Source organism: Oncorhynchus kisutch, linkage group LG6 (genome assembly GCF_002021735.2).
Source record: "Oncorhynchus kisutch isolate 150728-3 linkage group LG6, Okis_V2, whole genome shotgun sequence".
In the NCBI taxonomy this organism is placed as follows: domain Eukaryota; kingdom Metazoa; phylum Chordata; class Actinopteri; order Salmoniformes; family Salmonidae; genus Oncorhynchus; species Oncorhynchus kisutch.
The window spans coordinates 23,527,172-23,599,260 of NC_034179.2; the positions used below are offsets into that span (position 1 = coordinate 23,527,172).

At 42.6% G+C, this 72,089-nt stretch overlaps 2 protein-coding genes and 2 pseudogenes across 5 annotated transcripts; 1 reads left to right on the forward strand and 3 right to left on the reverse strand.

Moving 5' to 3' along the window:
• Window positions 1–803: 803 nt before the first annotated feature.
• Window positions 804–3,612, forward strand: LOC109891751 (fibroblast growth factor 18-like; annotated as a pseudogene).
• A 2,973-nt stretch (window positions 3,613–6,585) lies between these two features.
• Window positions 6,586–40,492, reverse strand: LOC109892548 (F-box/WD repeat-containing protein 11). 3 transcript variants are annotated; one of them, XM_020485160.2, is made up of 13 exons: window positions 40,341–40,492; window positions 28,266–28,325; window positions 27,541–27,763; window positions 23,517–23,703; window positions 23,170–23,260; window positions 22,930–23,067; window positions 22,630–22,748; window positions 22,245–22,494; window positions 13,074–13,192; window positions 12,802–12,912; window positions 8,664–8,742; window positions 8,408–8,572; window positions 6,586–7,529 (listed from the first exon to the last, which is right to left on the reverse strand). In XM_020485160.2, exons 1-12 carry the CDS (start codon window positions 40,377–40,379, stop codon window positions 8,411–8,413), a joined length of 1,578 nt encoding a protein of 525 aa, XP_020340749.1. In that variant the 5' UTR covers window positions 40,380–40,492; the 3' UTR covers window positions 6,586–7,529; window positions 8,408–8,410. The 3 variants fall into 3 exon arrangements, with proteins under 3 accessions (XP_020340749.1, XP_031682304.1, XP_020340750.1); XM_031826444.1 differs by lacking the exon at window positions 40,341–40,492 and adding an exon at window positions 28,942–28,992; XM_020485161.2 differs by lacking the exon at window positions 6,586–7,529 and adding an exon at window positions 7,551–7,707 and having other exon boundaries at window positions 40,341–40,474.
• Window positions 40,493–44,725: 4,233 nt separating this feature from the next.
• Window positions 44,726–52,853, reverse strand: LOC109892550 (eukaryotic peptide chain release factor subunit 1-like). 2 transcript variants are annotated; one of them, XM_020485162.2, is made up of 11 exons: window positions 52,298–52,853; window positions 51,845–51,953; window positions 49,171–49,346; window positions 48,821–48,960; window positions 48,405–48,543; window positions 48,128–48,318; window positions 47,870–47,999; window positions 47,590–47,772; window positions 47,418–47,482; window positions 47,049–47,196; window positions 44,726–46,259 (listed from the first exon to the last, which is right to left on the reverse strand). In XM_020485162.2, the coding sequence occupies exons 2-11, from the start codon at window positions 51,928–51,930 to the stop codon at window positions 46,177–46,179; spliced, it is 1,341 nt and encodes a 446-aa protein (XP_020340751.1). In that variant the 5' UTR covers window positions 51,931–51,953; window positions 52,298–52,853; the 3' UTR covers window positions 44,726–46,176. The 2 variants fall into 2 exon arrangements, with proteins under 2 accessions (XP_020340751.1, XP_020340752.1); XM_020485163.2 differs by having other exon boundaries at window positions 52,289–52,472.
• Window positions 52,854–70,234: 17,381 nt separating this feature from the next.
• LOC109892083 (short transient receptor potential channel 7-like) overlaps window positions 70,235–72,089 on the reverse strand; it is a 6,370-nt pseudogene continuing 4,515 nt past the window's right edge.

The following is a 72,089-nucleotide window of genomic DNA, read 5'->3' on the forward strand; positions in this document are numbered from 1 at the left end:
TCCATCCGCTATAACAAAGCATAAAGCAATTCTATCAGACTTGTTAACGAATCTTCCATTTACTGTTAAAAGTGACCCCGTTTCCCTCTGTAAAGTGTCCCTGTCAATCCCATTTTAGTCATATATCTCTCAAACTTATTCTCCACTTCTCAAACAGAGAAGAGGTCAGGTTTGTAGAGGTAACACAGAGATAGAACAGAAGTAGACGAGGAGCAGAAGTGGAGCAGCAGACATCTGTGTGCAGTTTCCACCAGCTGTAGGCTGTGTTCCAGGCATCTGGACAGCACAGTAGGTATAGGGGTCTCCTAATGAGCACACAGCCAGACGGTACTGGGAAGCTGAAACAACACTCTACTGGTAACGTTTCTCCTGCTCTCCCCCCTCTTTATTTAAGATGGAGTTCAGCATTGTAATGCAATCTATGTATCTATGCATGTGCTGTGTATGCCGGAGAGGGATAAGAACTTGAAGTGCTTAGATAGATTGCTGGATGGATTCGTGAATATTGATATCCTGTTAGCTCACCATAGATATGAGCTGAGCTCAGCAGCTGTCCCTGGAGAGCGACAACGTGGCCACTGTCTCTTGTTTTGATCTAAAAAGTACCTTTTTTGGAGGCATAGAGACTCGTTTAAAATTGTTGGTGGAGGCAGAAAAGAGGCAGGGACATGGCAGCCAGACTGCTTTTCTATTATTTTGGGATGAAAAATACCACATGTAATCTCAAGGCAGATCCATTCTCCCCTTCTCTCAGATCTGTCCAGGCTTTACTGGTGGTCTGCAGCCACCTGCAGGTAAATGTGTGTATAGAATTGTATCCATTTAGTTTTTTTATATCCAATTCTGGATAAAGTCTCTCATTCTAACCACATGCCTGTTTGTTTTGTGGTGGTACAGGTCTTAGCTGTGGACAATGTTAATTTCAGCGTATACGTGGAGAATCAGACACGAGGTCGAGACGCCATGAGCCATCGGCAGCACAGAGTGTACCAGCTCTACAGCAGGACAAGCGGCAAACATGTGCAGGTGATGGGAAGGAGAATCAGTGCCAAGGGAGACGATGGGGATAAATATGGTAAGATATAATAGTAGACTCTTAGAAAAAAGGGTTATTCGGCTGTCCCCGTAGGAGTAGTTCCATGTAGAACCCTCTGTGGAAAGAGTTCTATATGGAACCCAAAAAGGTTCTACCTGGAACCAAAAATTCCCTGTATGTTATCATACCTACAGTACATGGCCCTCAAATTCATAAACTATCAAATGGACAGACAAGCCCTTTGGCTACTGATAACAGCACGGAAAGTGGTATCGGAGCGCAAAGTCTAGGTCCAAGAGGCTTCTAAACAGCTTCTACCCACAAGCCATAAGACTCCTGAACAGCTAATCAAATGCTTACCCAGACTACTTGCATTGCCCCCCCCCCCCCCCCTCCTCTTCTATGCTGCTGCTACTGCTCTGTTATTATCTATGCATAGTCACTTTGATAACTCTACCTACATGTACATATTACCTCAGTTACCTCGACACCGGTGCTCCCGCACATAGACTCTGTTCCCGGTACCCCCTGTATATAGTCTCCACATAGACTCTGTTCCCGGTACCCCCTGTATATAGTCTCCACATAGACTCTGTTCCTGGTACCCCCTGTATATAGTCTCCACATAGACTCTGTTCCCGGTACCCCCTATATATAGTCTCCACATAGACTCTGTTCCCGGTACCCCCTGTATATAGTCTCCACATAGACTCTGTTCCCGGTACCCCCTGTATATAGCCCCACAATTTTTGTTTAACATTGCTTTTTAATGATTTGTTATTCTATTCTCTTATTTTTGTTTTTGTTGGTATTTTCTTAAAACTGCATTGTTGGTTAAGGGCTTGTAAGTAAGCATTTCACTGTAAGGTGAAATGTGTTGTATTCGGCACATGTGACAAATACAATTAGATTAGATTTGATTAACAGACCCTAACATGAGAAATATAAATAGGAAAAAGATGGAGCAGCAGTTTGTGTGTTAGACTCAGTCCCACTTTACGCCATTGATAAGGTCATTGGTTTTCCATTTACCCTGCTTTGTTGCTTTGTTGGAAGGGGATCGAGGGGGTTTGGGGTAGGTAGTGAGAGGGCGATAGAGAAGGAATGTATGTTATTGATTGAGTTTGACCTCCGCATTATGTTGTTGGGCTACATCAATGATCTAATTGCATTTAACAATCCCCCCTCAATCTGTCTTTTTGGGCCTCTGTCTCCTTCCAAGCCCAGCTTGTTGTGGAGGCTGATACCTTTGGAAGTCAGGTGAGAATCCGTGGTAAAGAAACCAACTTCTACCTGTGCATGAACCGTCGAGGCAAGCTTGTGGGGAAGGTGAGACAAACGCCATGTTTATTCTGACTCTCGCTATACTTTCCTTTCAATGTGGAGTTTAACCTGCAGTTATTCTCTTTCATCTTGTATTGACATGATCATGTGTGTGTGTCTCCTAGAAGGCTAGTAATCGCAGTGCAGACTGTGTCTTCATTGAAATGGTATTGGAGAACCACTACACAGCTCTGAGGTCAGCATGCTATACGGGATGGTACGTGGGATTCACCAAGAGGGGACGCCCCAGGAGAGGCCCTCAGACACTGCCCAACCAGCAGGACGTTCACTTCATGAAGCGCCTGCCCCCCGGGGAGCAGCCCGACCTGCAGCCCTTCCGCTTTACCAGTCAGCAAGAGGAAAAAGAGAGTGAGAGGGACCCGACCAACAGCAACTACAGCACCTAGATAGTCAACTGTCCTTCCCCCAGTGAATAGAATGTGAGTTTTCTTGGCTGAGCCCAGGAAAATTGCTTTTTGGTGTATACCGAATATACATCAAAAGACTTGGAATTAAACAATCTGACCACGTCATCAGTGGTTGGTGCTGTGGAAGTGACCAGGGAAAAATGGCCTTGCCTTTTTCCTCCCCATTCCAAAGACACAATGTTGTTTCAAAGTCTGTTGAATTACAATTTACAGTGCCAACCATTCTAGTTAGGCTACAGAAGATAGCTAGTCACTGTTTGCTACCACAGGGGTTAAAGATGTGCTACCAAAGACGACTGAACCAGAGTTCAATACCAAATATTCATGTTTTGAACATCCTAAAGACAACTGAACCATGGAGTTCAATACCAAATATTCATGTTTTGAACATCCCAAAGATGACTGGTCAACCTTTCAGTAACAAACATCCGAACCACCAAAGACGACTGGACTGTAATGTGTAGCCAACACAGAGGGTTTCCCAAGACATTTCTTGTATTTCTCTTCATATTTGATTCAGGCGCTACTGTTGCTGCCTATTCACTCAATACAGAAAGCTGCTGTAATGTAGTTATTACAATATATTCAGCTTGACTCATTGGAAAATATTTAACAAGAAATTGAGAAATTATATAATGGATTTTTATTACAATCGTTATCGTTAACACAATTATTTATTCAACTTGATGGTATGACAGCTGTTTTAGACCAATGGTATTGCCTTAATTGAATACATACACTGAGTGTACAAAACATTAGGAACACCTTCCTAATATTGAGTTGCACTCCCCTTTGCCCTCAGAACAGCCTCAATTCATCGGGGCATGGACTTCACACGGTATCAAATTCGTTCCACAGAGATGCTGGCTCATGTTGACTCCAATGCTTCCCACAGTTGTGTCAAGTCGGCTGGATGTCATTTGGGTGGTGGACCATTCTTGATAGACACGGGAAACCGCTGAGCGTGAAAAACCGAGCAGCGTTGTAGTTCTTGACACACATACACAATCCATGTCTCAATTGTCTCAAGGCCTAAAAATCTCCTCCCCTTCATCTACACCAATGGAAGTGGATTTAACAAGTGACATCAATAAGGGATCAAAGCTTTCACCTGGTCAGTCTATGTCAGGGATGGTCAACTTTGATGGGGGTGGGGGCCACAAACAAACAGATCTCATCATGAGGGGCCACAGTGCCTTGTGGATCTGCATACCCACATCCATACACCCTAGCTTGCGAGCAAGACATTTTAGTGGCCCACCTCATGAAGGAGAAAACATTTGACGTTTACAAATGTATTTTCTGCAATTCTACACATTTTACCACGAGGCAGAGAACATTTAGCAATTTCATAACTCATTTCATGCAAGTCTACTCATTTTGTCATGGGGCGGAGGCAAATGTTTGCAGTTAATTATATCTGATAAGCAACAGGTCCCAACCCGGTCAGTAGTTCGACCATGCTTACTAGTTTAGATTGGTAAATTAGTCTAGCTGCCAGCAATCTAAAAACATTTAGCTGATGTGGGCTAATTGAGTGACTGCTGATGCACAACCAAATTTCTAAATTGCACCTTGTATATTCTATTATACTAACTCTCAAAAGTAAGTGGAGACCCCGACCTGAGTACCCCCCAAAAATAATTTAAATTGGTCCGCAGACAACTCATAACCTAGACATTGCTGACACCATGCTCGGAGTCATTGCTGACACCATGCTCGGAGTCATTGCTGACACCATGCTCGGAGTCATTGCTGACACCATGCTCGGAGTTATTGCTGACACCATGCTCGGAGTCATTGCTGACACCATGCTCGGAGACATTGCTGACACCATGCTCGGAGTCATTGCTGACACCATGCTCGGAGTCATTGCTGACACCATGCTCGGAGTCATTGCTGACACCATGCTCGGAGTCATTGCTGACACCATGCTCGGAGTCATTGCTGACACCATGCTCGGAGTCATTGCTGACACCATGCTCGGAGTCATTGCTGACACCATGCTCGGAGTCATTGCTGACACCATGCTCAGAGTCATTGCTGCTGTGTTTCATACAAATAAAAAAAAAGTGTACAAGTTCCATTTGGTGGTCACTGGGAGCATCTGCACGGAACACAGAATATGTGCCAAACCACGGGATTAAGTCAATTGATTCTTCCTTTGGAAAACGAGCTGAGCCTATGGAGACTTTCTCGGATGGGATGCACCTGCCAATACATAGAATCAATGGTGATCAGGTTAATACAACTACTAAAGTCTTGAGTTGATAAATGGGAAACAAGCTTCAACAGAGAGTACCTATACACTAACATATTAGTGTGTTATAGATGTATCTACTTGTGAGCAGTGCAGCCTTCCATAACTGGATGGTGGCCTCATTGAGGGCCACATCCATAATCTGTAACAAATATGGTGGATAAATGAAGATGTTGTATAAATGATCACGGTTCGTGTCTGTGTAAGTGAGCGTTCCCTCGCTCACAGTTCCTTCATAATCTCTGGCATGCTCACGTGAGAGAGGGAATGTCCCATTTAGACAGGATTTTTTTTCAGTGTGAAACTGCCCAATAACAGCCTGCTCTGGTCTACTTATTCCACCCCCCTTGTGTTCTCTTCCATCTCTGCCCTGTAGTACTGAGGAGGGAGGGGCAAGAGGTAAAGCCTCTCATTGTGGCAGGTAGCCTAGTGGTGAAGAGCATTGAGCCAGTAACTGAAATATCACTGGTTCAAATCCCCAAGGTGGAAAACTCTTGACCTTCTGCCCTTGAGCAAGGCAGTTAACCCCCAACAACTGCTCCCTGGGCGCCAATGACGTTGATTAAGGCAGCCCACTGCACCTCTCTGATTCAGAGGGGTTGGGTTAAATGCAGAAGACCAATTTCAGTTGAATGCATTCTGTTATGCAACTGACTAGTTAATCACTTCATTACCATAGAACATTTCCTTGAGAGAATGGGAGGATTCGATTATGCGGAGCAACAGGCTAAGGCCGTTACGTCATTGGGCGAAAGGAGCTCCCTTCTCAAATGGAACAGTAATCTGTGCCGCTCGGTCAGCATGGTGCATCGTCTAGAAACATACATTTATTTTCCATAAAATTCATGTTTGAATTTAACTGGTTTTTAAATTGCAGATACAGTTCAAAAGCAATCATTTTTGCATGTGAGAAAACATGCCCAGGCGAGATGAATTAAACCACCTCAATGTGTGCAAGGCAGAGAATGAGCTGGATGTGTAGAGGAATGTAGGTTCCAGTGCATTGCTGCATTCCTGATCACCCTTTTTGTGCTCCAGAATTCCCTGTCTGCAGACTAACCCATGATTATCCCCTCGATACACTACACCAGTGTTTCCCAAACTCGGTCCTGGGGATCCCAAGGGGTGCACGTTTCGTTTTTTGCCCTAGCACTACTACACAGCCGATTCAAATAATGAACTCCTCATAAAGCTTTACTTAAATCAGCGGTGTACTGCTAGGGCAAAAACCAAAACGTGCACCCCCTGGTTCCCCAGGACCGAGTTTGGGAAACACTGCACTACACACACCAATTCAGAGTTAATAATATATAACCTCAATTCACTAGTTTCTTGCCAAATTCCAGAGGCACACTCATTAAACTCAAAATGCTACACACAACAAGTCCTGCTTCGGTCATTCTCAGACCAGGACTTTATCAGGATTCTTTTAAATAGACTAACAATGAGGTCCACGTCAGAGTAGTGGTTTGGTCTGTACATACAGTACTGATGGCATAGTTACATGATATTGAACAAACACTGCTCATACACGCTGGTTTACACTCCTTCACAGTCAATTACTTTATTTGTATTAATGGTTTTTCTTTCATTAAAAAAATCATTTCAATATACAACACCATTTTAGACGAGACAATGCTGTTTACAACTAATTTCCGCTCAGTTAGGGATCATTCAGAACCTAGACAGGCAGACAGCAAGAGGACAGAACAAGACAGGGAGAGAAAGTGAAAGAGGGACGCAAGGTAGAGAACTAGGGATGTGAGAGGGTTAATTTGAGAGGGGTTTGGAAAGAGAAACTACAATTCTTAGTACAATGTAACAAAGAAAGCTAAATTAAAAAGTCCCAAATAAAAAGTAAAAGTTAGAAAAACAAATAGGTCACTAGCACACGGTTGTCCCATCATTCATCCATGCAGTAAAGTAATGTACACGTCAGCTTTCTCTCTTCCAGTCTTTTTTCTTTCTTCCACCAAACAAAATGAGAAAGGAACAATATTGATACAGTCCTTGGGTCCAAGGGGCAGGCCTGAGGTATCTGTCACTCAGTCAGGATGAGAAGAGTTGAGCCCCGGGACCCGCCTCTTTTTTCCACCCCAGGGCATCTTTAACAGGCCATCTCCAGCCCCCTCCTTCAGCCATTCAGTTCAAATTCCTTCATGTCCAGGCCTCGGTCTTGAGGGAGCAGAGTAAGGGGAGGTGGGGCTTAGAGTGTGACCTAATAGACTCCGCTCTGTGTGTGAGAGTATGTGTGTTTGTGTGATTTTCAGAGGGGTAAGGGGAAGTGCGTTTGAGCACTGAATGGCCTATCGGGGAGGGATGACCCCTCCACATGAACACCAGGAGGACAACAAAGATGGTGCAAAGAGGATGATGGAGGGAAGGGAGGGTGGGTCCTTTCCTTGACCTCTGACCCTGACACATTGACTTGGCAATCAGGACTGTCCTCGGACACAGACACACACACACCATCGGGCCTGCCCTGCAGAGAGAGACGCACACACTCAGCACACTATTCATGTTATCTTGTAGGTATAGGTATAGATTTAGGTGAGTAGTCCCGCCACCAAGCAAAACATTTTGGAGTTGTACATGAGCTGCAGAGCTTACCCAAACAAGTGCTGTAGACTGAAGATCAATAGAATAAATAGGATGGCTGGCTTAAAAGGTAGAGTCAGCAACGCATAAAGTAAACAGAAATATAGAGCAGACTTAAAGGCTTTGGTCTCTACATGCTCCGCAATTGCATCACACCCTCCATACGAAGCCTCCGATCCCCTTTTCAGATCAAGCATAAATTGACTTTTACGGAAATAATACGAATTGAGAGGCTGTATGGACCCACAGGTATCATGCACATATTTTTTTACGTCTTGCATCGCACCCATCTAAAATATCTGCAGTTCATCCTGCTGCTACTGGCAATGGCATATTGATGAGTGTCAACAAATAAGACACTCAGAAAAGCCAACTTGTATTTTTCTGCGTGTGCACCCCATTTGCTCAATTGATCCTGTTGGTGTGTCACTTCATTTACATGTCTTTAGGATAACATGCATGTTAGGGATGAGTTCAACTTTCTCAAAATCTATTAGTTGATGGTTGCTAGGGCCGATAGATTAATCTATTACATTTCAGATGATTTTTGAATTTAACATATCCGGCAAAATAAAGTAAGACATAAGCGTGCATACTTGACATACGTCTTATCTATTGAAAAGCCACATATTTTGAATCAGATCCAAATCTGGTTTATACAAATAAAAAAATAAAATGTTTTGTTTTCATCTCCAGTGTGTGTTAGTTCTAGTGAGTGTATGCAGGTGTGTACTCTTCTGAATGTGTGCAAGTCGTGAATACCTGCTATCTGGAGATGTATGTGTACGTGCGAGAGGGCGACCGGCCCTCAGTCTGTCCATTGGTCGACACGTTCAGGAAATCCCAGATGAGGATGGTGTCGTCATGGGAACTGCTGATGATCTGGAACTCATCAAACTGTAGTCGGAATACACGCCCAGAATGCTCCTGAAAAACAACATTCATCAGTATCATCTACAATAACTATCCTTATAATCATTGCCACAATCGCCATATTCTAGATCCAGGCTAGACTCACCACCAGTGTGCGCAGACAGAGGGTGCTGGCAGGGGCACGAGGGTCCAGAGCAGCTTGCAGGTCCCATACTTTGATTTTACTACAAAGAAAGAAAACAGACTGTATGTGTTAGGGACCAGAACAAGTAGGCATAGAAATTGAAGATATACTAGCAGAACACATGAGAAGGCTATTTGTTAACCAAACCCATATGTCTAAGATTTTATGCTCTACAGGTAAATTACAGGAGAAGGTGATTTACTCAATCCAGTCCCTGAGGAGAATAGATGGGAAGCAGCCCCGTTGGGAGGGGCCATACCAAGTACTCCTGGTGACAGCCTTCGCAGTCAGAATAGCTGAAAGAGCTACCTGGGTTCATATCACACATTGCAAGAGGGTAAGACACACTGACACTGTCGAACAATCACAGAGTTAGGAGAAGAACCGAATACCAATAGGGTTCGGGGTTACCTCTCTGACAAAGATCCCTGACCCCGCCCTATCCTCCCTGTGTGTGTTCATAGAAGTGAAAGTATGGGCTAGCCTCTAGATGATGATGTTGTGTTCTCCGGGAAAGGGTGGGGCTTTACAGGAGTGCTGATTGGTCTGAGCTGTCTTATCGTGGGAGCCATCTTCTTAATACACCATGACCCATCCGAGAATGCAGAAGGTGGTAACTTAACCCATAGTTTAGACGATGAGGATTTTGTATTAACCAAGCACAAGAGATCACTTGATCTGGATAAACAGGAAGTGAGAGTGGAGATTGGGAAAGATGTCTCAGTGGAGTTCTATGTAGACCAAATGGGGTCTCTGACTCCTTGGCAGTCTAGGACTATGAGCCATTATGGAAGATATCTGTGCAGGTTCCCGTGTAGTTCATGGAAACAGGTTATAGCTCACACCCAGAGAGAGGGCTATATAAATCCACATACTCCACCTTCTTCCATACTGGGTATAGTGAAGGTGAGGGTTTTGGACTGTAATCCGGAGCGAGAGAAGTACTGCGTAAAGGTATGAATTACCATTAAAAAACGTAAAGGAAGAGGATCTCGGGTTATGGTATGTTGGATTTGATCAGGTTTCGGTTGATACCCTAGTGCCATTCCGGGTAGAAGAGGTTCGGGCAGGTGATAGCTCTATAGTCAGCCTGAATACAAGCAGAGCCCCTGACAAAACAGATACTGACAGCAGAGCCGTCCAGAACCAAGGGCCGGTGCGGATAGTGCAGACGAAAGATCTTAAGGAAATGATTGAGGTGGAAACTGGTTTTGGGGATTCTAACCTATGGTTAGAATGGATTCAGTATACAGCCAGATCAGTAGCGAAAGAAGAAAGTTATGCCTGCGCCACAGCAAAACCTCAGTTGACAACCATTCCCTACCCATTTGATGGAATTGATACACCCAGGGGAATGGCCTGTATGGTAAAGCTGTTCATGAAGGCAGGGAAACCAGACAATGAGTTGCATTGATCTGCATTAACTGTATCCCCATGTGCCCATTACATCCAGACTTCCCCCTTTCACAGGAGGACATTATTATTGTATGGCTCGCTACATCACACAGGGATGGGACGTAGGGGAAGTAAGAACATGCAATAGGACAGAGAATGTTACAACAGACAAGACAATGAGGGACCTGACTGGGTGGTTGAGTTCCGAGGACTTTAGTAAGATCAAAAAACATCCGCTCTTGGCCTTTTTTTTAATCTTTAAGACTGTAATAAAAACCCTAACAGGAAGTGTTAGGATACCTGATGTAGGTCTATAACAGTCATTGATGGATAAGTAATGAAAATACATATATTGGTTTTGTGAGGTTGATTTTGAGTGACATTGACAAAATTCAAAAAAATATGTATAATTTTTGTAGTTAATGTTTAGGCAATAATTAACTGTATTCCACCCTGTCACTGTATAACATATGGAAATGGGTATGAATCATAGCAGACAAGGAACTGTGGCAGACAACTTATGACCACTGAACAGGGAAGGAGGTCTCCCCACCCAGAGAGGGGAGAAACCGTTGGGCTTGCAATAGATTGTGTAACATATGGCAGGATATGATAAGCAATGTATTGGTCTGGATTATTCTTGTATACAATTGATGTATAAGTGTGTATTATTTAGTCATTAAGGGTGGATTGTTAATGGGATTTATCTGTTAATTGAACGATTAGAATATTCTACCCTGAAACCATAAAATTGTATGGAATTGATTAGAATGTATAAAATTATAATCAATACATGTGTAGTTCTAGTCAGAATTAGGGTCTTTATGGTATTTTAAACAGACTGTCTGAGCAAAATTTGGCGCCCGACCTGACTAGAGATTTGGGAGAGAACAGGGAGTATGTCTCAAGGTCAAGGTCTCCCTGATCTCTGTCGGCTAGGTAGTGAGACAGTATGTGCATAGGATATCTTCTGTTTGTGTGTATGTATGTGCGTAGGATATCTACTGTTTGTGTGGAAGTATGTGCACAGCTATAAAATGGATGTCTTTGTATTCTTGACTTTAGAACGTTCTCTGAATAAACTGTACTAACCTTTTGAATTAGCAGAGTCTTTGACTAATTATTATTATACCCATGGTCTTACAAACCTCAGGGATTGGTCAGAACTATTGATTGTCAGTTATTATCATTGGGATAGAAAATTCACGTGACACAGACATACTATCTTAACGACATAATTTGAATGGACCGCGGCCCAAAACCTGCGGGCTCTCCTTCACTGCAGCCAACGTGAGGAAAACCTTCGCAAGGCTGCCGGCCCAGACGGCATCCCCAGCCATGTCCTCAGAGCATGCGCAGACCAGCTGGCTGATGTGTTTATGGATATATTCAATCAATCCTTATCCCAGTCTGCTGTTCCCACATGCTTCAAGAGGGCCACCATTTTTCCTGTTCCCAAGAAAGCTAAGGTAACTGAGCTAAATGACGATCGATCGCCCCATAGCACTCACTTCCGTCATCAAGTGCTTTGAGAGACTAGTCAAAGACCATATCACCGACACCCTAGACCCACTCCAATTTGCTTACCGCCCCAATAGGTCCACAGACAACGCAATCACACTGCCCTAACCCATCTGGACAAGAGGAAAACCTATGTAAGAATGCTGTTCATCGACGACAGCTCAGCATTTAATACCATAGTACCCTCCAAACTAATCATTAAGCTTGAGACCTTGGGTCTTGACCCCGCCCTGTGCAACTGGGTTCTGGACTTCCTGACGGGCCGCCCCCAGGTGGTGAGGGCAGGTAACAATATCTCCACCCCGCTGATCCTCAACACTGGGGCCCCACGAGTGCGTTCTTGGCCTTCTCCTGTACTCCCTGTTCACCCATGACTGCATGGCCATGCACGCCTCCAACTCAATAATCAAGTTTGCAGACGACACTACAGTGGTAGGCTTGATTATCAACAATGACGAGACAGCCTACAGAGAGGTGGTGAGGGCCCTCGGAGTGTGGTGTCAGGAAAATAACCTCACACTCAGCGTCAACAAAACAAAGGAGATGATCGTGAACTTCAGGAAACAGCAGAGGGAGCACCCCCCTATCCATATCGACGGGACAGTAGTGGAGAGGGTAGTAAGTTAAGTTCTTCGGCGTACACATCACGGACAAACTGAAATGGTCAACCCACACAGACAGCGTTGTTAAGGCGCAGCAGTGCTTCTTCAATCTCAGGAGGCTGAAGAAATCCGGCTTGTCATCAAAAACACTCAGATGCATGGTCGGAACTAGAAGCACAAGCATTTCGCTACACTCACATTAACATCTGCTAACCATGTGAAAAATAAAATTTGATTTGAACAACAGTCTCCCAAGTCTTGTCAGTGGATAATCTCATTTTTGAGTTTATGAGCTGTACGCAATAGACTGGAGACAAAGTTGTTACTGGATAAACTGGAAGATCCATTACTCTGTCCTTTTAAAAAGTTTGAACAGCCTAACAGATTTATTATGATTAACTGGCCGAGACTGGGATTGAGATGGGGAGACCAAGAGTCCGATTAGCAGTGAGAGAATAACAATGATAAACAATGGCCAAGTGCAGGATTAGAGGGAATAAACCCATTCAGGGTCAGATCTCCATTAGTAGTGAGACATTAGCTCAGGCTAACGCCTGCCACAAAGGAATAAAGCCTCTCACCCATCGTAGGCTCCACTAACGATCCTTTTGTTGTCGAATCGAATGCAGCGGACCAACTCTTCATGGCCTTCCAATACGCGCAAACATGCCCCACACTCAATATCCCACAACCTGAGGAGAAAAATAATCAGTGTTAGTTCAGTAACATTTGAGAGAACAGTCATGACAAATTATGTTCATCTCCAGATTATAGTTCTATAAATAGACCAGTGTAACACACACACACACACACCTGACAGATTTCGCCCTCATGAACAAACATACACACTCACCGGATAGTGTTGTCAGATGAGCCACTGACCACTAGTCGGTCTCTGTACTGCAGACAGGCAATGCCTCTCTTATGGCCGTTCAGTGTGCGAACAAACTCACACGTGCTGGTGCTCCACACCTGCAGGGGAGACAAGGCAAAACATGAGCGAACACACATCCCCATGGGGCCAACACAAACAGGCATGTGGCCTACATAATTCTTCATGTCGACAAACTTCACATCTCTTGAAACCTCATCCTTCTGGTTTTCCTTCATTAGAATGCATCTGTACTAGTCACTGTCTGGACACACACTCACGTGTCAGAGAGAACGATACCGTGCTGCTGGATGAACACATTAATGTAAACACATACAGTACCAGTCAAAAGTTTGGACACACCTACTCATTCCAGGGCTTAGTAGAATACTAGTGAAGTCATCAAAAATATGAAATAACACGTGGAATCATGTAGTAAGCAAAAATGTGTTAAATACATTTTTTATATTTGAGATTCTTCAATGTAGCGACCTTTTGCCTTAATGACAGCTTTACACTGTTGGCATTCTCTCAACCAGCTTCACCTGGAATGCTTTTCTAACAATCTTGAAGGAGTTCCCACATATGCTGAGCACTTGTGGGCTGCTTTTCAATCCCTCTGCAGTCCAACTCATCCCAAACCATCTCAATTGGGTTGAGGTCAGGTGATTGTGGAGGCCAGGTCATCTGATGCAGCACTCCATCATGCTCCTTCTTGGTCATATAGCCCATAGACAGGTGGTGTGTTGGGTCATTGTCCTGTTGAAAAACAAATTATAGACGTGTTTCTTGGCCCAAGCAAGTCTCTTGTATTTATTATGGATCCATATTAGCTGCTGCCAAAGCAATAGCTACTCTTCCTGGGGTCCAGCAAAATGAAGGCAGTTTATACAATAAATAAAAAATAAATAAAACATTCACAACACACTGTGTGCTCTCAGGCCCCAACCACATGTCTACAGTCCTAAATCCATGTGTATGTTATCGTGTGTGCCAATTTGTGTTGCTTCAAAGTCCCCTCTGTTCCATAAGGTGTTTTTTAATCTGTTCTCATTTTACTGCTTGTGTCAGTTACTTGATGTGGAATAGAGTTCCATGTAGTCATGGCTCTATGTAGTAGTGTGTGCCTCCCATAGTCTGGACTTGGGGACTGTGAAGTGACCTCGTGGGGTATGCATGGGTGTCCGAGCTGTGTACCAGTAGTTTAGACAGCTCGGTGCATTCAACATCAATACCTCTCATAAATAAAAGTCGCGATGAAGTCAATCTCTCCTCCACTTTCAGTCAGGAGAGATTGACATGCATATTATTAGTATTAGCTCTCTGTGTATATCCAAGGGCCAGCCGTGCTGCCCTGTTGTGAGCCATTTGCAATTTTCCTAAGTCCTTTGTGGCGCCTCACCACACAACTGAACAGTAGTCAAGGTGCGACAAAACAAGGCAGGTCATACAGGCCCTAGTTAAGAAGGCAGAGCATAGACAGACTTCTCCCAATCTTAGCTACTACTGCATTAATATGTTTTGACCATGCCAGTTTACCATCTAGGGTTACTCCAAGCAGTTTAGTCACCTCAACTTGCTCAATATCCACATTATTTATTACAAGACTTAGTTGAGGTTCAGAATATAGTGAGTGTTTGGTTCCAAATACAACACTTCCAGAAATATTTAGGGCTAACTTATTTCTTGCCACCCACTCTGAAACGAACTGCCGCTCTTAGTAGTAGTACACGTAGTAGCTGACGTGTATAGTGTTGAGTCCTCCGCATACATAGGCTTTACTAAACAGCTACCCTGGGGAATTCCTGATTCTAACTGGATTATATTTCAGACGCTTCCATTAAAGAACACCCTCTGTTCTCTTAAGACAAGAAACTCTTTATCCACATTCTAGCAGGGGTTGTAAAGCCATAACATATAGGTTTTTCCAGCAGCAGATTATGATCGATAATGTCAAAATCTGCACAGAAGTCTAACAAGACAGCCCCCACAATCATTTTGTCATCAATTTCTCTCAGGCAATCAGTCATTTGTGTAAGTGCTGTGCTTGTTTTGTGTCCTTACCTATAAGCAGGCTGAAATTCTGTTGTCAATTTGTTTACTGTAAAATAGCATTGTATCTGGTCAAACAGGTTTTTTTTCTGAAGTTTACTAAGGGTTGGTAACAGGCTGATTGGTCGGCTATTTGAGCCAGTAAAGGGGGCTTTACTATTCTTGGGTAGCGGAATGACTTCAGCTTCCCCCCAGGCATGAGGTTACACGCTCTCTAGTAGGCTTAAATTGAAGATGTGGCAAATAGGAGTGGCAATATCATCTGCTATTATCCTCAGAAATGTTCCATCCAGATTGTCAGACCCCAGTGGCTTGTCATTGTTGACAGACAATTTTCACCTCTTCCGCACTGACTTTACGGAATTCAAAAGTACAACTCGTCTTTCATAATTTGGTTCGATATACTTGGATGTGTAATGTCAGCGTTTGTTGCTGGCACATCATCCCTAAGTTTGCTTATCATGCCAATAAAAAAGTAATTAAAAGTAGTTTGCAATATCAGTGGGCTTTGTGATGAATGAGCCATCTGATTCAATGAATGGAGCAGAGTGGCTTTTTCCTCCCCAAAATGTAATTCTTATTAAGGCTTGGGGGTGGTATCCTGAATTTCCAGATGACCGATGTGCCCAAAGTAAACTGCCTGTTACTCAGGCCCAGTAGCTAGGATATGCATATAATTGGTAGAATTGGATAGAAAACACTGAAGTTTCTAAAACTGTTAAAATAATGCATGCGAGTATAACAGAACTGATATGGCTGGTGAAAACCCAAGGAAAATCCATCTAGAGTTTTTGTTTTTTGGTCACATGCGTTTTCAATGCAAGCCTGTGATATACAAAAACAATAGCTCCCAGATTACAGTTCCTATGGGTTCCACTAGATTTCAGTCTTTATCGAGGGTTTCAGGCTGGTTTCTTGAAAAACAAAACAAGTAGTTGTAGTTTATCCAAGGTGTTCTCAACAGGAAATGTAGGCTTTTGGCCAGTGTGAATGAGGGCGCGCTCTTTGTTATTTTCCTTTTCTATTGAACACTGTTCATTCCATCTGAAATATGATCATTTATTTACATATTAGGGTACCTGAGGATTAATTAGAAACATTGTTTGGACAAAGTTTACCGGTAGCTTTTTGGATTCCTTTGTATGCATGTTGAAGGAGTGGATTATTGAAAATCAATGGCGCCAACTAAACTGACTTTTTTGGATATAAAGAAGGACTTTATCGAACATTCATTGTGTAGAGCTGGGAACCTAGGGAATGTAAACAGAGGAAGACCTTCAAACAGAAAATGTCTTTATTTTATTGCTATTTGTGATTTTTGTGACTCCGGTGCTGGTTGAAAAAGTATTTATGTGGGGTGCTGTCATCAGATAATTGCATGGTTTGCCGTAAAGCCTTTTTGAAATCTGACAAAGCAGTTGGATTAACAAGTTGAGCTTTTAAATGATGTTAGACACTTGTATGTTCATGAATGTTTAATATTTAGATTCTTATTTTGAATTTGGCGCTCAGCAATTTCACCGGATGTTGTCACAGGTGGACCGCAATCCCTAAGAGGTGCCCCAAAGCTTTTTACTATCATTCTTTATATAATTTGTTTCATAGTGTAGTTCTCTTTTTATTTAGTTCAGTCACATGATTACTTCAATTTGCATTACGTTTGCCAATCAGTTGGGCTGCCAGACTTAATTGCCATACCTTTTGCCTCTCAACCATACAATTTCTCATCAATCCAGGGGAATTTAAGTTTTTAAGAGTAATTTTCTTAACAGGTGCATGCTTATTAGTAACTGAAATAAGAAGTTTCATAAATGCGTCAAGAGCAGCGTCTGGTTGATCCTCATTACACACCACGGACCAACATCTTCTTTACATCAACATATGAATCACTACAAAACTTCTTGTATGACCTCTTATACACAATATTAGGACCAGCCTTTGGAACTTTGGTTTTCCTAGATATGGCTATTATATTGTGATCACTACATCCGATGGATCTGGATACTGCTTTCAAGCAAATATCTGCAGCGTTAGTAAAGATGTGATCAATACATGTTGATGATTTAATTACTGTGCTGTTTGTAACTACCCTGGCAGGTTGACTGACAACCTGATCCAGGCTCAGGCAATGGTTACAGTTAATTTTTTTCCTGAGTGCACAGCTTGTTGATAGCCAGTCGATATTTAAAATAAAAATCACCCAGAAAATATACATCTGTTGATATCACATACATTATCAAGCATTTCACACATATTATCCAGATACGGACTGTTAGCACTTGGTGGTCTATAGCAGCTTCCCACAACAATGGGCTTTAGGTGAGGCAGATGAGTTGAACCTGTAGCCATATTACGTTACAGGAATGTGGTTCTGAATATAGACCGCAACGCCGCAACGCCGCCTCGTTGGCATTTCAGTCTTTTCGGTAGATGTTATAACCATGTACTGCTACCACTGTATCATGAAAAGGTATTATCTAAGTGAGTTTCAGAGATAGAATATGAATGTAATCTCTTTCATGGACCTTGTTTCTTAGGCTACGTATGTTAATATGAGCTATTTTTAGCACTTTTCTGGGTTGCTTGATTGTTTTTAATGCTTTACTGGGAAGCTTAGAGGTAGACTTACTCATGTTATTTACATTGGAGTTGATAGTGCAGGGTGAGCTGTATAAAGTAGTCTACCTACTATTGCACACCACCTCAGTGCTAACAGTAACTCTGTTTTATAGGCTCATGATTACTGCTTACAATTAGAGGTCGACCGATTAATTAGGGCCGATTTCAAGTTTTCATAACAAATCGGTAATCAATATTTTACACCTTTATTTAACTAGGCAAGTCAGTTAAGAACACATTCTTATTTTCAATGACGGCCTAGGAACGGTGGGTTAACTGCCTTATTCAGTGGCAGAATGACAGATTTGTACCTTGTCAGTTCGGGGATTCGTTTTTGCAACCTTCCGGTTACTAGCCCAACACTCTAACCACCTGCCTTACATTGCACTCCACAAGGAACCTGCGTGGCAGGCTGACTACCTGTTACACGAGGGCAGCAAGAAGCCAAGGTAAGTTGCTAGCTAGCATTAATCTTAACATAATCACTAGTTAAACTAGTAATATCGTCAACCATGTGTAGTTATCTAGCGTGTCCTGCGTTGCATATAATCGATGCGGTGCCTGTTAATTTCTCATTGAAACAGCCTACTTCGACAAACGGGTGATGATTTAACAAGCGCATTTGCGAAATGTACCTAACCATAAACATAGATGCCTTTCTTTAAATCAATACACAAGTATATATTTTTAAACCTGCATATTTAGTTAATATTGCCTGCTAACATTAATTTCTTATAACTAGGGAAATTGTGTAATTTCTCTTGCGTTCCGTGCAAGCAGTCAGGGTATATGCAGCAGTTTGGACCGCCTGGCTCGTTGCGAACTGTGTGAAGCCCATTTATTCCTAACAAAGGCCGTAGTTAATTTGACAGCATTGTACATAACTATGACATAACATTGAAGGTTGTACAATGTAACAGCAATATTTTGACATAGGGATGCCATCCGTTAGATAAAATACGTAATGGTTCCGTATTTCACTGAAAGAATAAATGTTTTGTTTTTGAAATGATAGTTTCCGGATTCTACCATTTTAATGACCATAGGCTCGTATTTCTGTGTTATTATATTATAATTAAGTCTATGATTTGATAGAGCAGTCTGACTGAGCGATGGTAGGCACCAGCAGGCTCGTAAGCATTCATTCAAACAGCACTTTCGTGCATTTTGCCAGCAACTCTTCGCTGTGCTTCAAGCATTGCGCTGTTTATAACTTCAAGCCTATCAACTCGAGATAAGGCTGGTGTAACCGATGTGAAATGGCTAGCTAGTTAGCGGGGTGCGTGCTAATAGGATAAACAGATGTAGTCGGTGCAATTAGGGGTACATAAATTAAGTTAGTTACATTGTGTTTGCCAATGCCCCTAAGATCATGTAGATTTGATGCAGCATTATGACGACTCATTGTCACAATGGTAGGGGTTAACTGAGCTGGTCTTGGATCATTTACCAGTCATTGTTTCAATGCAGCCTTGAAATGTATGGACAGCGTCCAGGAGCCAAGATGATTTGGATGAACTCAGTCATTCCTGTAGAGTATCTTCTGTTTCCAGAAGGTGTCCAAGTTATCAATAAAACGGACTCCAGCAGAGCTACAGTAGTCTGTTAGCCAGATGTGTAATGCTTAATAATCTTTCACACCTGCTGCCCAACAAATGGTACTGGACCTGAAATTATTGGCAGTTTTTTTTTAAAGGCTAAAATCTTTTATTTAAAATCAATTTTCAAATGTTCCGAGATAATCCATGTGGGGTCAAACGACATCAGGAGGACTACGACAGTGTCAGCTCCCAGCATCTGCGTTAGAACAGTCAGAAGCAGCCTTGTTACGTCCTGTACTCATGATCCTTGGTAGCACAGGGTTTTTGGGCCGGGTCTCTCAGGCAGCCTCGCGGTCTGGTGAGGATGGGAGCTCTGAGGATCTGAACCCGAGATAGAAGCCACCGGAGAGGGAGACAGGAGAGGGAGACAGAACAGAGGATGAAGGTAACTCCGGATCCGATCTTGATTGGGAAGCCACCAAGGACGAAGTCGCCGGAACCTCGATCCAGGGCAGCAAAGCTGTTTCTGGTCTGTGTCAGTTCCGGGCTCAACATCTACATGGAGAACCCTGTTGCCAGAGGTCGCCTTCTTCGACGTCCACAGCGAGTGACGTACCTCCATGGCTGGTTGGTTGGGTCAAGAACAGTTCTGTTCTCGAGGGAAGGTGGAGACCCCGTCGGGGATGGAACCCTGCCGAGCACCGGCCAGTCGGCTGTGGAGAGCCGACAACAGCGAAACGTCCACCAGACCAGAATTCGGCTACTGGGGTAGAAGAAAAATAAAAAGTAGGTGGGCGTAGGTTCCCAAGTAGTTTATGTAGGTTTGCTACTTGCTTGCTAAGAGTAGCTAATTTGCTCCTGCAGTCCTCCGCAAGCAAGCAGTTGCTACATTGAAAGTCATTGCGGTCCACATTGTACCGGAACAAAGCAAAGTAAACACAGTCCCTGTAACGCTGGAAACGTTCAATAGCGGCCTCCATTTGAGACCGCAGAGCCTGCGAGGCTAGCTGGGTTTTCGCGCCTCTCCCCCTACACGGAATCTGGCAGGATCCTGGGACAGATAGCAATGCTTACAGCAATTTAGCACAACAGAGCCCCAGGTTTCAAAATAAAATAAAAAGTATAGAAAAACACTGTCAGCTTTTAAAGCAAGGCCGTGTTCAGGTTTCAGCGTGTCTGTTACTTGAACTCTGAAGCATTTATTTGGCCTGCAATTTCTGATATTGGTAACTAATGAACTTATCCTGCAAAGAGGTAACTCTGGGTCTTCAGTTACTGTGGTGGTCCTCATGAGAGCCAGTTTCATCATAGTGCTTGATGGTTTTTAAGACTGCACTTGAAGAAATTGTCAAAGTTCAAGAAATTTTCCGGATTGACTGACCTTCATGTCTTAAAATAATGGACTGTCGTTTCTCTTTGCTTTGAGCGGGTCTTGCCATAATATGGCCTTGGTCTTTTACCAAATAGGGCTATCTTCTGTATACCAACCCTACCTTGTCACAACACAACTGACTGGCTCAAACGCATTATAAGAAAATAAATTCCAAATGCATTCCAGATGATTACCTCATGAAGCTGTTCAAGAAAAAGCCAAGAGTGCGCAAAGCTTGCGCTACCTTGAAGAATATAAAATAAAATTGGATTTAACACTTTTTTGGTTACTACCTGATTCCATGTGTGTTATTTCATAGTTTTGATGTCTTCACAATTACTCTACAATGTTAAAAATTGTAAAATGAAAAGAAACCCCCCTGAAATGAGTAGGTGTCCAAACTTTTGACTGGTACTGTAGGTATAATAGTAACACCCATGTTTTGGGTGTAGAGTAACACTCACTCTCCCAAACGCACACATTGCAGTCCCTCAATTATTTATTGGGGAATGTTTTCAGAGCACTAGGACGTTGTGTGTGGGAGGCAGCTCAGTACGCAATGCCTTAGCATGTCTCCCAGGGTGATGGGTGGGCTAACAAGGGTCTCTTTATTCCTGGCTGCGCACAAATCCACTGTCTGGAAGACAGGGGCAAGCAGGTACAGGGCTGGAGCTGGGGCTAAGACTAGGGTTGTGGCTGAGACTGGGGATGGGGCTGAGGTGAGGAGACATGCCCACAGTTTGGCCCTAGGAGAGACGTCAGCTCTGAACTCTGGGTTTAGTCAGTGCTTCCCACAGCCAGCATCACACGGTGGGCTAACTCCTCTATACTGTACTCTACTGGACACTTCACAGAACAACGGACCTCACCTAGAATGAGAGGATTTGGTAGTGATGGGGAAGGTAACTAGCTTTGGATTAAAACAGCCATGCTCATACAGCGCAGGGGGAAATAACTAAAGCCCCCCATCAATTTAACTTACAGGAATTACCATACACACTATATGACAAGCCCAAAACATTAAAGCCTGGTTAAATATAAAGGCAGGATGTGCAGTCAGTAGACTCTGAACCATACAAAACGAGTGACTTTACAATGCTTTAGCAGAGTGCTGGAGAATCACTAAAACACATGAACTTAGTGATACCAAATGGTTGTCTTTGCAAGATCTGCAACATTTACTGTCCGAACAAGATCTCTAAAGCATGTAAGACAGGATGTAAAAATATGGCTATTGAGATCAATATGCACAGGATCCATTGGGTTGGACAGGTGCTGAGAGTATGTCTCAAGAAAGAATCCATAAAGTAGCGCACAAATGGACACCAACAGTAAAATACAAGGAAGGCAGACCAAAGACAACAGACAGTGGTGGCTGAGCTGGAACTCTCAGGGGACCCAAGCTATAGCAAGAGACTGGCGTGGCAGAGATCGAGGACTTAAGTCCCAATACAGACAAAGAAGACCAAGTCTTGTGTCACCGCAAAAGTACTAGAACATAAGCATGTCACCATCTCAACAAGCATGAGGCTCTAGTGAGCTGACCCTGGGTCTTCGGGGCAGACTTGCCTTGATGGTACGGTCACCGGATGCTGACACGATGTACTTGTCATCGAAGTCCACCACATTGACCGCTGCTCTGTGGCCGACCAGCACGCGGCGCAGACTGATGTCGGTGGGTGAGGCCATGTCCCACACGGCAATGGAACGGTCCTTAGAGCACGTCACCATCAGACCGTTACAGAACCGCAAGTGGAGGACCGCCTCATTGTGGTGGATCAGAGTGTTCAGCACCTCCCCAGTGTTCACATCCCACACCCTGAGACAGAGAGAAATCATCAATATCAAACTCAATATATGACACTCTTCTCTTCAATAAAACACGTTTTGGAGCTTCCTGGAGCTCAGGTAAGAGGGCAAAGGACAACAGCAGAAGAGAGGGGGTGGTGCTGACCTGACGGTGGAGTCTGAGGAGCCGGTGACGATGACCCGCTCATCATACTGCAGACACAACACTGAGCCTGTATGACCCGTCAGGATCTTCAGACACTCCAGAGACTGCTTATCCCAGATCTACACAGACAAGGCGGTGAGACATTTTTATCTCAAAATATGATCTATAAAAAAAATTGACTACACGTTGCAATGACACTTTGTAAGGCACTGTGTTCAAAATTTGGATCTTGTATTCAAAATATCCAGTAGGCATTAGAATATTCCCCCCCTTCAGTCAAGAATAAACAGGAACACCAACCTTAATGGAGTTGTCTCGGAGTCCGCTGATGATCTTGTCGTCATCATACTGCAGACAGTAAACCCCCTTACTGTTCTCTGAACGACATTGGATCCGCTGCAGATTGTGCCGACCACACCTCCAGTTAGCCTCGATCGTCTGCATGGAGGGAGAGGGGCGTGGAGCCAGGTCAGTGAATGGGAAAGATCAGTGAGAGTAAGGTTAATGAGAGAGGACAAGGGGAGCAGCAGCAGAACTCACCTCTATGTCCTGGATGATTTTGGGGTAAAGGGAGCGGTAGTAGGAGTTTGGTGGGACTTCTGTGGTTCGATTTTTAAACAGGTACTTCTCCCTAGGAGAAAAAATATATATTAAAAAAAAAAATAATAATAATAATAATAAAAAATAAATAAATAAATTCGGTGAATGTGTGTATTTTAATTTTTTATGCACAAATATATTCATCTCAACAACATCAATTGTCTTTTTCTAAGGTGAGGACACTTGGATACAGTTTTGGAAACAGGCTAACATGTAGGTTCTTGAAAACAAATGGAAAGATATTGTGATCCATGGTGACCCAGCCAGTGGTCCCAGTCCGTACTCACCACTGGTGCCTCTCTGACAAGCCTTTCCAGAGAGGGTCTGTACGGACCATACGCTCTATGAGTTTCTTCCACAGCATGCCCTCTGAGATGACCCTCTGCCACTCCTTACACACCAGCTCTGCCGAGCAGAGAGAACGCGCATCCAAGAACGACAGGATGTTCTCCGCTATGTGGTCCAGACCCTGAGCTATAACCACAAGGAGAGACAGTGAAAGATTTACATTTATAATAATGTCTTCATATCGCAAAATCATTGTCATGTGGTTTATCAATATTCTATCCAAATAAACAATAAAAGCTCAAAAGTTACTTATACTGCCAACTATGTAAAAATAGCCTACACAAAGCAAACAAGTAAAAATTTACAAGTAAAAATTTGCATTGCAGCCTGCAGGTAGAAAATATCCCGATAAAAATAAAATATCCTATAAATCACATTGTTGCAGACAGGCCATGTCTAGCCAAACTTGAAACATTGTATCAACTAAGTTCAGGCCCAAAGCTTGCAACATTGTATAAAATATTCTGGGCCCTCAAAGTTCTCTGCACCAGTGAGCTCAGGACAGACATGGCTGTAGGATATTTGCGCATGGGATAAGAAGCAGTGCTCGACTTGGACAGGAGCTCACCGAAGCAGAGTACTGGAACCTCAAATGTTCTACTGTGAGCTCCTGTTCAAGAATATTAGCTCAAAAGTATTGTGGAGCTCCTGCACCCAAAAAGGAGTACCGGAACCTATTTCAGTCCAAGTCAAGAACTGAAGCCTATTTTATGACTTTTCCACTGGATCAGAGCTTGACATTTATCCCTTTCACGCTGGGTGGTTATCGAAAGAAGAGAGCTGGAAAGATTGTTCAAATATATTGAGGAACTATTGTAATTCTCAGTGGATGAAAAAAACAACAAAAAACATCCCCAAATGGGTACATTTCTATGCCTACATTTGCACGCAGGCCAGGTAGCCTATAGACCTACTTCTATGCGCGGGCGTCCTTACTCAAAATTGACAGGAGTGCTCCAAACAAAAGACAATGACTAAATTGACAGAACTCATAAATGGAATTAAATAAACCAAAACTTGTTTCTCAGAAGTGTAGCATAGGTTGTGCACTCAGCAAACAATGTGTCCACTCAGTCAATGAGTACAGGAAGACAGGAATAATAATATTGAATGCATAAAAAAATTACTGTAACCAAAGTAACAAACATTATAGATTAGAAATTATAGGAATTAAAAAGGTAAAATGTACTACTGGTAATATATGTAATGGGGAATTGATATGCACTAACAATTCCCACAATGAAGTTATGAAACAATAAATGTGCACAAAATGGCGAGAGAAAGCACATCCTGGAGAGGAAGTGCATTGTGAATCTGGGCGCATGGTCAATTCGACATCTGCATTGGCCATGCAGCATTTTTGGTGATATGGTCTCAGCAGACTTCAGGGCATTCATACTTCTTGGCTTCGCAGAGCAGTGCAGAGCTGTTGTCAAGGAAGTGACTGCGTGTTAAATACAAGATGAAGCGCCCCCACCTACCAATCATATCAATGTGGAGCTAGAGCCACATTGACACAAAATTTGGGAGGCGCATGGCGATGCGGTACAGAGCTCGATTTGGCCTCCGCATGCCTCAGCAATTGCATCACACCCTCCATATGGAGCCTCAGACCACATTTTCGAATAAAGAATAAATGTCCTTTATGTCTAGGCCTCCGCAATGGATTAGTTCACTGAGATGAGTCCAAAAAATAATAAAAACACACAAAAGCAGTCAAGTTTGCTATTTTCTACATTGTACAACAAAGATATCACATATGGAACCATGTAGTAACTAAAGAAAGTGTAAAACAAATCCAATTATATTTTATATTTCAGATTCTTCAAATAGCCACCCTTTGCCTTGATGACAGCATTGCACAGTCTTGGCATTATCTCAACCAGCTTCATGAGGTCGTCACATGGAGTGCTTTTCAATTAACAGGTGTGCCTCGCCTTGTAGATTTGTGTAATTTCTTTCCTTCTTAATGTGTTTGAGCCAATCAGTTGTGTTGTGACAAGGTAGTGGTGGTATACAGAAGATAGCCCTATTTGGTAAAAGACCAAGTATTTTGGCAAGAACAGCTAAAATAAGCAAAGAGAAACAGCAGTCCATTATTACTTTAAGACATGAAGATCAGTCAATCCGGAACATTTCAAGAACTTTGAACGTTTTCAAGTGTAGTTGCAAAAACCATCAAGCGCTATGATGAAACTGGCTCTCATGAGGACCGCCATAGGAAAGGAAGACCCAGAGTTATCTCTGCAACAAATAAGTTAATTAGAGTTAACTGCCTCAAATTGCAGCCCAAATAAATGCTTCAGAGTTCAAGTAACAAACTCATCTCAACATCAACTGTTCAGAAGAGACTGTGTGAATCAGGCCTTCATGGTCAAATTGCTGCAAAGAAACCACTACTAAAGGACACCAATACGAAGGACTTGCTTGGGCCAAGAAACATGAGCAATGGACATTAGCACGGTGGAAATTTAGCCTTTGGTATAAGAGTCCAAATTTGAGATTTTTGGTTCCAACCGCCGTGTCTTTATGAGACGCGGTGTGGGTGAACAGATGATCTCTGCATGTGTATTTGCATGTGTAGGAGGTGTTATGATGTGGGGGTGCTTTGCTGGTGACACTGTCAGTGATTTATTTTGAAATCAATGCACACTTAACCAGCATAGCTACCACAGCATTCTGCAGCGATATGCCATTCCATCTGGTTTGGGCTTAGTGGGACTATAATTTGTTATTCAACAGGACAATGACCCAACACACCTCCAGGCTGTGTCATGGCTATTTTACCAAGAAGGAGAGTGATGGAGTGCTGCATCAGATGACCTGGCCTCCACAATCCCCTAACAACCCAATTGAGATGGTTTGGAATAAGTCAGACCACAGAATGAAGGAAAAGCAGCCAACAAGTGCTCAACATTTGTGGGAACTCCTTCAAGACTGTTGGAAAAGCATTCCAGGTGAAGCTGGTTGAGAGAATGCCAAGAGTGTGCAAAACTGTCAAGGCAAAGGGTGCTACTTTGAAGAATCTCAAATATATTTAGATTTGTTTAAAACTTTTTGGTTACTACATGACTCCATATGTGTTATTTCAAAATTGAGATATCTTCACTATTTGTCTACAATGTAGAAAATAGCACAAATAAAGAAAAACCCTTGACTGAATAGGTGTTCTAAAACGTTTGACCGGTAGTGTGTGCGATATATATTTATTCATAAACTGGGTTTGAGCCCTGAATGCTGATTGGCTGACAGCCGTGGGATATATCAGACTGTATACCAAGGGTATGACAAAACATTTATTTTTACTGCTCTAATTAAGTTGGTAACCAGTTTATAATAGCAATATGGCACCTCGGAGGTGTGTGGTATATGGCCAATATACCACGGCTAAGGGCTGTATGCAGGCACTCCGCGTTGCATCGTGCAAAAGAACAGCCCTTAGCCGTGGTATATTGGCTATATACCACACCTCCTCGTGCATTATTGCTTAAATATATTACTCCGACTAAAACAAATCTTGGTCGACTAACAGCCTAACGACCAAACAATCGACCAGTCAACTAATTGGGGGTCAGCCCTAATTACTAAACACCTTTATAGGGTTCCAACACGGCCATATTGCCATGTTTTATCGCTTGTTTAATGAAGACAGAGGCGACCACCTGTGCTAATTAGCTATCTAGCGTGCATGAACACCTATGTGTAAGCATAACTGGAGAAGTGTAGTTCGTCAGCTGGAGGTACACACAGCCGTATGGATCTGTGCAAACCTGCTACAGTAAATGTATATTTTTTATTTGAAAGATTAGTTCTCACTGATATGAAAGATAAATTCCATAGGTTTCAAAAAACATATGGAAAGCAATGACTGACATTTCTAAACGTTAAAACAGAGCGTCGGGATTATAGTTCACATGGTCCCAGAAGGCATCATGGGTTCTCGAGAGCAAGTGTGTACCATACCTGGCAGTGCAGTGATGAAGTCCCTTTGGAGCATGGGTTTGAGGTAGGAGTTGATGTGGCCGTGTTGGTAGTGGCACATGCGTGAGATCAGGTGTTCCACAAACTCCACCTGGTCAGCCTCAGACCACTGGTCAAACAGCTGTATGCACACTTCCTTCTCCTTCTCATAGTTCCCTTCCGATGGCCGCTTCCTTGAGCCCGTCATCAGACCGTTCGTGATCGTCTGAACACAGAGGAGGATTGGTTTATAACCTGAGCTTCAGTCTACATGGCTCTCTTGTCAAATGAGGGATGGGCTTTGGGCCTTAATCCTGCTAAACAGTGTACAGAACTCTATGGGCCAGATTCCTTGACAATCTTATTGTGCATTCTTAAGTCCAGATCTTGCCTTAATCTGTGTCTGGGAAACTGGCTTTATATGTTGAGTATGGTTTTGGTACATGTGGATTGCCTTTTCAAATCGGTGGCTAAGAAGACATTGTGCTATGAGAAAAGTGTTTTTCTGACTTAAAGGCTACACTGTAGTCTAGCATTAGTATACTCACTGTTTCACTGAGCACTGTAAACAATGGCTAGATTGTCAAGATTGATAGCACACTTAAGAGAAGTGTGAAGACAAAAAAGTGTAGATAAACCATTAGTGTATGTGCTCTGAGGTGGACTAGGCTAATAAACTTCCATTACACTTCAGTGAATGACTGTCTGGCCGTGGACAGTTTGATCACCTTGAACACTGTGGTTTTCTTTGATCGTTCATCTGTCTGGGAGTCCATGAAAGTGGAGTTCTGAGGGGGAGGAGAGAGAGCGACACAGGCCATTAGTACATCAAGAGACACATACTATTCATTAACAGCCAGCCCAAACCGTCTGGTCCAAACTGCACAAAATCCAATTTACTATGGGGACCAAATTACAATGCCAGGCTAAGAGGCTTGCCATAATTTCTCATCTGAAGAAGCTGTCAGTCAAAGTAAACCAACTCCTTGAGCGTCGGGAACTTGATTTAATTTATGTTAGCGGATGCTTTTTGAATATGAGGGGAGGGAAGAATCCATGGCTGATCTATCAGCTGCGCCGTTTCCAGACCTGTAGAGCCATGTCAATCTGAAATCTGTATTCAAAAGATTGACATGAAATCAGACCTTGTTAGGTTGACTGTGCAAGGTAATTTATGATTTAGCCTAATAACACCAGATGGACTGATAATAACAGCATTTAAAATATATGGAGAACTGGGAAATGCTATGGATGGCAACATTTGTATCCTGAGGGGTTTCATTGCCACCCCATTTTTATGAGTGTGTGTGTCCTGGCTGTGTCTAAATGGTATCAGCCTTACTGTCCTCCTGGAAGCGTGAGGGTGTTTGTCTGGAGCGACAAATTACTTACAACTGAACCTACCAGTATGTGCGTGTTGCCAAAACACATGCAGTTGATGTTGCATACATTACTCCTGCCTGTAAAATAAAAATCATAATTTGCGCCACCATTTCCTGGTTGCTAAAATTCAAATAGTTAGCCTAATTTCAGTTTGTGACAAAACAAGCAAGTATAGTGTAAAGTATCAATGTACCATCGAAACCGTTGTGAATTACAATATTTTTGGTTACAGAAAATGTATTTTCAGCTGTTTGAAGCTTTGTACAAAACCAAAAATAAGATACAAAAATGAAACTTAAAATGCAAAGCATAGAAATAGTGCACATAGAACAGATACCACTTATTAGATTTGCTTTCAATGAGAACGACAGCTCTATAACACATTTCTATGTGAATTTGGTCAGGTCGCCCCAAAAAGTTACATATTGCAACTTTAAGTGAGTGTCATATGACACTAGCCTAACATATGTCACAAGCTTAGACTGGCATGCTCTGTCCAATAGAAAAGCACAGGACTAGGCAGCTAATGTCACTTTGTAAGATAGTGCCAGTGACATTGTGTGGAAACAGGAATGATCGACATGGACAAAGATTTTTTAAGGTGACAAAACAGAGAACACTGGCTGGAACAAATGCACCGATGGAGGTGCATAACCACTGTCAGTAGCTAGCTCTATTATAAGATATGTGGATGACAGCAATCTATGGATGGCCAAATCAAAAATATAATCTACAGGTAGCTAACTAATATTAATGCCTAGCTAACCTAACATAGCAGGCCTAAAATAAACTAGCTAGCTAGTCTCTACTTTGAGAGACTAGTCTCTACTTTGAGAGACTAGTCAAGGACCATATCACCTCCACCCTACCTGACACCCTAGACCCACTCCAATTTGCTTACCGCCCAAATAGGTCCACAGACGATGCAATCTCAACCACACTGCCCTAACCCATCTGGACAAGAGGAATACCTATGTGAGAATGCTGTTCATCGACTACAGCTCGGCATTCAACACCATAGTACCCTCCAAGCTCGTCATCAAGCTCGAGACCCTGGGTCTCGACCCCGCCCTGTGCAACTGGGTACTGGACTTCCTGACGGGCCGCCCCCAGGTGGTGAGGGTAGGCAACAACATCTCCACCCCTCTGATCCTCAACACTGGGGCCCCACAAGGGTGCGTTCTGAGCCCTCTCCTGTACTCCCTGTTTACCCACGACTGCGTGGCCACGCACGCCTCCAACTCAATCATCAAGTTTGCGGACGACACAACAGTGGCAGGCTTGATTACCAACAACGACGAGACGGCCTACAGGGAGGAGGTGAGGGCCCTCGGAGTGTGGTGTCAGAAAAATAACCTAACACTCAACGTCAACAAAACTAAGGAGATGATTGTGGACTTCAGGAAACAGCAGAGGGAACACCCCCCTATCCACATCGATGGAACAGTAGTGGAGAGGGTAGCAAGTTAAGTTCCTTGGCATACACATCACAGACAAACTGAATTGGTCCACTCACACAGACAGCATCGTGAAGAAGGCGCAGCAGCGCCTTTTCAACCTCAGGAGGCTGAAGAAATTCGGCTTGTCACCAAAAGCACTCACAAACTTCTACAGATGCACAATCGAGAGCATCCTGGCGGGGTGTATCACCGCCTGGTATGGCAACTGCACCGCCCTCAACCGTAAGGCTATCCAGAGGGTAGTGAGGTCTGCACAACGCATCACCGGGGGCAAACTACCTGCCCTCCAGGACACCTACACCACCCGATGCTACAGGAAGGCCATAAAGATCATCAAGGACATCAACCACCCGAGCCACTGCCTGTTCACCCCGCTGTCATCCAGAAGGCGAGGTCAGTACAGGTGCATCATAGCTGGGACCGAGAGACTGAAAAACAGCTTCTATCTCAAGGCCATCAGACTGTTAAACAGCCACCACTAACATTGAGTGGCTGCTGCCAACACACTGTCAATGACACTGACTCAACTCCAGCCACTTTAATAATGGGAATTGATGGGAAATTATGTAAATATATCACTAGCCACTTTAAACAATGCTACCTTATATAATGTTACTTACCCTACATTATTCATCTCATATGCATATGTATATACTGTACTCTATCATCGACTGCATCCTTATGTAATACATGTATCACTAGCCACTTTAACTATGCCACTTTGTTTACATACTCATCTCATATGTTATACTGTACTCGATATCATCTACTGTATCTTGCCTATGCTGCTTTGTACCATCACTCATTCATATATCCTTATGTACATATTCCTTATCCCCTTACACTGTGTATAAGACAGTAGTTTTTTTGGAATTGTTAGTTAGATTACTTGTTCGTTATTACTGCATTGTCGGAACTAGAAGCACAAGCATTTCGCTAGACTCGCATTAACATCTGCTAACCATGTGTATGTGACAAATAAAATTTGATTTGATTTAGGAAGAGGTGAAGTGAGAGACAACTCGGCACAAAAGCGGTCTTCTCCAGTTGGCGGCATATTTCTTGCCCACCAAGAGAGAAGGTACGGTGAAATTTGTTTTAGCATTCTGAAGCTGCTAACCAAGCAGGCTGCCTGTTAGTTATTTCCTCATGTTTTGATCCAATTCTAAATTGTATTCATTCAACATTGCTATGCTAAACAAATCATTGTCATGTCGCAAGCTAGCAGAGATTCAATGATGAGACAAGAACTTAAATATATAATGATTGAATACATTTCCAACAGGCCAACAACTACTGTTAGAGAGTCAGAACTAACCAAGCTAGTTGGTGAGATTAGTGACATTTCCATTGATGGCACAAAACTGGAAGAACTATCCATGGTACAGCCAGGTTGATGACAGCCAGCACTTGCCTCTTCTTTGGCGGAGAATGGAACGTCCCACTCATACCGTTGCCAGCTAAAATGGTACTCCATCACTTTCCGATCTCCATGTTAGGGGCTGCCAATAACTATTAAGTGAGCTCTAACACCAACTCAGACATTATTTCCCTTGCCTCCAGGCCCGTTTCGGATCCATTTTGGATTCTGAAGTTGCGACCCAAGCCGGCTGGTCGTTAGTTATTTTCTCATATTTTCACCAAGTCATTAATTCTAAGTCATTCTAATCATATCGAATAGGCCTACACAGGATGCACTGTGCTGGTTAATTCATAAAATGGAATTCTGAGTGTTTATGGTTTCTTAGTGGTAGAGGGGGATGGCAGTAATGCAATATTTTTTCCAGGGCTAGAATGTAAACACGCAGCAACCAAACTCCTGCTTTGCCATATATCTTGTGCTATAGTTCGGAGAGAAAAAAAACCACATGACTCTGGGGCAGTGGTTCAAACTCATAAAAGACCCAACCTCGTCCACTTACCCTTGCCTTATGCCCTTGGGGGAATCCCCATTACCATCTTGTAGGGCGATCCAAATGATTAGCCAATCAAGGGCGGTTTGCAACATAAGCCCCTTAGCCCTCATTTTTAGTAGAGTTTGGGAGTGTACAATTAATGTTCACTCCGGGGCCCAAAACTGCCCATAATTCAAGTCACAACAATGTTTCCGAAAAAAGAAAAAAAACATCAATGGAGAAGTCGACATTCAAGTGTAAGTAAAAGCTAATGTAAAAAAGGTTAGAAATTGTGCTACTAATCCACAAATACATCTCGTAAAAGTAATGTTTGTTTGGTTAGCTTTCGGAAATTGTAGAAATAAAACATTTTTCTTCAGAGGTTCCAGCTAGGCAGACGAACGTTAGTCATCTAGGAGTATATTAATAATTACATAGTAAATAAGTAGACATGCAATCATAATTGACTGCACCACATAGGAAGCACCCACAAGCTACCAGTGGTTGAAAACACAATTATCGCGGGGTGAATGAGTGATGAATTTCTGGGCAAGGGCGGTCCATTTAAAAATCATTCCTTGAGGGGGCTCAAGATCAAATCAAATTTATTTATATAGCCCTTCGTACATCAGCTGATATCTCAAAGTGCTGTACAGAAACCCAGCCTAAAACCCCAAACAGCAAGCAATGCAGGTGTAGAAGCACGGTGGCTAGGAAAAACTCCCTAGAAAGGCCAAAACCTAAACGTAACATTGAAAATTCAGGTTGCAAACCAGGAGAAGAAACTCACCGAAATGGAAACAAAGGTAAACGGGGAGGACCGGTATGGTCGGAGATGGAATCTCAGAATGATGGAATAGCAGAAAACTCTGACAAGAATATCAAAGCAAGAGTGAAGGACATTTGCTGGGCAATAGTCCTGGAGGAGGGGGCGAAACATTGTTGCAGGTTCTCTGGATGTAGTGCACCGCCTGGATAGGCTGAGAAATGGGGAAAACAACCAGCCACCACGATCAGTGATCATGAGATTCACCTCCAGGACAGCGAGGGATCCGACATGGAAAAGTGCAAAGAGAAATGACTATTTAAAGAACAACAAGTTGAGGTTCAAGGAGGATCTGACAGCATTTGACAAAGAAGCTCGGAATCGTCTGTGGCCGATGATTGAGAGAACAAGGAAGGAGGGGAAAGTTCTTACTTTGGGGGAGCCAAGGATTTGGTTAATGGAAGGGAAATTAACACTGACGCCTAGCTTGTTGACTGCTGGATTTATCAAGTGAGTTGTGCAGGACTGAGTATTATTTGCATCTGATAAAACTTGATATTTCTTGAGGAAGAGCATTGTTCGTGTGAGCCAAGTGTTTTCAAATGGCAGGGAAATTCACTGACACTTAATGTTAGCTTGATGGCTATTCATTTTACCAATCAATGGCACAATGTTATTTGCAATTGTATGGAAATATGTATATATACAGTTGAAATCGGAAGTTTACATACACTCAGGTTGGAGTCATTATAACTCGTTTTTCAACCACTCCACAAATTACTTGTGAACAAACTGTAGTTTTGGCAAGTCTGTTAGGAGATCTACTTTGTGCATCACAAAAGTAATTTTTCCAACAATTGTTTACAGACAGATTTCACATATAATTCACTGTATCACAAATCCAGTGGGTCAGAAGTTGACATTCACCAAGGTGACTGTGCCTTTAAACAGCTTGGAAAATTCCAGAAAATGATGTCATGACTTTAGAAGATTCTGGTAGGCTAATTGACATCATTTGAGTCAATTGGAGGTGTACATGTGGATGTATTTCAAGGCCTACCTTCAAACTCAGTACTTCTTTGCTTAACATCATGGGAAAATCAAAAGATATCAGCTCAAAAAAAATTGTAGACCTCCACAAATCAGGTTCATCCGTGGGAGCAATTTCCAAACACCTCAAGGTTCATCTGTACAAACAATAGTACGCAAGTATAAACACCATGAGACAACGCAGCTGTCATATCGTTCAGTACCGTTCAGGAAGGAGACGCGTTCTGTCTCCAAAAGATGAACGTACTTTTGTGTGAAAAGTGCAAATCAATTTCAGAACAGCAGCAGAGGACCTTGTGAAGATGCTGGAGGAAACAGGTACAAAAGCATCTATATCCACAGTAAAACAAGTCCTATATCAACGTAACCTGAGAGGCAGCTCAGCAAGGAAGAAGCCACTGCTCCAAAACCGCAATAAAAAAGACAGACTACGGTTTGCAACTGCACATGGAGACAAAGATTGTACTTTTTGGAGAAATGTCCTCTGGTCTGATGAAACAAAAATATAACTGTTTGGCCATTATGACCATCGTTATTTTTGGAGGAAAAAGGGGAGGCTTGCAAGCCAAAGAACATCATCCCAACCGTGAAGCAATGGGGTGGCGGCATCATGTTGTGGGGGTGCTTTGCTGCAGGACGGACTGGTGCACTTCACAGAATAGATGGCATCGTGAGGTTGGAAAATTATGTGGATATATTAAAGCAAGATCTCAAAACATCAGTCAGGAAGTTAAAGCTTGGTAACAAATGGGCCTTGCAAATGGACAATGAACCCAAGCATACTTCCAAAGTCGTGGCAAAATGGCTTAAGGACAACACAGTCAAGGTATTGGAGTGGCCATCACAAAGCCCTGACCTCAATCCCATTTAAAATTTGTGGGCAGAATTGAAAAAGCGAGTGCGAGCAAGGCGGCCTACAAACCTGACTCAGTTGCACCAGCTCTGTCAGGAGGAATGGGCCAAAATTCACCCAACATATTGTGGGAAGCTTGTGGAAGGCCTTCTGAAATATTTGACCCAAGTTAAACAATTTAAAAGGCAATTATATCAAATACTAATTGAGTGTACGCACACTTCTGACCCACTGGGAATTTGATGAATGAAATATAAGCTAAAATAAATCATTCTCTCTACTATTATTCTGACATTTCACATTCTTAAAATAAAGTGGTGATCCTAACTGACCTAAGACAGGACATTTTTACTAGGATTAAATGTCAGGAATTGTGAAAACCTGAGTTTAAATGTATTTGGCTAAGGTGTATGTAAACTTCCAACTTCAACTATATGTGGCTAAGGTGTATGTAAACTTCCAACTTCAACTATATGTGGCTAAGGTGTATGTAAACTTCCAACTTCAACTGTATGTGTGTATATATATGCAACTAGTAAGAACTTTTTTTTGTGAGAACCCACTTCATGTGAACCTACACAAGTTTAATATTCTTCATATTGTCACTGTAATAGTAAATGTTAATTTGTTTTTTCTATTAATGCCAGGGGAATCCGTAATATTTTGAAAAGGAAATCTTTATTTTTGTATTGTAAGGGTAAAAGTGCTGACTTATTTCATTCAAGAAACTCGTGTCTGTTCCACAGATACTGTGTTTTGGAAGTGTCAATGGGGGAATGATATTTGGTACTAAACCGTCTGCAGGTGTTGCTATTTTAAAAGGCAACTTTAAGGGTCATATATTGAGTCATGAAGCAGATAATACAAGGAGATGGATTATATTATTGGTAGATGTCAACCACATTCAATTCATTGTTGTAAATATTTATGCTACCAATAACAAGTCAAGTAACTGTTTTATTTAGAGACATTGAGAGGAAAATAAGTACAATTATGTCTAAATTTTCATTGGCCAAAGTAAAAGGGGTGGAGACTTTAATACAGTATTACATGATTATTTAGATAGATGGCCTCCTAAGGATAGCAATTCTGTTTGTGAGATAAGGAATATATGTCTACGGTTAGGTGTTCTAGATATAAGAACCCAGATAAGATGATGTTTACATGGAGTACCAAAGATGTATCTATACAATTCCGTATTGATTTCTGGCTGATATCTGAAGATATGGCTGACAAAGTTGATGCAGACTCAATTGAACCATCGATTTTAACAGACCACAAAGGGATCTCAATAAAGATAAATATGCATGGTTTGTAAACAAAAAAAGTTAGTAAAGTTTACTGGAAAATTAATAAGAATAAGTTAGAGAATTAAGTATTTAAGAGGGATGTAGCAGGAATTCCTGATAAATACTGGAATTGTGCCTGTGTTATGAATAGGTTTAGAAGTTACTGTGGGCTAATGAAATTTGATAAGGTTTTTGGCTATTTTAATGGGGAAAGAAATTGATTGTGCCAAGAGAGAATATGACAAAGGAAATAATGGATTATACAAAAAAAACTGAACTCATCAGGAATTACTGGAGCTATCATCATTGCAAATGCAGTTAGACTGTATCTACGAGGAAAAGGCCCGGGGAGCGTTTGTAAAACAGACAGAATTGGATGGAAGAGGGAGAGAAAATTACAAAATATTTAATTAATTTAGAATAAAGGGCAGGCAAAAACACTTCCATATGTAAATTAATGATCAATAATACTCCCAATGAAAATCTAAAATAAATCTCTCAGCATGTTGCCCAGTTTTATCAGAATCTGGATACATCAGCCCAGTCAACTTCCAATACAGATATGCTAAGATATGCTAAAGATTTCAAGGATTTTTGTGACAAGTTATCTGAAATTGAGTTGAGACTGTATTAAAAGCCTTAATTGTTTGTTTTACCTTCATTTAACTAGGCAAGTCAGTTAAGAACAAATTCTTATTTTCAATGACGGCCTAGGAACAGCGGGTTAACTGCCTGTTCAGGGGCAGAACGACAGATTTGTACCTTGCAACCTTCCTGTTACCAGTCCAACGCTCTAACCACTAGGCTACCCTGCCGCCTAATGACAATAGGTCCCCTGGAAATGATTTAATAAGCAAGTTTTATAAAGCATTCAATGATAAAATTGATCCCTTTCATTCTTGCTTATGTTCCAAGAATCAATAGAAAAAGGGGAGTTACTGGCTTCCTTAAAACAAGGTGTAATTACTTTGATTCCCAAACCTAATAAGGATAGTCTTTATATCGACAACTGGAGACCCATTAGCCAGTTTAAATAATGGGAAATGATTTGCCCTTGTAGTTGCTAAGAGGTTGAAACAAGGCTTGCATCATAATTGATGAAGAACAATCAGGTTTTATGCATGGTCGACACATTAGTAATAACATCAGGTAGATCTTAGATATGATTGACTATAATGACCTCATCCTTGATGATCGTTTTCTTATGTTTGTTGATTTTTATAAAGCTTTTTACACTGTAGAACATGAGTTTATGTTCAAAGCAATACGTTTTTTGGGGTTCGGTGACAATTTTTTTTTTTAAGTAGTCCAAACTTTATATCATGGTTGTACTAGCTCTGTAAAATTAGCTCAAGGGATATCCAAAATATTTAATATTGGGTGTGGCATTAGGCAGGGCTGCCTAATTAGTCTATTTGTATTGGTTACTCAAATTATGGCTCTTCATATCAAGAAAGGGAATTTAAGGTGTTTCAGCACTTGGCAATGAATTTAAACTATATAAACTGGCTGATGATACCACCATATTTTTTGAGAGACAGGAATGAGGTTTCTGAAGCAGTTTCCTGTTTATATCAATAAGTCAGTCTTATTTCCACTCAAGGATAGTTTTTTTCCAGAAGTATATGGTACCTCATTTAAAGATAAGGTTACTTATCTTAGAATTGTTACATGCAAGGATGAAGAACAAAGGAGTGAATTAAACTTTAACCCCATTGAAAAAACTAAAGAAATTGAACCTCTGGTTGCTGAGAGATATTTCATTATACGGTCGGGTTTTATTGTCCAACGCTGAAGGGTTATCCAGATCTGGTTATGTCTCGTTATCGCTTGAATTATCCCCTAAAATTATAAAGGACTTAGATAAGATTCTTTATAATTTTATTTGGAGGAACAAGCCACACTATCTATAGAAAGATATTCTCACTAATACCAAAGAACAAGGTCTTGAGGTTTTAGATTTCAATACTTTAAATAATACTTTTAAAATAAACTGGATTCTGAAGTATATTAAGAACCAGAACAGTATTTGGAATGTCTTCCCTAAGTATTTATTTGACTCTGTTGGTAGTATAAAAATATTGTTTCAATGTCATTTTGATGTTGATAAAATCCCATTAAAATTGGCCAAATTCCATAAGCAGGCAATTTTAGCTTGGATGTTAGCATAAACACAATTTTCCCCTCACAGATACTTTCTATGAAACAACAGAGAGATACGATTTAAAAGTAAGTATTTTTTTCATAACTGCATTGAGAATAAAATTATTTTGGTTGGTCAGTTACTGAATGAGGATGGAAATCCACTCTCATATGGGGAATTTCTTGATAAGTTAAAAATTCCCAAAACCCCAAAAGAATATGCAATTTTTTGTGATGTGATTCCAAGGGGGGGGGTTGTATATATATTTTTTTATTCCTCTGTGGTTGATGTAACATAGATTTACATAAAAATAAATGAATTGGTAATATTAACATCGAAGATAAATGTAGTAATAAACAGATTAGGAATATTGTTTCGTTGTGATACTACAATTCCCTCAGCAAGGTTATTTTGGTTAAATATCTATGGTGATAGCAATTTTCCATGCTTTCCCTAATTGTATAACAAATATGTATCAGTAACAGGGTAAAGGAAGTTTCATTTAAAATGATACATATAATTTATCCTGTGAAACATGTTTTGGAAAGATTCAAGCTGAATATTGGCTATAAATGTAATTTCTGTGGAGTGGAGAAGGAGACCATATAATAGGGGGAAATAGGGTGTCTTAAGTGTATGGACTGCAGCCTGGATTACAACATAGGGCTGTTTCCTAAAGAAGTTAAATACACTTCCGTTTTGTTGCAGTGATACTAAATAGTATCTAGATACTGGTGTCCAGGCCCTTCGAATTATTAGTTTCACCTTCATTCTTGGGCTAGCTTGCCTACTGCAGTGGGAGAGAACACGTTTGTAAAAATGATACCTCTACGACCTGTACAACAATGTAAAACAGGTAGGTTGAGACAAACCCAACTGTTGCAAACCAAATAGTAGTATGGAAAAAGATAGTGTAGACGCTTTTTCCCCGAGGAAGATGAAGGTTATGAATTTCCTGCCTGGGTTGCAGGACAGTGGACATACCACGTCGTCGGCTGGTATGGCGACGGAAGTTGTCCCACAAGCAACATCCACGATCCAAACAACCCTTTGTATCATTCTGAATAACGAATCCAGTTAGCCTTGCTAATTTTTGCCTGATGAAATTGTCATACGGACTTGCTACCTACCTACTTATAAAATGTAGCTTTAACGCCGTCCGTCTGCTTCAACATAACGTAGTAGTGACTTAGTTAACTGACATTCGCTTTACTGGTAGTTAACCAACGTTACTTCCTTCTGCGCAGCTTTATTAAAATGCCACTTATTCACAATGCCAGATACTGAACTCCAGTGCTCGGGTGGGGAGTGTCTGTTTTAGCTAACGCTAGCAAGGAATACATTTCTATCTGGGTAGCTATTTTACCTTACCTAAGACAAATCGTTAGTTATGTGCTCAATAACCGGTACATTAATCTGAAGCCTAACTTTAGGTTTGATCTGATAACTTGTGCAGTGGTTAACTTGTGCAATGGTTAACGTTAACTTTGAGCCAGACAAACGGCGCAGCGGAGACTCACTGAGATCCAATCGCCTAGTTTACTTTCCTACATAACGAGTTAAACTGGTTAACTGTAACTAGCTAGCATCTGACGGGGCCACTTCACGGCCCTCTACTATTACTTGCCGAATCAATCTTCGTCATGTCGACCTTTAAATTACCTTTCTGATGATAATCACTCGTTTCCCAATCATTCCCCAAAACATTATGCTGTTAACTAGAATAATGAATCATAAGCCACTGGTTAATGTTAGATCACGGACATTGGGCCCTACCTCTGCTCGCTAGCCTAGGTAACTACTAGCTAACGCTAGTTAGCATCTATTTTGTCTGTCATCTCGACCCTCCGGTCAGTTCCAAATCCTTTCGATCGAAACCGCTCTCGGGAGATACTACCATATTACGTCCTCCGACACACGTTCACATCAATATCAGGCAGCGAGTAATCCGTTTCAAAACTCACCATCTGCTCCAACGTTTTGTCCTCCATCTCCGGCTCCATATTCTTGTTCCCCGAAACTCACTCGCTGCGAAAAATGGAAACCCAGCCCTGCGTCGGCCTGCAGCTGATATGACGTCACAGAAGACAGGATTGGGGAGGGGTTCACTCAAGCATAGATGCACTTGGTTGGTCAAACATTATAATGAAGGTGTTGTTGTCATGTGCTATTTCGTGGTTGGCTCTTTTCTGCTGCTAAGACATAGATGTTGTGTGCTTGTTAGAGGGTCTACCTGAGCATAGTGCTGCGCAGATTGTGTGATATATAAATGACTTCCACTTCGAAAAGACTAGTTTACAACAATCCTTCATGATGTAAAGAGTAGCGAATCTATACTGTGCCTGGGATTGGGGATATGATTTATAGTTTAAAAACTCTTTATAGCTATGGTAGTATAATGATGCATTCTACTTAGCAATTATTATGTTGGCAAGGGTTGGACATTGATTAATATAACACATTTCCCTTTTAGCAGTGAAGAGAATAGTGTATTATTCACAGATCAGTGATGTACCAATACACTGAACAATTCCTATTGAAAACAATGCAAAAGACAATATTTACTTGGTGTGTACTGAATAAGCCCTGAATCAAACAGCACACCCCTGAAGAAAACACAAGAAAGGGCTAGAGGTGTCACTACTCCAGATGGCCAATGTTCTGAAAGAGCTGCAAAATCTGAACCCCTACAAATCAGCCAGGCTAGACAATCTGGACCCTCTCTTTCTAAAATTATCCGCCACAATTGTTGCAACCCCTATTACTAAATCAAATCAAATCAAATTTATTTATATAGCCCTTCGTACATCAGCTGATATCTCAAAGTGCTGTACAGAAACCCAGCCTAAAACCCCAAACAGCAAGCAATGCAGGTGTAGAAGCACGGTGGCTAGGAAAAACTCCCTAGAAACGCCAAAACCTAGGAAGAAACCTAGAGAGGATTTTACTAGCCTGTTCAACCTCTCATATCATCTGAGATCCCCAAAGATTGGAAAACTGCCGCAGTCATCCCCCTCTTCAAAGGGGGAGACAATCTAGACCCAAACTGTTACAGACCTATATCCATCCTACCCTGCCTTTCTAAGGACTTCGAAAGCCAAGTTAACAAACAGATCACAGACCATTTCGAATCCCACCGTACCTTCTCCGCTATGCAATCTGGCTTCCGAGCTGGTCATGGGTGCACCTCAGCCATGCTCAATGTCCTAAACGATATCATAACCGCCATCGTTTAGAGACAATACTGTACAGCTGTATTCATCGACCTGGCCAAGGCTTTTGACTCTGTCAATCACCACATTCTTATCGACAGACTCAACAGCCTTGGTTTCTCAAATGACTGCCTCGCCTGCTTCACCAACTACTTCTCAAATAGAGTTCAGTGTGTCAAATCGGAGGGCCTGTTGTCCGGACCTCTGGAAGTCTCTATGGGGGTGCCACAGGGTTCAATTCTCAAGCCGACTCTTTTCTCTGTATACATCAATAATGTTGCTCTTGCTGCTGGTGATTCTCTGATCTATCTCTACGCAGACTACACCATTCTGTATACTTCTGGGCCTTCTTTGGACACTGTGTTAACTAACCTCCAAACGAGCTTCAATGCCATACAACACTCTTTCCGTGGCCTTCAACTGCTATTAAATGCTAGTAAAACATGCTCTTTAACCGATCGCTGCCCGCCCGACCAGCATCACTACTCTGGACGGTTCTGACTTAGAATGTGGACAACTACAAATACCTAGGTGTCTGGTTAGATTGTAAACTCTCCTTCCAGACTCACATTAAGCATCTCCAATCCCAAATTAAATCTGGAATCGGCTTCCTATTTCGCAACAAAACATCCTTCACTCATGCTGCCAAACATACCCTCGTAAAACTGACTATACTACTGATCCTTGACTTCGGCGATGTAATTTACAAAATAACATCCAACATGCTACTCAACAAATTGGATGCAGTCTATCACAGTGCCACCCGTTTTGTCAAAAACGCCCCATATACTACCCACCACTGCGACCGTACGCTCTTGTTGGATGGCCCTCGCTTCATATTCATCGCCAAACCCACTGGCTCCAGGTCATCTAAGTCTTTGCTAGGTAAAGCCCCACCTTATCTCAGCTCACTGGTCACCATAGCAGCACCCACCCGTAGCACGCGCTCTAGCAGGTATCACTGGTCACCCCCAAAGCCAAATCCTCCTTTGGCCACCTTTCCTTCCAATTCTCTGCTGCCAATGACTGGAACGAATTGCAAAAATCACTGAAGCTGGACTCTCATATCTCCATCACTAACTTTTAGCACCAGCTGTCAGAGCAGCTCATAGATCACTGCACCTGTACATAACCCATCTGTAAATAGCCCATCCAACTAACTAGTTATTTTTTTTGCTCCTTTGCACCCCATTATCTCTACTTGCACATTCATCTTCTGCACATCTATCACACCAGTGTTTAATTGCTCAATTGTAATTATTTCTCCACTATGGCCTATTTATTGCCTTACCTCATTTGCACACACTGTATATAGATGTTTATGTTTATATATAGAATTTCTAAGCAAACAGCTGGAGGCAGGGCTTTCTCCTATAGAGCTCAACTTTTATGGAACGGTCTGCCTACCCATGTCAGAGACGCAAACTCAGTCTCAACCTTTAAGTCTTTACTGAAGACTCATCTCTTCAGTGGGTCATCCTGGCCCAGGAGTGGGAAGGTGAACGGAAAGGCTCTGGAGCAACGAAACGCCCTTGCTGTCTCTGCCTGGCCGGTTCCTCTTTCCACTGGGATTCTCTGCCTCTAACCCTATTACAGGGGCTGAGTCACTGGCTTACTGGGGCTCTCTCATACCGTCCCTGGGAGGGGTGCGTCACCTGAGTGGGTCGAGTCACTGATGTGATCATCTTGTCTGGGTTGGCACCCCCCCCCCCCCTTGGGTTGTGCTGTGGCAGAGATCTTTGTGGGCTATACTCAGCCTTGTCTCAGGATGGTAAGTTGGTGGTTGAAGATATCCCTCTAGTGGTGTGGGGGCTGTGCTTTGGCAAAGTGGGTGGGGTTATATCCTTCCTGTTTGGCCCTGTCCGGGGGTGTCCTCAGATGGGGCCAGTGTCTCCTGACCCCTCCTGTCTCAGCCTCCAGTATTTATGCTTCAGTAGTTTATGTGTCGGGGGGCTAGGGTCAGTTTGTTATATCTGGAGTACTCCTATTCGGTGTCCTGTGTGAATTTAAGTGTGCTCTCTCTAATTCTCTCTTTCTCTCTCTCGGAGGACCTGAGCCCTAGGACTATGCCTCAGGACTACCTGACATGATGACTCCTTGCTGTTCCCAGTCCACCTGGCCGTACTGCTGCTCCAGTTTCAACTGTTCTGCCTTATTATTATTGGACCATGCTGGTAATTTATGAACATTTGAACATCTTGGCCATGTTCTGTTATAATCTCCACCCGGCACAGCCAGAAGAGGACTGGCCACCCCACATAGCCTGGTTCCTCTCTAGGTTTCTTCCTAGGTTTTGGCCCTTCTAGGGAGTTTTTCTGATCGTGGTGGCTGGTTGTTTTCCCCATCTCTCAGCCTATCCAGGCGGTGCACTACATCCAGAGAACCTGCAACAACGTTTCACCCCCTCCTCCAGGACTATTGCCCAGCAAATGTCCTTCACTCTTGCTTTGATATTCTTGTCAGAGTTTTCTGCTATTCCATCATTCTGAGATTCCATCTCCGACCATACCGGTCCTCCCCGTTTACCTTTGTTTCCATTTCGGTGAGTTTCTTCTCCTGGTTTGCAACCTGAATTTTCAATGTTACGTTTAGGTTTTGGCCTTTCTAGGGAGTTTTTCCTAGCCACCGTGCTTCTACACCTGCATTGCTTGCTGTTTGGGGTTTTAGGCTGGGTTTCTGTACAGCACTTTGAGATATCAGCTGATGTACAAAGGGCTATATAAATAAATTTGAGATGTTCTATTGTGTTATTGACTGTATGTTTGTTTATTCCATGTGTAACTGTGTTGTGTCGCACTGCTTTGCTTTATCTTGGCCAAGTCACAGTTGTAAATGAGAATTGTTTTCAACTGGCCGACCTGGTTAAATAAAGGTGAAAAAAAGGGAAAAAAAGACCCTGGTTCAATTCCAGGTTGTATCACAACTGGCCATGATTGGGAGTCGCATAAGGCTGTGGACAATTGGCCCAGTGTCATCTGGGTTAGGGTTTGGCCAGGGTAAGCAGTCATTGTTAGTAATAATTTGTTCTCAACTGACTTGTCTAAAATAAAGGTAATATGCAGAAATAGCTCCCACAATCTTAATTTTCTGTAAATATAGGACATCCACTGGGACAACCAAAAGTCTTGACACCAGACTTGCAAACAATGAGGACATTTAATACGTCTCATACAAAATGGTGACAGATGAATAGATGAAATCTAGAAAATGTCATAATATGGGCTTGATGTTGCAAAGTAGACTCATCACATTCATAACTAGATAAAACTGCTCACTGTGCCCCAAAATGAACTATGGAGAACCATCACAACACACCATTCTTACGTGCCAGATTCAGACAATAGTCAAGGCCCTTAAAGCTTCTTTTTTTTTTTTATATATATATATAGCTCACATTCAGGCTGACAATTTCTTTTTTTAGACCATGCAAGCCACAAATACCCCCAAATAAACATCCAGTGCCTCTGACCAAAATGTTCTGTGACTTGTTGGTAGGGAGAAACAGAGCTTGGCAGGAGTCTTTCAATCCAACAGTATGTAACAGTAGGGGGGGGGGGGGGGGGGGGGGGAAGAGGGGCTGCACTCAACTTTTGTATTGGCAGTATTCACATTCAAGTTTCAATTGATGTCGATAGAACTAGAGGATTACTCATACCAGTAATATGCCTGGAAGTCAAGCCACACACAACTGCCTAACAACAACCACACTAGCTCTCAGATTGGTCAGTTTCCTGTCACTGTGCAATTCAGACAATCAATCACAGTTAACATTGGACAGAGATGCCTCTGGGGAACATGAAAGTATGCATGGTGCACAGCACTGAGGGCATGGTTCATTATACTGAATGAGACAGATTGGTGAGGGTGTGTAGTGTACAAGGCAATATAAAAACAGACAATGTAGCTGTACAATTCTAAATCTCAGCTCTGGGAAGTCTGTATGAGTAATAAAGGACACAGGTCCTCGAAATGAAAACAGGTACAAGAGAACAGTATAGGCTCAGAGTACAGCACCTGCAACAGTGGATAAATTACCAGAGGGGAAAATGGGACAAAACAAAGCAGAAACTGAATTAAAGATAGGAGGCAGGATATGGAAGTCAAGCAGTTCCAATTGAATTATTTTTTCCCTGCCCACTACATACATTTTATTTAAAAAAGGAAAACAAAATAATCAGAATCTCATAAAACACAACAGCAGCAAGTACCAGTAAAAAAAGACAAAAAAGATAGAGGGAAATTGCATTGATAAGAAGAAAGTAGGGAGTGATGAGAAAAACAGGTTTCTATCACTGTGGCCTAAAGCAGGCCAAGCAGGCAGGAGGAGCATGGCCTTGCTGTCAGTCACTTTGAATCCGTCATTAAGTGGAGAGAAACAAACCAAGACAAGCTCCCTCCAAACAGGAGATGGAGTCACTGCTTCAAGTCAGGGATCCATTGATATACGGTATCACGTCTATCTCTTTTGTTTGAAGGTCTAGGTCTCTCTCCTGACGACTTGCTTTCCCTCCACCAGTCTTGGTCAAATCAGGGAAAGCCTTCCAATTGATGAATATTTTTTTTTCTCCCTCATGTCAGTCTCAACTACCTAGTAGTCATCCAAATCAAATAACTCATCATCTTCTCCTTGGTACTCTATGGCCTGGAAATCCACCCTGTACCGCAAGATCCCTGGAAAAATTAAATAAAAGAAATAGTCAGTCTTACAATAAAAAAAATAACATTACATGTTAAGTGTTGGTCCCTTGTTTATGGAGCTAAAATTTAAGATCCCAGAAATCCATACGCACAAAAAGCTCATTTCTGTCTAATGTTGCACAAATTTGTTTACATCCCTGTTAGTGATAATTTCTTCTTTGCCAAGATAATCCAGCCACCTGACAGGTGTGGCATATCAAGAAGCTGATTAAACAGCATGATCATTACACAGGTGCACCTTTGTGCTAGGGACAATAAAAAGCCAAATGTGCAGTTTTGTTCCACAACACAATGCCAGATGTCTCAAGTTGAGGGAGAGTACAATTGGCATGCGGAATGCAGGAATGTCCACCGGAACGGTTGCCAGAGAATTTAATGTTCATTTCTTTACTATAAGCCACCTCCGTAGTTTTAGAGAATTTGGCAGTACGTCCAACCGGCCTCACAACCGCAGTCCAAGTGTATGGTATCGTGTGGGCGAGTGATTTGCTGATGTCAACATTGTAAACAGAGTGCCCCATGTGAAATCCATGATTAGGGCCTAATGTATTCATTTAAATTGACTGATTTCCTTATATGAACTGTAACTCAGTAAAATCTTTGAAGTTGTTGCATTTATATTTTTGTTCAGTATAATTACTCTGCAGAGGTGCATTACACTGCCAAGCTACACTGACATTTTTATTAATTTGCATGAACCCAGAATAAACCCACCCAAAATAGTAAAAGCATTTAGTTATGAATGTATACTTAAACCCTTACCACCAATTCCACCAAAGCCTTTTACAAACTGGGATCCTTCTTGGCTCTTGTCAGTGACAATCTCCAGACAGGCTCCAAACTTCTTATAGCTATTGGCGAACCATTCAAGTAATGGCAAGCTCTCGATCAGCTCATGGTCCTGACCAGTCTGTAGAAATAAACCCACAACCAAAAAGTTGAACATGAAAAATGAGATGTGATGAGAATTCTCCATGTAAAAGTGGTGGATGCGAACACAGGAAGTAGATAAAATTTCTCTTCAATTTTGCTTACATCACATTTTAAGGTCCTCTAGAAAATCTGGGACCACAACAGAAATTCCTTCATACACTTGTGATGGTTATGGAAAGATAATGACTCCTCACTGACCTCTTTGTCTGTGAAGTGAGACTTGTCTTTCTCCTGCTCTGGTGTCAAATACAACGTCTTCTCATCTGAATCAGTAGAAGAGGTTGAACAGAACGGCAAGAAATAAAAACATGTTAAGACAAGAATCCCTCAGCTGGATGCATTTTGTAGTGTGTCGAGCACATTTACATACCGGTACCCTTCTCCGCCATAGCAAGTCCCTCTGCTCCATGGCAACGTAGGATGTATCTCATGGTATCCAGGTTCTCATAAACAATCAGGATCTCAACAGCACCCATTTCCATGGCTTTCAGTGTGTCTTCCACCCCAAAGCAGTACTTCCCCGTATCCTGGCTGATCTCATCAAAGTATCGTCCTGGGAGAAAAGGTCCTCTATATTATCAATATGACAACAGGATGGAGTAGACATTCATGCAAATTAACAACAGATCAGATGTACTGAATACAAGTACCTATTAGTTTCTTCTCCTGGATGAATTTGACATTGGTAAGCACTTCTGCGGACAGTTCAATGGCCTGGTTGAAGCCATTCTCCCCACCATATGATATGTCAACCAGCTTCAGGATCTTAGCTTGAAGCCTCTGAATGGACACGAGTCAAACATTCATCAGTGAACAAACAGATCACATAGCAGCCATATAAATGCTACAATGGCAATGCTGACAATGGCACCAGAAAGACCTGGAATGGTGGGTCTGGAGTTACTGACCGGGTCAAACATGTCTGACTGGCTGAGCTCCGTCTTGAAGTCAGCTGAACCAGCTAAGACCATGCCTGCTACGTTGACCTTGTCGTTGCACAAAAAAAGCGTGGCTGCAGTCTCTGCCACCTTCCGCACGTAGTTATGTCTCTTCTCCATCCTCAAACGAGCAAAACGCAAGGCAGACTGTCCTCCTCTGCCTGAAAGAGAGCTGTTTGTTATACATGGTTGTGTGGGGACAGGCTGTAATTGTGTTCATGAGTGCATGTGAATGTAGGGCTTTTACCGTGCTTCTTGGGTAGGTCCACTGTGAACTTATGCAGCACCTCCCTGGTGTTGCCCTGTAGGGTTCCGAAGAGGGCGCCACTTCCATCAATCACAATGAAACCAAACTTGCTGTCATCTGAGAGCAATGCTGTAAGAGCCTGGGAGAGAGACAGAAAATGCATGTAATATAATTTTTTTAATCTAATTAGAAAGGTGGTCAATATTTTGACTGTTTTGGCTATACCTAACGTCACACTACACACACACAAAGCCAAGTTTCTTCACCAAAACAAGCAACACAATCGTGATACCGTTAGAAGTGTTGTTTCGATAGTGCAATGCAATCCAAAACTCCATATTTCCCAGTCAAATAGCCCAATGGGAAATATAGTGAGGTGAGAAAATAATGGACAGAGGGGTGTTGAACAACCTTACCTCTGTGTGGAACTTGTTGTCACAGAGATACAGAGAAGTGTTGATTGGTTTAAAAGGCTCAAAGTCGATATTGACTTTTTTCTCTTTGCCCTCATCAGTCACAATGGTGCCACAGTACACAACCAAGCCGTTGGGAGGCACTGCAGGGTAAAAAAAATAAGTTGAAGCTCAGAGATCAAATAAAAATGTATTGGTCACATACACGTGTTGAGCAGATGTTGTTGCGGGTGTAGCGAAATGCTTGTATTCTAGACCACTAGAATGAATGGAGAAATGGCCATAACCCAGCCAGGACCACCCCAAATGACTTCATACAGGAGAGATAGTAGTTACAACCTGACTTCACATACCTTTATGGTAGAGTTTGAGTCTCTGCTGTACAGATGTGATGGCTCCAAGCACAGAGAGCCTGTTTACTCTGCTTTTAATGTTGGATGCAGTGCCAAACTCATCAGCCAACATCTTGGCCACTCTGGAGATCTGGTCCTTAGGTGGGATGATCAGGGATATCATACTCGTGCCATTCCTGAGAGGAGATCAATTGCATTAAACCCACTTTTAAAAACAAGGCATATTCTAACACTTCCTTCGAGTTGTAAAATAAGCTGCAAAGTAACTCAGGCTAAATGATGTCTGCAAGCTATTTATTTAAACTTTTACAACTGTAAAAACAGGGAACATGGGTCTCCCGAGTAGCGCAGCGGTCTAACGCACTGGTTAGCAGTGCTCGAGCAGTCACTACAGATTCGAGTTCGATCCCGAGCTGGGTCACAGCCAGCCGCGACCAGTAGACCCATGAGGCGGCGCACAATTGGCCCAGCGCTGTCCGGGTTAAGGGAGGGTTTGGCTGGCCAGGATGTCCTTGTCCCATCGAGCTCTAGCATGCACGCTGACACGGTCGCCTGTTGTACTGTGTTTCCTTGGACACATTGGTGTGGCTGGCTTCTGGGTTAAGTGAGCACTGTGTCAAGAATCAGTGCGGCTTGGCAGAGTCGTGTTTCGGGGGACGCATGGCCCTCTACCGTCGCCTCTCCCGAGTCAGTCCTTGAGCTGCAGCGATGGGAAAAGACTAACTAGCAATTAGATTTCACGAAAAAGTACACAAAAAGTACATAAATATATTTTCAAAAAGGAACAACAGGTTGTCTTGCTTAACATGCCTTTCATGTAAAGGAGTCCTGTTTAGCAAAGCATGTCCTTTTCATACAAGTATAGCATCAAACCAGACTGCTCTAAAGCAAGTTCTTACGACCGGTTTTCAGATGAGGAAATTACTAAAGTAGGTGAAGGTCACACCATGGCTAGCATCTACATAAAAATAAAAAAATAAACATTTTACAGGCTTACAAATGTAACAGAGTTGGTAACAGCATTACAAATGTTCTCAACACAAGAATGTGAGCAGTTTAAATATTTTAGGTTTCTGCAAATGCTTTTAAAATCAGGAAGTTCTACACAAGGTGAACTCAACACACGATAATTAACAATCAATCAGATCAAGCTTGCAGGGAACGTAACTAAGCCCAGCAGCAATTTTCCTCCTCGTCATATCTCCCATGCGTATGTACAGACATGCCCGCATCCAGACATGCACGCGCGTGCGCATCCAGACCTGCGCGCATCCAGACCTGCGCGCATCCAGACCTGCGCGTGTGTGCGCATCCAGACTGACTTAATTACCAACCAGAGATTTTTTTGCATGAACAATATTTTAACAATTACTTGTTAGTGCTTTAATACAGTACTAACACATACCTACAAAAACATACATAGCATTAAGACTTGGCCCTGATTGTAAAAGGATAGACGGTTTTATAGTGAGAGTGTGACCTTGCCCAAGTAGTATTTCCACATTTTTGGGGGTTTTGACCACCATGTTGACATTACAAACTTGTTGTTGTACCTAGTCAAGAGGGTGAAGGTCACAGTAGTTTGTGCACTAGGTGAACGCATTATTAAACAACTTGACCCACTGACCTACACAGAAACCACAGGTCACGACTTGCTTAACCTGCCCTAGATGTATCCTGTTTTCCCAAGCAAGCCAGGCATGTCCTTTTTATTCAACTATAGCATCAAACCCGACCACTAAGGCAAGCTCTTATGGCAGGTTCAGATGAGGACATTACTACAGGCCTAATGGGAGCGTGACCTTCCCAGTCTTCATATTTCCACATTTTTGTTTTGCCCACAATGTTGACAATACAAACTTGTTGCTGTTCCTAGTCAAGGGGGTGAAGGTCACAGTATTCTGTACACTGACTGAATTCATTAAACAATTTGACCCACTGGACTATATAGATAACCACCCAGGGCGAAAGAGTGCTCATGCACAAGTCAGGTGTGGAATTTAGCTAAGCGAAGTTCCCAAGTTGGATCCAGGTCAAAAGTAATGCTTAGGAATTGCTTGACCCTTTGCTCTAAATTAAACTACATTGTCAGCTACTCTGGCTGAGTGACAGGTCTATTGCCAGCTATTAAAATGCCTATTTATGTGACACTGACTGGTAAAGACTTGGTCAGCAAAAACCTGCCTGAAATTACATCACATTTTACTTTAAAGCAGCTAAATTGTCCACTGTCACTAATTTTTTAAATGTAGACTAGCTAGATAGCATTGGGCATCAGCTATGAGATTGTTAAAATCAAAACAAAGTGTAGATTCAGATTGTATTATCAGCTAGCTAACTGTGAATGTCAGACACCACTAGTACGCATTGCCAGCTTGGTAGCTGAAGGTAAAGAAGTCATTCTAGTTACACAACTAATAGCAAGCTAGATAACGTTACGTAGATCAATGCCAAGTTATCTAGCTGGTTAGCGAACTAGCTAGTTACGCGTTGAAATAAATACTAAAACTATTAACGTCATTTGCTAGCTAGATAACGTTAATTTGTATGGGCCTTGTACTAGCTTCCACATAGGTAGTAGCTAGTTAGCTACAAAGTTAGCCCCTTGTTTACTGGTTCAATGAGACGAAGAAAGTCACTGACAACCCCATGCACTTGTCATGTCCACACGTACCCCCGAGCAGCTTCCAGACTTTTGATCAACTTCTTTATCTTCCATATCTCCACGTTCCTATCCGCTGCGTTGGGGTCGTCCGCCATTTCTTCCGTTGTCTATTCAGGACCTGGAAGGGTAGTAGTAGTGGCAGCATTAAAAGACGGACTGCGATAACTAGTTAACACGGGCGACTTGTGCTAAGGCTCATGACAAATATAGCAACATTTAAAAAAAAATCGAACTATTTCCACAACAGCAAGGACGATATTAGTCCAATTGATCTAGTCAGCAAACGGGTGATGTGTCTGTCGCGTTTGGAAAATCTCCTGGCTTTTAAATCCTACTCAGGCCCTAGAGTCCACCTGCTCAAGTATTGCAGAATAATGTCAAAGTTATTAGAACGATAATATGCATATGAACCAAACACCAAATCCCCAAAATGACCACTCAAAAACACGCAACTGTACTTGCCCCAAAGCGCCGTTTTGTCTGCACTTTATCTCTCAAATGACAGCTATTTAGTAGTTGTCGTCAGCCCTGACGTTGTCGAGTAGTAGCTCCACTCAAGCCGGTTTGTTCTTGCTAGTACGCATGGTGCGATGGGCCCTCATGTCATGTTGGGGAGGCGGCTGGAATAATTCCGGTTGGAGATCACTTCCTGGAAACGCCATAGTTACGGTTGATTTAGAGATTTTTCATTGGGCTAAACAGTGGGTGGGTGGAGCAGAGAAAAAATAAGTACCAATACCAATGGTTTCCACTAGTTACCACAACCACAAAGTCAAATTGGCTAAATCTTAAAGATTTATGAAAACAACAATGTGCTTTTTGGTCTTAATTTAAGTTTAGGCTTAGGCATAAGGTGCTTTTTGGTCTTAATTTAAGTTTAGGGTTAGGCATAAGGTTCGCAGTGTGGTTGAGGTAAGGTTTAGGTTTAAAACCCAATGTTAAGAAGAGTAATCAATGGGCTCGTTTGTGAGGTAAGGCTGAAGCAACCGACTCAGAGCTGGCACCACAGGTTCAAAAATGATGTGGCAAAATTCACGTCTTTTCAGGGGGCTGGAGTTTTTCCCGTTCTCTTGACCTGGTCAGATAAAACTCTGGATTCTATTCATAGGCTATGACAGGGTCCAATGTTAACTGTTTTTCTTACTGTCCCAAACACAATTTCTACTGGACTTGACATGGTGTAGTTTTTAAATGCATTGGGATCATGAAGGGCCTATAGAGAGCAATAGTAATGGCGTTTTTTTGTAGACATGAAATCCACCAATGCTTGTTGGCCAAGGCCTATGTGGAAATGAATGAAGATCTGATACGTTTTGATCTATGAGATCATCTTCATCAGCTAATGTCACTTATGTGAATTTTGAAGCATTTATGTAATCAAATAAAACACTAAAGGCTTTACCACAGTAGGTTGGGGACACCTTAATTGGGGAGGACAGGCTCGTGGTCATGGCTGGAAAGGGAGTTGAATTAGTGGAATGGTATCAAACAAATGGTTTCTATTTGTTTGATGCCATTCGATTTGCGCCTTTCCAGCCATTTTTATGAGCCATCCTCCTTTCAACAGCTACCACTGAGATTTACAATTCTTAAAGGTCATATTTGCTGACTGATATTATCTCATAGAATAAAACGGATAATGTAATATTTGTGTTTTGGAGAAATGACCAGGCAGGAGACGGGAGTACAGTTAGTTTTCGTTTAGTCAAAACCCCTCGTGCTCTACAGTTCGCGGCATTCCAGTGCGCATGTGCATTTCCTATTAGGTGTAGTAACGTAACACTGCCGTAATGCATTACTGCTTAGTAACAGCACAGTAACTAATATAAACAGATGTAGATCCCAGATACTACACTCCTCCCCCATAGTGTTTAACTCCCAGAGAACAAGGTAAATATGTTAGGTAACTACTAATGCAATATCTGAACAATGCATTCTTAAACATTTTTCAACTACTGGGTTGAAGCAGACTTTTCAGAGCCCAGCACAAATCCAGGGGATTATTCTGCCCCGAAGATGGAGTTTGTGTCCTAATAACTAACCCAGGTAATGTCCTTTTTCTTTCCTTTTATCTAGGACATATTAAAGTGTTTGTTTTACTGTCCGTTACCTCCTTAACCAGCTCAACTCACAGGTCAAGCTTTTGAGGTGCCCTTCGCTGTCGAATAGGATATCTCCGCTCCTCCTGGGCTTCCTGTGGTGGGCCAGGTTCGGGTGGAAGGTCAGGCTCTGTCTCTCCCGTACGTCCACAGTCAGGAGAATAGTCCTGGGGGTCGTTATTGTTCTTGTTCTCTCGGAATGTCTCTGCTGGGGCGTTGGACCGTAGCAGATGATCCACATGAACGTTGACCTGGCGATGACCAATTTGGACTTGGTAAGTCAAAGGTCCTCTGCGTTGCAAGATCACACCTGAGTTCCACAGGCACTTGGGGTGTCTGAAATCACGTACCATCACCCTCTCTTCCTCTTTGAATTCTCTGACAGTCTTTGAGTGTCTGTCATGAGCTTTCTTCTGCTGTAGCTGGTGCTTTGCCACAGTGCTTGACAAGTCTGGTTTCAACAATGTCTGGCGGGTACGTTTCAGAAACAGTTCAGCTGGTGTACATTCCGTTACTGTGTGTGGGGTGTTACGGTAAGTAAACAGGAACCGGGGAAGCCTTTGGTGGATGGGCACAGACTGAACCTCGAGTCTAGTCCAGGCCTTCTTAAAGGTTTGCACGGCTCTCTCCGCTGCTCCGTTTGATGCCGGATGGTAAGGTGGTGACAGGATGTGCCTTACTCCGTTGTTCTTGAGAAACATTTCAAAATCGTTTGACGTGAACGGGGGGGCATTGTCCGATACGAGCTCCTTGACTAGTCCAAAGGATGCAAACAGGTGTCTGAGAAGATTGATGGTCTTCTCAGCTGTGGTCAGTTGAGTAGGGAACACTTCCATCCACTTGGAATGGACATCGACGACAACAAGGAAATGTTGCTTGTCAATTTCGGCGTAATCCACATGGATGCGTTCCCAAGGTGTAGCAGCCCAGAACCATGGATGAAGAGGTGCAGCAGCAGGCTTGTTGCGAACATCTTCACAAGGTGAGCAGTGGCCTACATGCTGTTGAATGTCCTGATCCAGTCCACCACAGATAACTGCGAGCGAGTGCTTTCATTCGAGTGATCCCTGGATGTCCCTCATGCAGGTCAGATAGCAGTCTCCTCTGGAATTTGTGAGGTACCACCACCCTTGATCCCCACAGAACACACCCTTGATCAGTGGACAACTGGTCTTTCTTGTCGATGAATGGACAAAGGTTATCGTCATTTACGGAGGTTGGCCAACTGCCTAATGTTAAGTCCAAGACTTTGGAAAGCACTGGGTCTTTCCTTGTTTCCTCTGCTATGTCAGAAGCAGATATGGGCAGTTCATCAATGAGAGAGATCTGGAAGACTGCTCTATCATCTTCACTGTCGGAGTCACTATTGCATGGTAGTCTTGATAGTGCATCGGCATTTGTGTGATCACTGGATCGTCTGTACTCAATCTCGTAGTCGTAGGCTAACAATATCAGAGCCCAATGTTGCATTTGAAGTGCAGCAAGGGTTGGTATAGCTGATTTTGGTCCAAGGATGGCCAACAGAGGCTTGTGATCTGTCAGCAGTTGGAACTTCCTTCCGTAGAGGTATTTGTGAAACTTCTTCACTCCGAATATTATGCTCAGGGCTTCCTTCTCAATTTGAGCATAATTTTTCTCACTTGGTGACAGAGTCCGTGATGCAAATGCAATAGGGTGTTCTTCACCTGACGGTAGAATATGTGAGATGACGGCTCCTACTCCGTATGGAGATGCATCACACGCGAGTCTCAGCTTCATCTCTGTGTTATAGTGGGCAAGCCACTTGCTCTTTAGCAGACGCTGTTTGCAAGTCTTGAATGCTTCTTCGCATTGTGGGGACCAATTCCACTTTGTATCGGCCTGCAGCAGTTGGTGAAGCGGATGCAACAATGTAGACAAGTTTGCCACAAACTTTCCGTAATAGTTCAGGAGCCCCAAAAATGACCTCAGCTCTGAGATATTTGTGGGTGCTGGAGAGTTTACGATTGCTTCCACCTTGCTGTTGGTTGGGTGCAGGCCTTGTGCATCAATCTTGTATCCGAGATACTCCACTGAGTCCTGGAGGAACTCACACTTGCTGCGTTTCATTCTCACTCCGTATTTCTCCAGTCTTGACATCACTTTGTCCAGCACTACAAGGTGCTCTCCAATGGTTGGTGCTGACACGAGGATGTCGTCCATGAAGCACACAACATGGTCTATACCGTCCAAGATCTGTTCCATTGTTTTTTATTTTATTTTATTTTAATTTTAATTTTACCTTTATTTAACCAGGTAGGCAAGTTGAGAACAAGTTCTCATTTACAATTGCGACCTGGCCAAGATAAAGCAAAGCAGTTCGACAGATAAAACGACACAGAGTTACACATGGAGTAAAAACAAACATACAGTCAATAATGCAGTATAAACAAGTCTATATACAATGTGAGCAAATGAGGTGAGAAGGGAGGTAAAGGCAAAAAAAAGGCCATGATGGCAAAGTAAATACAATATAGCAAGTAAAATACTGGAATGGTAGTTTTGCAATGGAAGAATGTGCAAAGTAGAAATAAAAAAATAATGGGGTGCAAAGGAGCAAAATAAATAAATAAATACAAATTAAATACAGTTGGGAAAGAGGTAGTTGTTTGGGCTAAATTATAGGTGGGCTATGTACAGGTGCAGTAATCTGTGAGCTGCTCTGACAGTTGGTGCTTAAAGCTAGTGAGGGAGATAAGTGTTTCCAGTTTCAGAGATTTTTGTAGTTCGTTCCAGTCATTGGCAGCAGAGAACTGGAAGGAGAGGCGGCCAAAGAAAGAATTGGTCTTGGGGGTGACTAGAGAGATATACCTGCTGGAGCGTGTGCTACAGGTGGGAGATGCTATGGTGACCAGCGAGCTGAGATAAGGGGGGACTTTACCTAGCAGGGTCTTGTAGATGACATGGAGCCAGTGGGTTTGGCGACGAGTATGAAGCGAGGGCCAGCCAACGAGAGCGTACAGGTCGCAATGGTGGGTAGTATATGGGGCTTTGGTGATAAAACGGATTGCACTGTGATAGACTGCATCCAATTTGTTGAGTAGGGTATTTGAGGCTATTTTGTAAATGACATCGCCAAAGTCGAGGATTGGTAGGATGGTCAGTTTTACAAGGGTATGTTTGGCAGCATGAGTGAAGGATGCTTTGTTGCGAAATAGGAAGCCAATTCTAGATTTAACTTTGGATTGGAGATGTTTGATATGGGTCTGGAAGGAGAGTTTACAGTCTAACCAGACACCTAAGTATTTGTAGTTGTCCACGTATTCTAAGTCAGAGCCGTCCAGAGTAGTGATGTTGGACAGGCGGGTAGGTGCAGGTAGCGATCGGTTGAAGAGCATGCATTTAGTTTTACTTGTATTTAAGAGCAATTGGAGGCCACGGAAGGAGAGTTGTATGGCATTGAAGCTTGCCTGGAGGGTTGTTAACACAGTGTCCAAAGAAGGGCCGGAAGTATACAGAATGGTGTCGTCTGCGTAGAGGTGGATCAGGGACTCACCAGCAGCAAGAGCGACCTCATTGATGTATACAGAGAAGAGAGTCGGTCCAAGAATTGAACCCTGTGGCACCCCCATAGAGACTGCCAGAGGTCCGGACAGCAGACCCTCCGACTTGACACACTGAACTCTATCAGAGAAGTAGTTGGTGAACCAGGCGAGGCAATCATTTGAGAAACCAAGGCTGTCGAGTCTGCCGATGAGGATATGGTGATTGACAGAGTCGAAAGCCTTGGCCAGATCGATGAATACGGCTGCACAGTAATGTTTCTTATCGATGGCGGTTAAGATATCGTTTAGGACCTTGAGCGTGGCTGAGGTGCACCCATGACCAGCTCTGAAACCAGATTGCATAGCAGAGAAGGTATGGTGAGATTCGAAATGGTCGGTAATCTGTTTGTTGACTTGGCTTTCGAAGACCTTAGAAAGGCACGGTAGGATAGATATAGGTCTGTAGCAGTTTGGGTCAAGAGTGTCCCCCCCTTTGAAGAGGGGGATGACCGCAGCTGCTTTCCAATCTTTGGGAATCTCAGACGACACGAAAGAGAGGTTGAACAGGCTAGTAATAGGGGTGGCAACAATTTCGGCAGATAATTTTAGAAAGAAAGGGTCCAGATTGTCTAGCCCGGCTGATTTGTAGGGGTCCAGATTTTGCAGCTCTTTCAGAACATCAGCTGAATGGATTTGGGAGAAGGAGAAATGGGGAAGGCTTGGGCGAGTTGCTGTTGGGGGTGCAGTGCTGTTGTCCGGGGTAGGAGTAGCCAGGTGGAAAGCATGGCCAGCCGTAGAAAAATGCTTATTGAAATTCTCAATTATGGTGGATTTATCAGTGGTGACAGTGTTTCCTATCTTCAGTGCAGTGGGCAGCTGGGAGGAGGTGTTCTTATTCTCCATGGACTTTACAGTGTCCCAGAACTTTTTTGAGTTAGTGTTGCAGGAAGCAAATTTCTGCTTGAAAAAGCTAGCCTTGGCTTTTCTAACTGCCTGTGTATAATGATTTCTAGCTTCCCTGAACAGCTGCATATCACGGGGGCTGTTCGATGCTAATGCAGAACGCCATAGGATGTTTTTGTGTTGGTTAAGGGCAGTCAGGTCTGGGGAGAACCAAGGGCTATATCTGTTCCTGGTTCTAAATTTCTTGAATGGGGCATGTTTATTTAAGATGGTTAGGAAGGCATTTTTAAAAAATATCCAGGCATCCTCTACTGACGGGATGAGATCAATATCCTTCCAGGATACCCCGGCCAGGTCGATTAGAAAGGCCTGCTCGCTGTTGGAATATCGCTGGAGCTGTCGAGATTCCATAGGCCAAGCGATTGAATCTGAATAGCCCCTTGTGTGTATTGATGGTCAGATACTGTTCTGACTCCGGATCCAGCTTCAGTTGCTGATAAGCGAATGCCAGGTCCAGCTTACTGAAAACCTTCCCACCAGCTAGAGTGGCAAACAGATCTTCAGCGTTTGGTAGTGGATATTCCTCTGGTAGTATGCAGCGATTTACTGTGACCTTGTAGTCACCGCACATTCTGACGGTCTTGTCTTTCTTTGGGACTACAACAATCGGAGCGGCCCAGTCGCTCCTCCCTACTTTCGTGATTATGTTATTCTTCTGTAGGTGGTCCAGTTCCTTCTCTACTGCTTCCTTAAGAGCATAGGGAACTGGACGTGGTTTGTGAAAGATAGGCTTGGTTCCTTCTTGCACTCTGACTTTTGCTGTGAAGTCTTGTATTTCCCCGTAGCCATCTTTGAAAAGTTCTTTGTGCTTCTCCAGCATGTTAGTGAGTGTAGCCTGACTCACTGGTTTGTCATTTCTCAGACTGAAGATTTCTCCCCAGTTCAACTTGATCTTTTGTAGCCCGTTTCTGCCTAGCAAGGCTGATTTTTCTCCTTTAACAATGACAAGCGGTAGCGTCCACTCCTTTCCCTCATACCGGACTGGTACCTGGATCTGCCCTAACACAGGAATAGTGTCACCAGTGTATGAAGAAAGGCGGATGGACGCGGGCTGAAGAGGACAATCTTTCAGTTTTTCTTTGTAGAGTCTCTCTGGAACCAGAGATACAGACGCTCCGGTGTCCAGCTGCATTTTAACCTGTTTTCCCGCTAACTCCATGTTGAGATAGATTCCATCTTTAAGTTGTTGAGCTGTGTACACTGTGAACAGTTCCACTACTGTTTCAGTTGTACCTTCCTCTTCTTGTGCTGCGTCTGACACTTTGTGCGCTCTTGCTGTGCGTTTTGAGGCTTTACACACTCTCTGTAAATGTCCAACCTTTCCACAATTGTGGCACTTTTCATTATGGAATCGACATTCACTGTGCTGATGATTATCTCCCCCACATCTGTAGCAACTTGGCTTAGACCTTTGAGATGTGGGCTGCTTTGTTCTTGTGTAACCTTGAGGACGGGACTGAAAAAAGTGTGACCTTTGTGAGCTTTTTCCACCACGTGCATCACTGACCTTGTGAACACCTTTCTGACGTTCTGCATGTCCCGATAGTTCAATAGTATCCCTGTGGGCAAGCTCGAGTCCAAGTGCTATATCACAGGCTTTCTTAAAGGTCAGGTCCTTCTCTGACAGGAGCCTTCTGTGTTATGCTTCACCTGTGAGACCACATACAAACTTGTCTCGGAGAGCATCATCAAGAAATCATGCAAACTCACATGTACTTGCCAGCCTTTTCAAAGCAAGGATGTAGTCAGCCACGGTTTCCCCTTGACTCTTGTGACGTTGGTAAAATCTAAAACGTTCTGCAATGAGAATTGGCTTAGGCTTGAAATACCTTGAAAGAGTTTCAGTCAGTTCTGCATAGTTCAACTCCACTGCTTTCATTGGTTCAATGAGACCTTTCAGCAATCCATACTCAGTTGGACCCAAAACACAGAGAAATACGTCTGCTTTCTTTCCATCTTTGATTTCATTTGCAGCCAGCCAACGCTCAAAACGCTCCAAATAGGAATCAAAATCCTCTTTTGTAGCCTCAAACTCTGGTACTCGACCAATGGTTGCCATGTTCACAGTTAATTGTTCAGTTTCCTTATATTCTTTAATTTTCTGAATATTCATCTACTTCTTCACTTCAGAAGTTTCTGCAATTACTTCATTCACTGCACTCATTTGTATTAATGTACACACCGTGTTACGTTCCTTCTTCCTTTTTTCTTTCTTCTTGCCAATATTTCTCCAGAGATCGCCTAATTTCAATGGGTTCAATGAGACAGTAAAAAAAAAAATTAACCACCAGAGGGCAGTGTCGCTATTCTGGACTCCAATAGTCTTGCTACTTGGCAGCTCCTGAATACTGTACTAGCAGTGCTAGCAGTGGTTAGTCTTCCCTTACTGGCGAAAGAAAATAAAAAAATAACTGACGAATTACATAATTATTTTGAGTTTCATTACTCACGCAACATTCTTCCCTTCAAGCAATGTCCGTTTATGTAGTTTAATCACCTCGTCGCCACTGTAATATTTGTGTTGTGGAGAAATGACCAGGCAGGAGACGAGAGTACAGTTAGTTTTCGTTAAGTCAAAACCCCTCGTGCTCTACAGTTCGCGGCATTCCAGTGCGCATGTGCATTTCCTATTAGGTGTAGTAACGTAACACTGCCGTAATGCATTACTGCTTAGTAACAGCACAGTAACTAATATAAACAGATGTAGATCCCAGATACTACAGATAAGATCTCCTAAGCTTGTATTTCGGCGTTAATGCCAAAACCTATTATTTCCTCATAAATGTTCCCTATAGGAATGGCTGAACGAACCAGAGGTAACTAATTTCCGTTTTTTAGGACTACAAGCTGTCAAGCTCTACTTTGGCATGCTTTCTCTCCATATACAGTTCTTAATAGGCTATATTTGGTTATTATGATATGTATTGGCTGTTTAATGTAATTTAGCCATTCATCTATGTTTTGAGAAATTATATTAGTTGCGTTCAGTTTTGTTTCCGAAGAATGTCATTTTGAGAATAATAGGACGCTTCCCCTTTAATAAGACAATTGCGATCCTTCGCCGAGAAGACGATCAAACGTGACTATCTAGAGGAAGTACAGGTTTCCATTAGATACTTACGACCTTACAGTAGGCTGGCTAGTCAAGGTTAATTTTATTTCATATTAGCTTTTTTTTCAGACTGTCGACAGTCAGTGGCGACCAGTCATTCAGGGCAGGTGCGGCAGAGCCCCACCTGTTTTGAGTCCCACCTATTTAGCAAAACATTTAATAAAACAATTTATATATACAGCACCAGTCAAAATGGAATCATGTAATAACCAAAAAAGTGTTAAACAAATCTAAATATATTTTATATTTGAGATTCTTCCAAGTAGCCACCCATTGCCTTGATGACAGCTTTGCACACTCTTGGTATTCTCTCAACCAGCTTCACCTTTGAATGCTTTTCCAACAGTCATGAAGGAGTTCCCACATATGCTGAACACTTGTTGGCTGCTTTTTCTTCACTCTGCGGTCCAAATCATCACAAACCATCTCAATTGGATTGAGGTCAGGGGATTGTTGTCACGAATATCACCGAAGGTGGCTCCCCTTCCCGTTCGGGTGGCGCTCGGCGGTCGTCGTTGCCGGTCTACTAACTGCTACCGATCCCTTTTTCCCCTTTTCGTTTTGTTTAGTCTAATTGGTTTCACCTGTTCCTTGTTGGGTTTTTTGGGGTTGGGATTATTTAAGTTCAATTAGCCTGCCTGTGTTCCTGCGGGCTTGTTTGCTGTTTTGTCAAGGAGTGTTCCTGTTTTTTTGTTGGGATTGCCGTTGTACAGTGTATGAACCAGTTAGTACATTGTTGGAGTGTTTTACGCCTGTGTTTCGGGCGTCACCTGTTTGTGCACTGTTACTGTACGGAGAATAAAGTGTTTTCCCGAATCCTCTGCTTTCTGCGCCTGACTCCACACCCATCACTCTTCGAGCGTTACAATTGTGGAGGCCAGGTCATCTGATGCAGCACTCCATCACTCTCCTTCTTGGTCAAATAGCCCTTACACAGCCTGGAGGTGTGTTGGGTCATTGTCCTGTTGAAAAACAAATGTTAGTCCCACTAAGCGCAAACCAGATGGGATGGTGTATTGCTTCAGAATGCTGTGGTTGCCATGCTGATTAAGTGTGCCTTGAATTCTAAATAAATCACTGACAGTGTCACCAGAAAAGCACCCCCAAACCATCACACCTCCTCCTCTATGCTTCACGGTGGGAACCACACATTTGAACTCATCAGACCAAAGGACAGATTTCCACCGGTCTAATGTCCATTGCTTGAATCTAAGTGAATCTAAGTGTGCGTTCTCTAATTCTCTCCTTCTCTCTTTCTTTCTCTCTCTCGGAGGACCTGAGCCCTAGGACCATGCCCCAGGACTACCTGACATGATGACTCCTTGCTGTCCCCAGTCCACCTGGCCATGCTGCTGTTCCAGTTTCAACTGACCTGAGCCCTAGGACCATGCCCCAGGACTACCTGACATGATGACTCCTTGCTGTCCCCAGTCCACCTGGCCATGCTGCTGCTCCAGTTTCAACTTCCACCTGACTGTGCTGCTGCTCCAGTTTCAACTGTTCTGCCTTATTATTATTCGACCATGCTGGTCATTTATGAACATTTGAACATCTTGGCCATGTTCTGTTATAATCTCCACCCGGCACAGCCAGAAGAGGACTGGCCACCCCACATAGCCTGGTTCCTCTCTAGGTTTCTTCCTAGGTATTGGCCTTTCTAGGGAGTTTTTCCTAGCCACCGTGCTTCTACACCTGCATTGCTTGCTGTTTGGGGTTTTAGGCTGGGTTTCTGTACATCACTTTGAGATATCAGCTGATGTACAAAGGGCTATATAAATAAATTTGATTTGCTTGTGTTTCTTGGCCCAAACAAGTATCTTCTTCTTATTGGTGTCCTTTAATAGTGGTTTCTTTGCAGTAATTTGACCATGAAGGCCTGATTCACACAGTCTCTTCTGAACAGTTGATGTTGAGATGTGTCTGTTACTAACTCTGTGAAGCATTTATTTGGCCGGTAACTCTAATGAACTTATCTTCTGCAGCAGAGGTAACTCTGGGTCTTCCTTTCCTGTGGCGGTCCTCATGACAGCCAGTTTCATCATAGCGCTTGATGGTTTTTGGGATTGCACTTGAAGAAACTGTCAAAGAAATGTTCAGCATTGACTGACCTTCTTGTCTTAAAGTAATGACTGCTGTTTCTCTTTGCTAATTTCAGCTGTTCTTGCCATAATATGGACTTGGTATTTTACCAAATAGGGCTATCGTCCTTATGCCACCCCTACCTTGTCACAACACAACTGATTGGCTCAAACACATAAAGATGGAAAGAAGTTCCACAAATTAAATTTAACAAGGCACACCTGTTAATTGAAATGCATTCCAGGTGACTACCTCATGAAGCTGGTTGAGAGAATGCTAAGACTGTGCAAAGCTGTCATCAAGGCAAAGGGTGGATACTTTGAAGAATATAAAATGTATTTTGATTTGTTTAACACTTTTTTGGTTATTACATGATTCCATGTGTTATTTCATAGTTTTGATGTCTTCACTATTATTCTACAATGTAGAAAATAGTACAAATTAAGAAAAACCCTGGAATGGGTAGGTGTGTCCAAACTTTTGACTCATACTGTATGTTATTATATTTTTTTGTTGTTGCCTGTTTTGCGTGTTATTTTTGCACTAATACAGTCACATGCAGTGGGGCAAAAAATGATTTAGTCAGCCACCAATTGTGCATGTTCTCCCAACTTAAAAAGATGAGAGGCCTGTAATTTTCATCATAGGTACACTTCAACTATGACAGACAAAATGAGAAAAAAAATTCCAGAAAATCACATTGTAGGATTTTTAATGAAATGATTTGCAAATGATGTTGGAAAATAAGTATTTGGTCACCTACAAACAAGCAAGATTTCTGGCTCTCACAGACCTGTAACTTCTTCTTTAAGAGGCTCCTCTGTCCTCCACTCGTTACCTGTATTAATGGCACCTGTTTGAACTTGTTATCAGTATTAAAGACACCTGTCCACAACCTCAAACAGTCACACTCCAAACTCCACTATGGCCAAGACCAAAGAGCTGTCAAAGGACACCAGAAACAAAATTGTAGACCTGCACCAGGCTGGGAAGACTGAATCTGCAATAGGTAAGCAGCTTGGTTTGAAGAAATCAACTGTGGGAGCAATTATTAGGAAATGGAAAACATACAAAACCACTGATAATCTCCCTCGATCTGGGGCTCCACGCAAGATCTCACCCCGTGGGGTCAAAATTATCACAAGAACGGTGAGCAAAAATCTCAGAACCACACGGGGGGACCTAGTGAATGACCTGCAGAGAGCTGGGACCAAAGTAACAAAGCCTACCATCAGTAACACACTACGCTGCCAGGGACTCAAATCCTGCAGTGCCAGACGTGTCCCCCTGCTTAAGCCAGTACATGTCCAGGCCCGTCTGAAGTTTGCTAGAGAGCATTTGGATGATCCAGAAGAAGATTGGGAGAATGTCATATGGTCAGATGAAACCAAAATATAACTTTTTGGTAAAAACTCAACTTGTCGTGTTTAGAGAACAAAGAATGCTGAGTTGCATCCAAAGAACACCATACCTACTGTGAAGCATGGGGGTGGAAACATCATGCTTTGGGGCTGTTTTTCTGCAAAGGGACCAGCACGACTGATCCGTGTAAAGGAAAGAATGAATGGGGCCATGTATCGTGAGATTTTGAGTGAAAACCTCCTTCCATCAGCAAGGGCATTGAAGATGAAACGTGGCTGGGTCTTTCAGCATGACAATGATCCCAAACACACTGCCCGGGCAACGAAGGAGTGGCTTCGTAAGAAGCATTTCAAGGTCCTGGAGTGGCCTAGCCAGTCTCCAGATCTCAACCCCATAGAAAATCTTTGGAGGGAGTTGAAAGTCCGTGTTGCCTAGCAACAGCCCCAAAACATCACTGCTCTAGAGGAGATCCGCATGGAGGAATGGGCCAAAATACCAGCAACAGTGTGTGAAAACCTTGTGAAGACTTACAGAAAACGTTTGACCTCGGTCATTGCCAACAAAGGGTATATAACAAAGTATTGAGATAAACTTTTGTTATTGACCAAATACTTATTTTCCACCATAATTTGCAAATAAATTCATAAAAAATCCTACAATGTGATTTTCTGGATTTTTTTTATCATTTTGTCTGTCATAGTTGAAGTGTACCTATGATAAATTACAGAGCTCTCATCTATTTAAGTTGTAGTTTAATTTAAGTGATTGCCTATCCAATATGCTGTGTCTATGGGGCCAGATTGCACATCCCAAGGCTTCCAGCAGATGTCAACAGTCTTTAGAAAGTTGTTTGAGTCTTCTATTATGGAAGGGTGTCGAATAAGAGCTGTTTCAACAAGTGGACTAGGCTGAGGCCAATCAGTTGTTTACTGCGCGGTCATGCGGGTGCACCATTCCTTCTTATTCCTCTGTAATGAATACACTATTGTCCGGTTGGAATATTATTGAAGATATATTATAAAAAGACCCTTAATGATTGATTGTAAACATCGTTTGACATGTTTCTACAAACTGTAATGGAACTCTTTTGACTTTTCGTCTGGATTTTGCACTCGCGTATTGTGCCTTTGGAATAGTGAACTAAACGCGCTAACAGAACGGAGGTATTTGGACATAAATATGGACGTAATTGAACAAAATGAAAATTTATTGTGGAAGTGGGAGTCCTGGGAGTGCATTCTGATGAACATCTGCAAAGGTAAGTGAAGATTTATAATGCTATTTATGACTTTTGTTGACTCCACAATTTGGCGGGTAACTGTATAGCTTGCTTTTGTGGCTGAACGCTGTTCTCAGATTATTGAATATGGTGTTTTTGCCGTAAAGCTTTTTTGAAATCTGACACAGCGGTTGCATTAAGAACAAGTTTATCTTTAATTCTATATAAAACATGTATCTTTCATCAAAGTTTATGATGAGTATTTATGTTATTTGATGTTGCTCTCTGCAATTTCTCCGGATGTTTTGGAGGCATTTCTGAACATGGCGCCAATGTAAAGGTTTTTGTATATAAATATGAACTTGATTGAACAAAACATACATGTATTGTGTAACATTGAGTCCTGGGAGTGTCATCTGATGAAGATAGTCAAAGGTTAGTGATTCATTTGATCTATATTTCTGCTTTTAGTGACACCTCTCTTTGGTTGGAAAATGGCTGAATGCTTTCTGTGACTAGTTGCTGACCTAACATAATTATATGCTCTGCTTTCCCGAAAATCCTTTTTGAAGTCGGACACTGTGGTTGTATTAACGAGAAGTGTATCTTTAAAAAGGTGTAAAATACATGTACGGTTGAGGAATTTTAATTATGAGATTTCTGTTGTTTTGAATTTGGCGCCCTGCAATTTCACTGGCTGTTGGCGAGGTGGGATGCTAGCGTCCTGAACGATTCCATAGAGGTTAAGCAGCAAGTCGGAGTCAGAGGCCGAGACTTCTCTGGTCTCTACTCCCGTTACAGGGTCTGAGGCGCTGAAGCCTCCCACCATTAGCTCTGACAAATTGAAATCTCCATGTCATTGGTGACTCCAATATTAGACTTAAAATGAATCATCCAGCGATCATACACTGTTTACCAGGGGGCAGGGCTACCGACGTTATGGCTAATATCAAGATGGTGCTGGCTAAAGATAAAACTGGTGAGTGTAGAGAGTATAGGGATATTGTTATCCACGTCGGCACCAACGATGTTAGGATGAAACAGTCAGAGGTCACCAAGCGCAACATAGCTTCATAAATCAGCTAGAAAGATGTATCGGCATCGAGTAACTGTCTCTGGCCCCCTCCCAGTTAGGGGGAGTGATGAGCTCTACAGCAGAGTCTCACAACTCAAACGCTGGTTGAAAACTGTTTTCTGCCCCTCCCAAAAGATAGAATTTGTAGATAATTGGCCCTCTTTCTGGGACTCCCTCACAAACAGGACCAAGCCTGGGCTGTTGAAGAGTGATGGACTCCATCCTAGCTGGAGGGTTGCTCTCATCTTATCTACGAACATAGATGGGGCAATAACTCCCCTAGCTCCACAATGAGATAGGGTGCAGGCAAAGCAGCAGACTGTTAGCCAGCCTGGCAGCTTAGTGGAGTCTGCCACTAGCACAGTCAATCAGCTCAGCTATCCCCATTGAGACCGTGTCTGTGCCTCGACCTAGGTTGGGCAAAACTAAACATGGCGGAGTTCGCCTTAGCAATCTCACTGGAATAAAGACCTCCATTCCTGCCATTATTGAAAGAGATTGTGATACCTCACATCTCAAAATAGGGCTACTTAATGTTAGATCCCTCACTTCCAAGGCAGTTATAGTCAATGAACTAATCACTGATCATAATCTTGATGAGATTGGCCTGACTGAAACATGGCTTAAGCCTGATGAATTTACTGCGTTAAATTAGGCCTCTCCTCCTGGTTACACTAGTGACCATATCCCCCACACACATTCTAATTTTTGGTGACTTTAATATTCACATGGAAAAGTCCACAGACCCACTCCAAAAGGCTTTCGGAGCCATCATCGACTCAGTGGGTTTTGTCCAACATGTCTCCGGACCTACTGACTGCCACAGTCATACTCTGGACCTAGTTTTGTCCCGTGGAATAAATGTTGTGGATCTTAATGTTTTTCCTCATAATCCTGGACTATCGGACCACCATTTTATTACATTTGCGATCGCAACAAATAATCTGCTCAGATCCCAACCAAGGATCATCAAAAGCCGTGCTATAAATTCTCTGACAACCCAAAGATTCCTAGACGCCCTTCCAGACTCCCTCTGCCTACCCAAGTACGTCAGAGTACAAAAATCAGTGAACCACCTAACTGAGGAACTCTATTTATTCTTGCGCTATGCATTCGATGCAGTCTTACCCCTAAAAACTAAAAAGATTAGTCATAAGAAACTACCTCCCTGGTATACAGAAAATACCAAAGCTCTGAAGCAAGCTTCCAGAAAATTTGAACGGAAATGGCGCTACACCAAACTGGAATTCTTCCGACTAGCTTGGAAAGACCGTACTGTGCATTATCGAAGAGCCCTCACTGCTGCTTGATCATCCTATTTTTCCAACTCAATTGAGGAAAATAAGAACAATCCAAAATGTATTTTTGATACTGTCGCAAAGCTAACTAAAAATCAGCATTCCCCAAGAGAGGATGGCTTTCACTTCAGCAGTGATAAATTCATGAACTTCTTTGAGGAAAAGATCATGATCATTAGAAAGCAAATTACAGACTCCTCTTTAAATCTGCATATTCCTCCAAAGCTCAGTTGTCCTGAGTCTGCACAACCCTGCCAGGACCTATGATCAAGGGAGACACTCATGTTTTTTAATACTATATCTCGACACATTGATGAAAATAATCATGGCCTCTAAACCTTTAAGCTGCATACTGGACCCTATTCCAACTAAACTACTGAAAGAGCTGCTTCCTGTGCTGAACATAATAAACGGCTTTCTATCCACCAGATGTGTACCGAACTCACTAAAAGTGGCAGTAATAAAGCCTCTCTTGAAAAAGCCAAACTTTGACCCAGAAAAAAAAAAACTCAGACTATATCAAATCTCCCATTCCTCTTAAACATTTTTGAAAAAGCTGGCACAACAACAAAGTGGCGCAACAACTCACTGCCTTCCTGAAGACAAATAATGTTTACCAAACGCTTCAGTCTGGTTTTAGACCCCATCATAGCACTGAGACTGCACTTGTGAAGGTGGTAAATTACCTTTTAATAGCGTCAGACTGAGGCTCTGTGTAAGGGATCTCGTCCTCCTCTTCTGAGGAGGAGTAGCGAGAAGGATCAGAGGACCAAAACACAGTGTGGTAAGTGTCCATAATTTATTGAGGCAAAATGAACACTGAACAAAAACAATAAACAACAAACTAACAGTCCCGTAAGGTGAATGACAAAACACTAAACAGGAAATAAACACCCATGAAACCCAGGTGGAAAAAGGCTGCCTAAGTATGATTCTCAATCAGAGACAACTAACGACACCTGCCTCTGATTGAGAACCATACTAGGCCGAACACAAAAACCAACATAGAAAAACAAACAGACTGCCCACCCCAACTCACGCCCTGACCATGCTAAAACAAAGACAAAACAAAGGAACTAAGGTCAGAACATGACACTCTGCATCTGTCCTCGTGCTCCTAGACCTTAGCGGTGCTTTTGATACCATCAATCACCACATTCTTTTGGAGAGATTGGAAACCCAAATTGGTCTACACGGACAAGTTCTGGCCTGGTTTAGATCTTGTCTGTCGGAAAGATATCAGTTTGTCTCTGAATGGTTTGGCCTCTGACAAATCAACTGTACATTTCGGTGTTCATCAGGGCTCTGTTTTATTTTACCTCTTGGTGATGTCATTCGGAAACATAATGTTAACTTTTACTGCTATGCAGATGACACCCAGCTGTACATTTCGATGAAATATGGTGAAGCCCCAAAATTGCCCTCCCTGGAAGCCTGTATTTCCAACATAAGTGGATGGTGGCATATTTTCTACTTTTAAACTCGGACAAAACAGAGATGCTTGTTTTAGGTCCCAAGAAACACAGAGATCTTCTGTTAAATCTGACCATTTATCTTGATGGTTTTACAGTCATCTCAATTAAAACTGTGAAGAACCTCTGCGTTACCTGGACCCTGAACTCTTTAGACAAACATAAGTTTGAAGGTTTTATACAAAGCTCTTATACAGAGGACACCCCTCAACTTCCATCAAGGTTTCTTGGCGTTCTTGCTAAGCTTGTCACCAAGCTGTTGGATCAAGTCAGCTAGTTATTCTGTGGCCTGAGACATCTCTTCCAGAAGCTCATATCTCAGGCTGAAGATGTCCTGCTTGATCTCCTTCAGCTCCCCTGCAAGGGATGCACGACAGGTTATTAATCACTCAATCCACTACAGCTCCATGTCACGGTCTTGCAGTTGTAAGAATGATCAGTCTTCCGTTAAGAGGGCCTAACAGCTTTCTGATCTTACATATGGATATGAATCATAAATCACCTTAGTTGATTTCGTCATTTTCACTGTCAACCTGAGCCTTTAACACATATCGCTTAATGAGCCTCTTCATCAGTTTCTGTCAAGAAAAGAGAGAATCTTAAGAGACAACGGTTCAAAATGTAGTACTTCTGAGTATCGTCTGATCTTGCTAATTAATCAAATTGACTGGTATGGAGGAAGTACCTGGTATCGAGTAGGATGTTTAATGGTGAAGTCATCCTGCCCTGGTGTCCTTGTTTGAGGTCTGTACTGATTGTTCTGAAACAGAACAGAAACCACACACCTATTAAAAAATCCATTAAAGACTGACAACATCTAACGAGGCAGATATCCAAACCGGCTACAGCCACTCCCTCAAAGCCGACTTCTGACCTTAAATCGCAAATCGATCATGACCGTCTCCCGCTGGTTGTCTTGGAGACAGGCTGTGGCCTTGCACAGCCTCACCAGACAAGCCCTTGTGCGCAGGACTAGGTAGTAGAAGGACTTGGGGCTGGGAACCAGGTTAAATGGTGGGGGAAGAGTATGGGAAGAGTATGCCCCTCGTCAAAGTAGGACAGCCAGAGTTTAGCACGGGCAAACTTCCACTCCACATCAGCATCCTCCTATTGAGATTGAGACAGACCACCAGGCAATGACTCATTTATTTTAAGTAATCTAGTATGGTCTGATAATTTTACCAAAATTGCTCGCAACATTACGCTCATAAAATGGTACATGAATACAACATGAACATAACAGTATAATACTCACACATACACTAAATGGACATTATTCCCCTTTGAACTCAAAACAGTGATTATTGACATTTGATTTCCTGTGAATTCCCTAGTGGTGTTTAGGCCTATTGCTTCCTCGTCTCACCTCAATCTCCTGATAGGAGTGATTGATCATTGCAATCAGCATGTTGAGCAGTACGATTACCATGGTTACATTGTAGACGCCAAAGAGAACCAATGTTCTCTATGAACTTATGGTCATACTTCAAGACCACAGAGATAACTTCAGACAAGCTGAAGATGGACCAAAATAGTCTTAAAGCTCTCCTCCACTCTGTGAACACATACACATAAATATTCAAACAAGGCACACACACGAGCGGTATACGTGTGGACACAGACATTAACAAATAACACACAAATTAATAATAATAATAAATGAATACATCTCTACTTAAAGCATTTAATTTACAAGAATAGGCAGGAGGGTACTTACGTGGTGAAGGCAAGGTTGTACTTGGCACCAAGGTAATAAGAATATAGATTGAACATGCCAATCATGAAAGCCAGGAAGACCATTATGAAAATGACCATGAACTTGACGATGTCCTTGACTGTCCGGCTGAGGGAGATTTGAAGTGGGCCGAAGCTCTCATTGGCAGGCAAGATGTAGGCAATGCAGGAGAAACTGAGCACCACTGCAATGGAGTACAAACCTTCGGAGATGAGCTGAGGGTCGGAGGGTAACCACCTGTTCCTTGCTGAGAGCGCGAGAGAGAAACGGTGGCAGCACTTGTTCGTTTTATGACACAAAGGTTACTGTAATGCTACATACACATCCTGTTAGCCTG

Excerpts from the sequence above, each read along its gene's own strand:
- LOC109892548 (XM_020485160.2), bottom strand. The coding sequence starts at position 40,379 with ATGGAGCCGGAGATGGAGGACAAAACGTTGGAGCAGATG. Across the intron at positions 22,749-22,929 it reads TCCGAGACAACTCCATTAAG|ATCTGGGATAAGCAGTCTCT; the intron begins GTTGGTGTTCCT and ends TTGTCTGTGTAG. Across the intron at positions 12,913-13,073 it reads TCATCTGACAACACTATCCG|GTTGTGGGATATTGAGTGTG; the intron begins GTGAGTGTGTAT and ends TTTTCTCCTCAG.
- LOC109892550 (XM_020485162.2), bottom strand. The coding sequence starts at position 51,930 with ATGGCGGACGACCCCAACGCAGCGGATAGGAACGTGGAGATATGGAAG. Across the intron at positions 49,347-51,844 it reads AGTCTGGAAGCTGCTCGGGG|GAATGGCACGAGTATGATAT; the intron begins GTACGTGTGGAC and ends ATCTCCTCTCAG. Across the intron at positions 48,319-48,404 it reads GGACCTACCCAAGAAGCACG|GCAGAGGAGGACAGTCTGCC; the intron begins GTAAAAGCCCTA and ends GCTCTCTTTCAG.